The 63,558-nt window shown below is 35.7% G+C and overlaps 2 protein-coding genes across 2 annotated transcripts; one reads left to right on the top strand and one right to left on the bottom strand.

The window, feature by feature from the left end:
- Positions 1 to 3,258: 3,258 nt before the first annotated feature.
- On the top strand, positions 3,259 to 27,592 carry LOC113515863 (uncharacterized; the record flags this gene model as incomplete). Its single annotated transcript, XM_052899219.1, has 8 exons — positions 3,259 to 3,444; positions 19,177 to 19,337; positions 20,311 to 20,413; positions 20,513 to 20,701; positions 22,840 to 23,010; positions 23,275 to 23,402; positions 25,433 to 25,861; positions 26,641 to 27,592. Coding segments are annotated over 8 exons (1,577 nt in total), but the record flags the coding sequence as incomplete, so codon positions are not given.
- On the bottom strand, positions 12,030 to 16,494 carry LOC128201626 (uncharacterized). Its single transcript, XM_052899189.1, has 2 exons — positions 15,526 to 16,494; positions 12,030 to 12,120 (listed from the first exon to the last, which is right to left on the bottom strand). Exons 1-2 carry the CDS (start codon positions 16,446 to 16,448, stop codon positions 12,108 to 12,110), a joined length of 936 nt encoding a protein of 311 aa, XP_052755149.1. The 5' UTR covers positions 16,449 to 16,494; the 3' UTR covers positions 12,030 to 12,107.
- Positions 27,593 to 63,558: the final 35,966 nt, after the last annotated feature.

The following is a 63,558-nucleotide window of genomic DNA, read 5'->3' as shown; positions in this document are numbered from 1 at the left end:
ATTCCTTGTAGAGAGGCGACTAATGAGGGCGTTGCCTGCCCGACAACCACGGGAAAGGAAGGGGTGGCTTATTCTATGTCTGGACCACATGATGGTGTGAGAAAGTAAAAGTGGTTTATAACCGCAGATACTGTGTGCAAATATAAATAATCTATCAAAAGCAGAACCTTTTAATTTTTTTGATTTATTATCTTTAATGGACAATAAAGAGTTATTATTTATGGAAATATACTCAGTACAGTATAAGTGAATAATAAGTTTAGTTGTTAATTATTCAAGTAAGCAATAATTTAAATACTTACAAATTAGTCTTATAGAATTTTTATCAAAATCGGTTCAGTACTTTAGTTTTTAGATCAAATCTTGGTTATGTCATAGTTGAAGTCGGTTTATTTTTGTGATCTTTATTTTATTTATTTACTTATACTTTATTGTATACAAATATCATAATGTTATAATTAACTTTGAATAAGCATGTACAAGAGACGGATTTAATTTTGTAAGAGTTCTCTTCTAGCAAACCTTCAGTGGAAAGGAGCATGAATAATTTTACATCTAATATATAAAATTCTCGTGTCGCGGTGTTTGTTACCAAACTCCTACGAAACGGCTTTACCGATTCTTATGAAATGTTGTGTGCATATTGGATAGATCTGAGAATCGGTCAACATCTATTTTTCAGACCCTTCAATGATAAGGGTGACCCACCCCTAAATTTTTTTTCATTTTTGTTGTCAATTTTTTTTTATTTTTATTTTATTATGATTCAGCATTGAAAGATACATACAAATTAAAAATTTTACGCTTTTACGTATAACCCCTGTTGTTTAAACGCGATTTTTATATTCCGCAATAGGGCTGCAAGATGTCAATCGAATATAATAATTGTAGTACGATAAATTTTCATGTATACTTCTCGAAATAATGTATATGATAAAACAACGTTTGCCGAGTCAGCTAGTATACATATATAGATAAATTAGTGTGGTACGAAGGCTCAAAAAACATTTTATATGTACAGGAATAAACATCAAAGGTATAATGACTTGTATATATACCTATAAATTGTATAGACTCACGTAAACACTCTTAATATATAATATATAGAATCTGAATGCATTTAATATATAAAAGAAGAACTATGAAGAGCCTTTACCTATTTATAACTAAATATCTATTAATAGTTACTGCTTTGATTCTATGTCTAACATTTTGAACATAATAATTTGATTAATCTATTAATGGATACCATACATGTTCTATAGGCACGAAGCCATGAATATCGTTACGCCTTCTCAATAATATTATAAAGCTTTCAATCCATTGCCTTTAATATATTAATTAAACAACCGGCGCTACACTATAATGTAATGGAATATAAGCACCAGAGAGAGACTTTGTACAAAAGTCGATTGCTTGGGTACCTCTGTCCCATTCGTGTTTCAACCGTGAAGCAGTTGTGTTTGCATGGCTGTGTTTCGGTTTGAAGGGTGGGATATGGCGTGAAGTTACAGGGTACAGAGGAATAACATCTGAGTCCTCAGGAATGGTAACGCATGGGCGGTATCATGGGTGAAACAGTATACTCTGTTATGTCCATGGTACTGCTCATGTCTATAGGCGACGGTTACCACTTTCCATCAGGTGGGCCGTCAGCTTGTTTGCCATTATCAACATCAGATCAGTAGTTTAGTTTTTAGATTAAAATAACTGGTTTCATCACAATTGAAGTCGGTTTTTTTCTTTATTTATAAATTGTATAAAAAAGTGGGTATGTTATTCTTCAAATAAAGGAAATGGCGACTTTAGTACTAACAAAATACACCGAAGAATGTTGAAAATATCGCATCATAGTATCTAGTGCTTTTATTATTTTCATTTCAAAACCAATGATATGTTCTCGTCATATGTGGACGTCGAAAGGTTTAATTGTATTTAATACTCGTGGTATTAAAAAAATAATAAACAAGTGGCAAACAGGCATATTGCCTGTCTAACTGTAAACGGCCACTAGACTTATTTTGGAACGCAGAATGATGTATATATATAGATTTTACTAAAGTTATTTCAGTCGCGACAAAATTAATACGGACCCACGAGATTAAACTCGATAGTTTGTAAAAAGAATGATAAAAAACGGTTCAGAATTGGTGAAGATACCGCGTAACACGCACACACACATACAAGAAAAATTCGGGCGAAATAAAACTCGCCTCTTGACCGAAGTCTTTTAAAATTACATCTGATTAATAGAAATTCCCTCCTCACTTATTCAACGTCTCAACTGATTTTCAACTAGTAAGTCGTCCGTTTTTAGGAACCTTAACATTTTCCTCTCCGCCTGTTTAATTGAGTTACACAAATTAGTCGTGACTCTTTTAAAATACGTTTTCTTTTTTCGCCTGTTTTCGTCCAGCTAAGTCTATGGTTACTTTTAAAATGTGATTAGAAATTATAGGGCGAATATAATTCAAAGGTAAACTGGAGTTGACAATATTAAGTAAAGTACAGTCTCTCGGTTATTTACGGCGTGTCTGCTATGTTAATTATGTTAAGACGGCTTCATTATGCAAGAAAAATGGGATGACATATTTTTTTAAATTAATTACGTTTTGTATAAAGTTTTGTTTAGTAACTTCTACAAACATAACTGGAGTTTACAAATAAACGCAACTAGAATTAACAAGTTTATTTGATTAAAGGTTATTCCATTAAACAGATATACAAAAACATTTTTTGTTAAGTTCTGATTCCAAACATCGAAAATAATCTGTCGAAATATCCGTCTTTAACTTTTAAAGTTTGCTGATTCCTTGATATAGGCTAATATCTATGTACTTTTTAATATACTCGTATCTTTACAAGGCTTCATTCGTTTCCTATGATGGGAATAAGACAATTCTGAGGTGGGCATGATTTAAAGGCAGTCATGGGCACTTGTATACTACGCAGTTCAAATCCACCGTATTTGAGCTTGTTTGATGATGAAGCCTATAGAAAGTCGTATATATATATATATATATATATATATATATATATATATATATATATATATATATATATATATATATATAGTGTTTATATATATAAGTATATGTGTGTGCGTGCGTGTCCGTTGCGTGTGCATGTGCGTGTGCGTGTGCGTGTGCGTATGCGTGTGGCTGTGGGTGTGTAACGGGAATTCTATGAACTTACTATGTTTGTTGTTCCCAATTGATTTGTTAATACAAAAAGTTCACAGCAAACATTCCTTTTCAGGTCTGTTCCCGTTCGGCAAGGTGATAAAGCTGTTCACCGCTCCCGGCGACGACGACGGGCGGGAGTGCCAGCCAAGCGGGCACGCGGTGGCCCGCGCGGGCGTCTGCCTCAACGCGTACGAGTGCCACGACCGGCAGGGCAGGGCCTCGGGCGAGTGCGCTAAGGGGCTCGGCGTCTGCTGTGTTTGTAAGTTGCTACTATCTCTATACTATATGGGGATATACACATATATATCTTGTGCCACCGTCCCACTCTATATGTTCTCCTTTAACCAAATGTTGTCCGTAAGAAATTGCCCTAGCGATAAGACCGCTTTTTGTACCTTTATACAGGTATATATTTCAATGTGTATTTATATTACTGTATTTCACTTGATTTATTCACTATACATATTGTCATTGTCTATTTTTATGTTTCTGGTGCATTAAAGAGGGAAATAAATAAATAAATAATAAATAAATATATATGATTCTAGCTGTTTGCCCGCCATTTATAAACGCGTGGATTTCAGAAGAAGGATAACGAATGAAATAAAAGTGAAATGAAATTTATTTGCCAGATATATTGTTGATAGGATGTTGTATTTGTCAAGTTTAACAGGTTTACAACAAAAATAGAAAAATAGCTTTCAGAAATACGCCTATGAAAACTGCGTACAATTTAGTGCAGTAGTTCTTGAAGAAACACATAGATTGCCATATACAATTTCTGAAAATTATTGTTTTAACTTCTGTTGATTTTATTAAAATTCCTCATAACCATTTTTTTTTAAATAACTCCCATGTCATTCAAAATTCGTGTGTCTAGTCCTCTTCGACAATACCGATAGATATGTTATCGTTTCTGCAAGCATGAGATAGAACGAGACAGACATATCTGGTATTTCGATTAATGAATTCATTTGCCACTTGTCTAGGGGATGAGAGGCTAATATTTTCTATGATTATTGATTCTAGAACTTTACTAGCAAGTGACTACTGTCTAACTGTCTAGAGCATGTAAAATTAATAATATTATTTATAACGGCTGACGTACAAGTGATTAATGGACCGGTGAAAGTTCCGCTGAAACCTAATGATCCATTCAAACGCAACGAATACGCACACGTTTCGACTATAAATACTTATCTGCAAATTACCTAAAAGTGATTGCTCGATTTTGATAAACGTGATTCTGTATCTAGGTGTTGGTACAATTAGGCATACTACTAATTTGGTAGAAAAACTTACTACTTACTACCAAGATAGTAATTTACCTGTATATTACTGAAATAGAAATCATTTAGATAGATAGATAGATACTCTTTATTGTTTCCTCCAAAAGATGACAATAGTAAACTTATTATACATATAAATAATTACAAGAAATAATCACAATGAGAAAACAATGGGCGACCTTATCGCTAAGAGCGATCTCTTCCAGGCAACCTTTGGATGGAGAGGAGTAATTATAAACAACATTTAGTATAATTTTTAGACAGAATTCAACATTTTTTACAATGAAACTTGGGGTCAAAAACAACTAGAGCGTACCTAGGAGGAAGGGGGGGAGGGTTGAGGATTCCAGATGCTTCCTTGAAAATTGCATACCTTATAATATATTTTATGATAGCTTTTGAAATAACCGCGTAGAAGCAAGCGCTACAATCGCCACAAATCTGACTTGCACCCTTCCAGGCCAGACGCTGGGTAGGACCACGCTAATCAAAACAACAATACTATTTTGAGGCTTCCATGTGACGCGGCGGGTTAGGATCCCAAGTCATTATGGGATGTTCAGATTTTCCTGCATTTCTCCCTGCATAAATAAACTTTTTTCTATGCAACTTAGAGTGGCAAACAAGCTGACGGCCCACTCGATGGAAAGTGGTAACCGTCGCCTATAGACATGAACAGTACTATGGACATAATAGAGTATACTGTTTCACCCATGATACCCCCATGCGTTGCCATTCCTGAGGACTACTGTAAAGTTATCACAATATCATTATAATTGATTGGGTAGGATATTAATGATTAATAAAATATACTAGTCAAATATTTAGATAGACGTAACAAGACAATAATATAAAATGTTTGAGCAGATTTCAACAGAATTTAGTAATCTCGCAGTACTATGCGGATTATAATTATCATCTGTGTTACCATTATTAAACAACCGAACTTAAATTTCATTGTATTTGTACCTATTCGTTTTGTTTTAATGTAATTATGTTTTATTTATTTTGTGCAAATCGACTCGTGCATGTATAATATAAAAATGTAGTTATATATTTTATGTAATATTTATTAATGTGATCGCTGTGCCCTTCCAGGGTTCATGTTGATTCTTTACCTTTAATAGCTTAAGATCTATATTGTTACAATAGAAAATAGCAATAAAAGATTGAATTGAAAAGCTACTGCATAAACTAGTGCAATTAGAGATGAAATATTTATAATATACCTAACATAAGCACGTGAAAATGTATTGAGCGTGTTTTATACAAGCTGAAGTCGAAATTGTTAATATACTTTTAAGGGAGTGCTCTGCCATTAAACTGTATGATTTTCCAAAAAGAATTATGGATCGATAAACAATATATAAAAAGTTTTCGAGCAATTATATTACCACGGTTTGTTCAGTTAGTATGGGTGATTGAAAATTATAATTTTAAATTTTTAGTTTAAGTAAATTTTACTATAATATTTACTATAATAGTAATATTAGTAATAATTAATAGTACAGTTTTTCGTACCGCTAATGACTTCTATTTTTTTCTCTTACTGTATTTGTATAAATCTATATCCAGTGTTGCCAGATTGGGTATTTTTTCGCAATTTTGGGTAAAAAAATTTCTATTCGCAAAATTGTAGGAATGAAATTTTTTGAAAATTGGGTATATATTATATATATTTATATATATATATATATATATATATATATATATATATATATATATATATATATATATATTACATTAGGACGCCAGCTACTAACTGTCCACTGCTGAACATAGGCTTTTTTCATTATACATCCCGTATTGCCAGTAGTAGTAAGGTAAATATTTACAATAAAATATATGACTTAAGGTACATAACGGAAAGATAAGAAAAAAACAAATTTGAAATACGAGTAGAAGGAATTATTTTGTGTCGTTCATTTTGTGGCACGTGGCAAATCTAGCGAAAGCCGATAAAATCCTGAAAATAATATCGATTTAGTGAAAAAAATATTTCATGTTTAGATAAAAATCTAAATTCGCATATGGCAACCCTATCTGTAACTGTGGAGTATAGTATCCACTTTAATCACCTTTAAGACCCGAAACCTCACAATAATTAGTCAATCATTCTTTCAAATAACTATAGCCTGACAAGTAACTATCTAGACATGCCCCACTTTCATATGAAAGCTGCGGTTTTATATAGCAATCGTATTGAGCATTGTTCGGCAGGTAAATTACGTTATGTACCAACTACGTATAGGAAGTTACGACCACATATTGCAAATCATTGGTTTCTATTTTGCAGTGTAATTTGAAAGTATTGTATTGTTACAGCTCTGCACCTAACTAATGTGGGAATTATTGCGGACTTAAAATGCCTGAAGTTGATTATCATACTAATTGTGTCCAATAGCTTTGCCTGTATGAATCATAAAGTATACTTACAAGTATCTTACTTATTATTTACTAGCGACCCGTCCCAGCCTCGCACGGGTGGTCATTTTTAACATTTCCCTTCACTGCTTTGCTCCTATTGATTGTAGCGTGATGAAAAGTATACTATAACCTGTCTATGAGTATGAAGAATAATTGTATCAAGTTTCGTTAAAATCCGTCGAGTAGTTTTTGTTTCTATAACGAACATACAGACAGACAGACAAAAATTTTACTGAATGCATTTTTGGTATCAGTATCGATCAGATTTCTCTACAGATTTATTATAAGTATAGATTTACACTTTATTGCACTAATTGGAAATAATAAATACAGTAAATTTTAATAAATGATACAAAAGGCGCACTCATTACTAAGCAATCCTTTCCTTTTCCGCGGGTGTCGTAAGAGGCAATTAAGGGAGCCTAATTGTCGAAGGATGGGCAGCAGTGCCTCTCTTAAAATATTACCAAACTCTAACTACGGTTGCCAATCCTTTATTCAAGCGTAACAACTATTGGCAAATCCTTAGGGGAGGTCTATGCTCAGCAATGAACAGTAGACGGCTTATATGATTTTTTTTATTTATTTTATATCAGGGGTTCCCAAACTTATTTTGTCCACTGCCCACTTTGAGAATAAAATATTTTTTAGTGCTTCAATTTTTTCACCTACTTTTTTTAATTTATTATCTTAAAATACAGAGTTACAGAAATAATGTTGCATTAGCATACTTAGCATTACATGTTACATTACTTAAAAACCACTATTACTTCAAGATCAATAAATCACCCCCCAAGCACAATGCTCCCATTTTTTTCTGGGTCTCTCACCGCCCCCTTTAGGCCTGTAGCGCCCACAAGGCGGCATTATCGCCCTCATTGGGAAAGGCTGTTTTATATTTATGATGATGAATAAATGGTGATGATGATAGTAGTAGACTTTATCGAGACAACTGGTGTTATTTCCTACTTGATACTTCTTATTTATCTAGTATTTATATCATAAATTAGCGTCATTTCAAATCATATTATTTCTTTAAACTTTCTTACCACAAACTCCAAATCCTTGTTACCATATCGGCCTTTACTATCCACGTTCACCGGTGAATAAATATCTCCCCTATAAAACACCATAAGGGACGATCCTAAGTCACTTGCATCCATCAAATCCACGCAACACATTTGCGGTCGTCGTTTTATCTAGATTAGGAAACATCTGGCGACTGTATAAAAACGGATTGTAGAAATACCTCACGGTACCGTAAAAAGTACATTATATATTTATATAATAAGGTACACTTTTGAATTGTTGCAAGGATTCTTTTAAATCGACTTCAAAAAGTAGGAGTTATTCAATTCTTGTTATCATTAGAACTTAGATCCTCCAGATATATTAACAAATATTACTAACAAATACTACTACTATCATCATAATTATCATATGAGCCTATAATCGCTTACTGTTGAACATAAGTCTCCCCCTTGGGGGGTTCTACCAGTAGTTGCCACGCTTAGCAGGCGGATTAGCAACCGCAATCAGGCGTAAGAGATGTTTAAGAGGGACGCTGCTGTCCATCCCTCGCCCTCCTTAGTCGGCTCTTACGACACCCACGGGAAAGGAAAGGGTGGCCTATTCTATGCCGGGACCATACGGCCACTATTATTATGCCAATGAGTAATTGTGAAAATTCGTGAGATTGTGTGGATGGATGGCTATTTCTCTTTCTCTTTCAAGCAAAAACTACCTAACACCGTCTGTACATTACCTTACCAAAGTATAATAACAATGCTATTATCAGTATTTCAGAAACAATTGGACCTTTTTCAATGAAAGATCCATCGACATTGTCAAATCAGGCGTTATCTGTCCACAGCTGAGCATAGGCATAAAAAAAGAATCTATGTTCTGTGACATATCGAGCGCATTGTTTTTTTAATTAAAACTTTATTCAGTTAAAACATGGTATAATTTAGAATATATTCCAAAATAACAACAATTCTGTTGTATTTTTTTTATGTTTGTTATCTTATAACTCGGTCAGTTCTAAACCGATTTGGAAAATTCTTTTTTTATCAGAAAGGATATATTTACAGATTAATCCTATAGAAACTTTATCAAAATCGGTTCAGTTGCTTAGTTTTTAGATTAAAAATAAAAGGATTTGTCGCCACAGTAGTCCGTTTTTTTGTAGGACATTATATATAAATGAAACTTAGAATTGCAAAAAAGCTGATTGCCCCTTTGGATAGAAAACGATAATTGTCGCTAGTGGACGTCATAGATACTCCTCATATGTTGCTATTTTTGGAGACTATGATGTTATGCCTCCATTCTTAGTAATTTCACTGCAAAAATCCAAACTTTTCCATTGCAATACAGTTATTTTACAACAGAATTATAGGTAGGACAGAGTTATCTATGCAGACTTTCTGGAAAAAAATCAGGTTTATAAATATCGAGTAGAGGTTTAAAAAAAAATACTTGAATGTATTTTTTTAATGGGTGATAATGAAATGGCAGCCCCACCCGCGCTACCGGTATACACCGGCGGGGCACCAGTGAAGGATGATAGGTGAGGATGAAGTAGGTCAGTTAGCCCATTGTGACGAATTCAACAAGAATTGTTCACAATGGTTTCCAGGGGGAACCACGTGAGGTCGACCTAATAGGGCATATTATTAGCAATGGGGCATTTAAACTCCATTGCTAACAATTCCTTTCCCCCCAACGATAATGTATTTGATATTAATTAAGATGTAACTGAAAGAAACCTTACCATTAGGAAAAGTAATTGACCCGAACAACTTTCTTAAAGTTGGAAGGTTGGAATACAAAAAAAGTAATACTTCATAAAAAGTGCGCGATCATGCTGGAGAAAGTTATTCAGTTTGGCGAATAGAGAGATTATAATAGTGAATTTAACGTATTAGCTTTCCATCATCATCAAGAGACTGCATTGACACCGCTGGGTACGATTTCTTTCTTATAATAGCAGGACACAATCACAGGGTTTGTCAGCAGTTTGTATATGTTTGTACGTTTGTTCACGCAACAACAACTGCACCAAATTGATATATTTCTGGATTTCCTTAAAATATGGTGTATACTTTAATTGAATTCGTTATCAAAAAATGGTCATTTAACCCAAAAACCACGTATACGAAGTTGCGGACAAAGCTAGTCTTCACAAAGTTTCGCGTTAATCAATCCCGATGAGTTTACAGTTTTTTTTTTGCAATTTAGAATGGCAAACAAGTTGACGACCTACCTGATGGAAAGCAGTAACCGTCGCTTATAAACATGAGCAGTACCATCAACATAATAGAGTATAGTGTTTCGTCCATGATACTTCCTATGCGTTGCCATTTCTGAGATCTAAGGTGTTACTCCTTTGTACCCTGTAAATTCACTGCCATATCCCACCCTTCAAACTGAAACACAGCCAAGCAAACACAACTGTTTCGGTAGAAACACGAATAGGACAGAGGTGCCCAAGCAAACGACTTTGGTATAAAGTCTTCCTCTGGTAAAACTAAATTAACTGCATTCCATGAACATGTAGATATTGTTGAATTATTTAGTTATTATAATGTCTAGTTAAGAGTTAGGGACGCCGTCTGTGTATAAATCGGTATAAAGCAACATCTTGTCCATTCAGCAAGATAGCTAATTTGCTTAGTACAATTACCCGTTTTATTGCAGCAGAAGCCACTTTGTGGGTACACAAATGGCTGGCTTAATGTGATATAATTCACTACTGGTTGGTTACGTTGATAGCGTTAATAAAACAATAAAGATTTAAATATGAAATTTTACAGTTAGCATTTAGCCCGCTACTTTGTATGCTTGGATTCTAGAAGAAAAAAACTAATAATAGATATAAAGCCTCTGGATGGCATATAATTTTGTCGTATGGTCCCGGCATTGAATAGACCACCCCTTCCTTTCCTGTAGGGGCCGTAAGAGGTAGCTAAGGGAAATTAATGGTCGAAGGATGGGCAGCAGTATTTCTCTTAGAAAATCACTAAAATCTAACTGTGGTTGCCAATTCGTCTGCCAAGCATGGCATGGAGGTTTGTGTTCAGTAGTGAATAGTAAACGGCTGTTATGATGATAATGATGATGATGGCATATCAAGTTAAAATATGCCAAACTTACTATGTTTGTCGTTTCCGACAGTTGTTTCGACTTCATCCGGAAGCCTTCTTTAGAAGGAGTACGGCGTTTTACGTCACAGCGTCTCGTCCCGTGCATATGTTTTAAAAATAATATAATTTCATAACTGATTGATACCTGCTGCTGATTTTCACCACCGTACAACCCGCCACTAAAGTTTCATCCCAATCATCTAGACGAGTGGTGGTCTTCCACCGTGCGTTTTTCAAGGCACTTTCTTTCACGCACAACCATTCTTTGGAATCAACTTCCTAGCAGCAGTATTTCCGAACCGATACTGCAACATAACCTTTAAGAAAAGAGTATATTCCTTTTTAAAAGGCCGGCAGCACAATTGCAATGCCGCTGGTGTTGTGGGTGATCATGGGCGGCGGAAGTTACTTACCATCAGGTAAGCCGCATGCTCGTTTGTCCCCTGTGTTGTAAAAAAAAACTGACGGTAAATTACAGCTGCAGGCTGAAATTAGGCTGCAATTAGTGCTGTGGTATTCTGTCTGGCTGTGGTAGTATGTCTGTCTTGTAAAATTGGTAACTAATAGGGTAAACGTTATATTGTCTCCTACCACGGTAGTGGGGCAATATTGAGTCCATTTTTTTCTTATAGATATAAAAACAATTTTATTTCTCAGAATATCAGTATTTTGCTCTTTTTAGGGCAAAGCAATAAGCTGAGTTGTGACCATTTTGTGTTACTGTGGACACACGCATGAAGGGGAAAATTGTTACAATTTTTATACATTTTGTTTTTTTTTTTTTTTTTTTTACTTTTGGTACAAGTATCTTTTTTTTTTATCTTTTGTCACTGTGCATTTATGTCTATTTGATATGTATTAAGGATGGTTCGTGAAGTGATAACAACTGGTACTGATATGTATTAAGGATGGTTCGTGAAGTGATAACAACTGGTATGCAAGAATACTGGTTTATTACTGACAGCGCATCAAGTCTCCCATTACTAATATATATGTAGGTAGATATAATTATGCTCATTATTATTAAAAGAGGGTAGCAGATACATCATCTTTCCACCCTAATTTTGAAACCTGTTGGAAAAACAAACAATATTTTATTAGGGTGCCTGTCCATGCCTAATAAGTACATTTTACATCTAAAAATATCTTAATACTAAACAAAATAAACTAGGCCTTCACTTAAAGAAAACTGTATAATCTACTTTCTTTCTAGGCCGTTTGGAACGTCCGGGTGACGATTGTATGGTGACTGGATTCTGAATGGTAGATGTAGTTTGAGGTATCTGAACCTCCGGTTCCTGTCCCACCAAATCCTCGCCCTCACGTTCCACCACTCTACAGACATTACCATCAGAATGAACAATACAATCTGCTACGTTTGTGGCTGGCACTTCGTTATCTTCCGCACCCCCCACCGAAGATGTGTTAACCAGGTTTTGCTCATTCAGTTGTTGTGGTAATACTGATACCGTAGGGGGTGGTGAAAATGACGGAGTCCCCTGGCCGTACACAGGACAAGGGTGGATGTTTTGTAGCTTACTTCTCCCATTATCAATGGTTTTTCCGCACTTGTAGTGTATTATTTGATCTAAGTGTCTAACACATGTAGTATTTAGATCAATGTGTACCTTAAATAATCTATTACCAATAGTGTCTACAATTACACCTAATTTCCAATATTTCTTTCTAGCACTGTACCAGCGCGCCAATACCCTGTCACCATTTTTAAAAAATCTACTGGGTTTTGCTTTATTCCTGTCGCTGTTTTCACTATACGAATATTTATGTTTTGTAGGCAGTACTAAATCAAGTCGAGATCTTAGATTTCTACCAAACATTAATTTTGCGGGTGATTGACCTGTAGAACAGTGTATGGTGTTTCTGTACTCAAATAGATAACCCATTAATTTTTCATTGAGCGAACACTGGTTTGAGGTCTCTTTTAAAACTATTTTTAACATTTTTTTACATGTACGGACAGAGTTTTCCGCTTGCCCATTGCTACATGGGTGGTAAATTGGGGAAGTAATATATTTAATACCATTACTGGAACAAAATTCATTAAATTCTTTACAATTTATTTTGACGTCGTTATCTGAAACTAATGTGTTAGGTATACCGAAAACTGAAAAAATTTGTTTTAATTTAGTTATAAGTGCTTGAGTGGTGAGGCCGGCGCTCATGTGAATACACTCTAGCCATTTTGAGAACGAGTCAATAACTACTAGGTACACCCGTTGCCCTACAGACAGGTAGTCAATGTGAACTCGATGCCAAGGTGCGTGTGGACGCGGCCAGGGCGCGGGCGCTGCGCGCGCCGGTGAGGTACGTACGCTGGCGCACTGCTCGCACGCGCCGCACCAACGCTCGATGTCGCCGTCTATACCTGGCCACCACATCCTACCGCGCGCGTTACACTTCATTTTAACTATACCTAAGTGTGTACTGTGCAGTTCATGTAACATCCGTTCACGCAATGCTGACGGAATTATAACTTTATGACCGCGCATTAAAACCTCATTTTCAAATTGTAAATCAGTCCTACATTGAAAAAATGGAATAATTGATTTACATTTTATTTTACGCGGCCACCCCACTTTCATGTACTTGATTACAGTTTGTAATGTCTTATCTTTCTTAGTCGCCTCTTTTACATTATTAAACAGTACCGCCGATGAAGCCGCGTCTAAAAAATTTATGGCACAGTATGCGTCATACTCTTTGTCGCTTTCACATATTGTTTCCGAAACCGGTGCACGAGAAAAATAATCCGCAACTACATTTTTTTCACTACTAATATAATGAACAACATAATTGTATGCCGACAAAATAATAGCATACCTTTGCAGTCGTAGCGCGGTCGTAGTCGGAATTCCCGTTTTAACATTTAATATCGAGACTAGCGGTCGATGATCTGTCTCAAGAATGAACGGCTCACTTCGACCATACAAATATTGATGAAAATGTTTCACTCCGAATATTATTGCCGTAGCCTCTTTCTGTATTTGGCTGTAATTCCGTTCGTTCTTCGAGAGTGAACGAGAACCGAAAGCCAGTGGACGCTCGCGACCTTCACTGTCAAGCTGTGATAAGACCGCCCCGAGGCCAGTGGGCCCCGCGTCCACGGTGAGCACTAGCTGCGCCGCCGGGTCAAAGTGCGCCAGCACCCGTTCCGAGGCGAGCTCAGCGCGCACGCGGCGCACAGCGAGCCGTTGCCGCTCGCCCCACTCCCACTTAGCGCCGTCCCGTAACAACTCGTGAAGCGGGCTCATAATACTCGACGCATTCCGTATAAAATTTCTATAATAATTAATTACACCTAAGAATCTTTTTACTTCAGTAACATTCGTAGGTTCGGGAGAATTCATTATAGCTTTTACTTTCTCTGGACTTGTACGTAAACCATTTTTATCAATTACGTACCCTAGGTATGTAACGTTTTCTTTCAAAAACTCACACTTATCTTTTTGTAATCGTAAACCGGCGTCGTCTAATCTGCTCAGTACTTGTTCTAGCCTTTCTAAATGTTTATCTTTTGTGGAAGCTGTTATACAGATGTCATCTAACCAGATACTTACACCTTCGATGCCCGACAACACTATTTCGATCGATTTTTGAAATACAGCTGGTGCGTTAGCGAGGCCGTAAACAAGTCGCGTATATTTAAATAGCCCTTTCGGTGTATTTATTGTCGTAAGTTCTTGTGAATCGTCTGATAGTAAAAACTGATTATATGCATTTTTTAAATCAATTTTGGAGAATTGTTCACCTCCACCAAGTTTTGCAAATACCTCCTCGATCCTTGGTAAAGGATATTTATCAATTAATAAATCCTTATTCAATGTAACAGAGTAATCGCCGGCAATTTTTACTGTACCATCTTTTTTAAACACCGGTACAATAGGCGTTGCGTAACGCGAATTACTAACTGGAATCAATATACCTAGATTTACCAGTCTATTTAATTCCAATACTACCTTATCTTTTAGGGCAAAGGGTATAGGGCGAGCCTTGAAAAATTTTGGAACCGCGTTTTCCCTTAATTGTAGATGAACTTTAAACTTGTTAAAGCTGCCGAGCTCATCTCGCCATAGGTTAGGGTAACGTTCCAGTAATGTGTTTACATCAATATCATAACTCAAGGTATTAATATTTGTAGTTAACACAAGATCGAAGGTGGACATAAAATCACGACGCAGTAGAGGAGGGCCGGTCGAATCTACTACGAATATTTTCAACGTTTTTGTTTTCTTATTAAATATGGCCTTAGTTACGAAATACCCTAAAGGTGAAATTTTATGTCCATTATACAAACACATTTTAATATTGCTATACATTAATTTATGCATTGAGAACATGTCGTTATACATATTTTTTGAAATGACTGATGCACCTGATCCAGAGTCTAATTCCATGGTCACGAACTTATTACTTAACATCAAATCTATACGTATCGGCTTATTATTAATTACATACCTTAAATTAAAGTTTTGGCACTCGTCACATCCGGTGTCGCTATCCGAATCATTTTTTCCGATTTGATTTACGTAAACATGTTCGTTTTTATTTTTTTTGTTACACATCTTTTTTAAATGCCCTTTAATACCGCACTTTTGACATTTGTAATTTTTATAACGGCACTTATCTTCACTGTGATTTTTCATACCACATACTAAACACTGTATTTCGTGATTATATTTACATTGATCGCGGCTAGCCTGCGACGTCCACGCCGCACGTGAATTCGCGACGCTGCCATTTTTACTGCCGCCACCGCCATTTTTACTGCCGCCACCGCCATTACCGCCGTAATTTCTCCTTGCAGATCCGTACGATAACTTATATATCGCTTCTTCCTTCACAGCCACTGAGTCTGATACGAATGCCTTTGCATCCCTAGCACATTCTGCCTTTTCCGCGATTTCAATGGCACGTGCTAACTTTAACTCGGAAACGTTTTGTTCAAACAATTTATCGCGTTCAGGACCTGGACCCAGACCTAGGACGAAACGGTCCGTGAGATTTGTATCCAAGGCAACACCAAAGTCACAGTAACTTGCTAAATCTCTTAGTCGTGCCGCCCAGTCTCCTAGTGACTCCCCGCAGTTTCTTGTTGCGGAATAAAATTTTGCTCTGTCGGCGAATGAACACTGTTTCGGCTTAAAATGGCTGTCGAGTAATAACACCAGGTTTTCAAAACTTTGCGTCTCCAGTTCTTCAGGATAGGCTAGGTTACGCACTAGACGGTATGAGTTGTCCGATAAATGCGTAATCAATATTGCACATTTACAGTCATCTTTCACATTATTCACTTTTAAAAATTGAATTAATCGACCTTTAAAAATAGACCATTCACAGTTTTTATAGTCAAAAATAGGTATATTTCCTATAAAAGACATTTTTATTGTAGGTAGGATCGTCCTCGTCGCCACTGATATGTATTAAGGATGGTTCGTGAAGTGATAACAACTGGTACTGATATGTATTAAGGATGGTTCGTGAAGTGATAACAACTGGTATGCAAGAATACTGGTTTATTACTGACAGCGCATCAAGTCTCCCATTACTAATATATATGTAGGTAGATATAATTATGCTCATTATTATTAAAAGAGGGTAGCAGATACATCACTATTGTTGTTTGTGTGCTGTAAGTAATGCAAATAAATTATCTATCTATCTATCTATCTCATGTTGGAGCAAACAATACGCATTTACAAAATTTCATTTAAATAGAAAGAAAGAATGAAATAATTTAATCAAAGAAGCGTGCGACCCACACAGTAGCGCACAAAACAAGAACAAAAGAAACATAAAACAACAACAAAAAAATTGTATACAAATAGAAAATCAGTTAAGTAAATTCGGAAATTACAATAAACAAATATCGTATTACGGGATTTTTATAGATTGTGATTGTAAAATTGATCATCTACATCACACCACCCGTTAACTGTCCACTGCTGGACATAGGCCTCCCCGATTGACTGCCATAAGGAAAGGTCCTGAGCCACCTGCATCCACTTGGAATAGATACCCTGCAATGCATTTGGGATCGTCACTCCATCTAGTTGGAGGGGGGGGGGGGGGACACACTGCACGAGATCGCCATCAAAGAACCTTCGCTTATCAGCTCTTTGAGCTATATGAGCAGCCCATTGCCACTTCAGCTTGCTAGCTAGCTTGCTAGCTTGCAGCTATGGAGGAACGTACGAAAGGCATTGAAAACAAAAAATTAAATATTTTGTTTTTTTTATTTTATTGTATATTATTAAGCGACTTCTAAAAAAAGGAGATTACCACTTTCCATCAGGTGGGCCGTCAGCTTGTGTTTGCCATTCTAAATTGCATAAAAAAACTTATTTTAACTTTTGACTTTGTAGTCGTCTCTTTGGGTACCTTCGTCCCATTCGTGTATTCCGTTGTGTTTGTATGTATGTGTTTCGGTTCGAAGGATGGGATTGGCAATGCATAAAGGGTATCATAGATGACACCATATACTTTGTTATGTCGATGATACTGTACTTATCTATAGGCGACGGTTACCACTTTCCATCAGCTTGTTTGTCATACTAAGTTGCATACAAAATATTCTTCAAGCCACGTAGCCAGATGAGAAACATGTTATATATGTAGATAGTAGGCTAGTATTCTTGTTTAATGGAAAGAGACACGTGTCCACTGGGACGTAAATGCGTTGTTACGTACAGGCGAAGTAAAAAAGTAGTAAAAAGTGGACGACGCAAGAGTAAGGAAAATATGTTGGTATATAACTTAGCGGTCACTTGCTATAAAAACTCGACCCGTGTTGGACATTGATTCTAACTGTACATGTAATCACATCAGTTACAGATAGTATTATATTATCTGTGGTTATATTTTATTTCAATTTCGATCGCCTTGCAGTGCAGTGGTAAGCGTTGCTTTGCCTAAAATTCCGGGTTTGATTTCTATTCGGTACTACAAAACGTATTGAATTGATGTTTGCAAAATATGATCTTCTACTTCTACAGACTTTTTTATGGATTCCATAGATAGGATAGTTTCTTTCTAACTGACTTCAAAAACAAGGAGCAAAGTGTTTGTTAAAGTGCATGATAATTCGAATTCCTACAGGAATAAATTGCTGAAGCACTTTGTACAATAATCTAATAATAAATAACTCAAAATTATCATAATATATATTTTTTTTAAATATTTTTTAATTCAATTCACTTATAATCATATTTTCTGATATTGCTCACAACTTGGGTTGCATGTTTGTTTTTATAATTTACTTAATTTTCTCGCACTGTACAACTATGTTAAAGTAAATGCTGTGAATACCTATAATAGGCATGTGCATTAATATTGTATTGTATTTAATGTTGTTATACCTATATGTTATAATGCAATATGCTGTTGGTGTTCCTTAAATAAATAAATAAATAAACAAATAAATAAACTCGTTTAGTTGTAAATCGATTTGGATTTTTTTTTTCTGAAAGTATATACTTACAGATTGGTCCCAAAGTATTTTTTTTAATTTAATTTTAGTAGTTAAAAAAATAAAAATAAATAGTTTTGCCACAGTTGAAGTCGGTGTTTTTTGCGGTATACAATTTTTATTTATATATTATTGTAATGTAAAACAAGTAAGAAACGCTAACGAATGCTAAACGAATGCTAATTGTTATTTCATAGATTCTTCTCTTCACAATTCACGGGTGGATTTAAAACGTACTTCCCTTATAATTCAGTATTAATAATTATTATAATTAGTAACAAAATATATATAATGTATTTATTTATTTATTAGCGCTAATATAGGATGGTAGCGATAATATTGGATGGAATAAATTATCCACCGACAAATTTTTTTTTTTTGGATGAAAATGTAATAGTAAATCCATCTGTGACATGTATACCAATGCCACAGGTAGTGGGGTTGGTGGTATACACTGGCGGGGTACCAGTGAAGGATGATAGATGAGGATGAAGTCAGGTCGTTTGACTTTTCCTGAAGAATTCACCAAAAAATAATCACGGTTGATACTAGGGGTATAGCGTAAAGGTTGACCTTTATACTGCCGGCCATGGGGCCTCTAGTCCCTATTAGTAAAACTCCTTCATATGTTTGTGTTGCAGTCGAGGTGTCCTGCGGTGATACGGTGCAGAACAACCTGACATACTTCATGTCTCCCGGGTTTCCAGACCTCTGGAACGGGGAGGAAGACTGTGATATCACCATACACAAGGTTACTGAGGGCATCATGCAGCTGAGAGTAGACTTTGTACATTTCACTATCGTAAGTTATTGATTATTACTTATTTACTAATATTTGTCATATAGTGAGATTAAAGATATGGCCTGGAACTGGACTGAAGCTGGCTGGAAGAAAATGCATGAATTAGTTTCACCGACAATAGGAAACTCTTAAACGAAAACAGATATAATATTTTAAATGTGAAAGTAAGTTTTTTTTTTTTTTGTATGATAATGGAATGGCAACTCCGCCTGCGCTTTCGGTATACACTGACAGGGCAGTGAAAGATCACAAGTGAGGATGAAAGCAGGTCAGTTAGCCCATCCTTACAAATTCAATTAGAATTAACCGCGACGGTTTCCAGGTGGAACCACGTGGAGGTCTACCTGACACGTAAAGGGACTTTTTCACCCCATTAATAACAATCCCTTTCCCCCTGTTTCGTGTTACCACATAGCGGTTTCACAGCTTAACCAACCACTATTAAATTTGGTGTAACCACTATTAACTATACAGGATGGAGTAGCTGCTTTCTATTTGGGACGGTAATCCAGTAATTATATTCCGGTCACGCGAACAAAGTCGCGGGTAAAAGCTAGTAATAAATAATCCTATGTAAAAAATAAATATGTATGAGACATGGGATGAAATTGAAGCTGTTGGGTGTATGTAAAGAAAAGTAAGTCTACCCTTGATGTAGAAAATATTAGGAAATTCATAAATCAAAAAATCAAAAACGACAAAAAAAAATCTTGAACCGTTTCTACAGGGTCAATAACGCGCGCGTAACGTCCCTGGTATTACAGGCGTTTATAGGCTACGGTAACCGCTTACCATCAGGTGGGCCGTATACTTATTTACCACTCGAGTGGTGTAAAAAAATCTAGACAAAATTCAACCATTTATTATTTATATTATATTCGATTTGAGAAGAAGAATTTGTATTTTTTTTTATAATTTTTTTTGTTTTTCAATCACCAATTTATACATATATATATATATGTATATTTTGTAGGGCCAGCCAAATAGAACAACAGGTGAATGCGACGAAGACGCCATGATCCTGGGGGAAGGCGCAAACAACTTCACAGTGTGTGGACAGAATCACGGGCAGCACTGTAAGAATTCACAATATTATATTCTTAATATTGCTTGAAGCTAGAACATTATTATAAAATTAAATCTCTTATTTTTTTACATTGTTTTTTTTTTTTTAGTATATTATACATTAACGAATGAAAGAGAGAAACGCGACACGGAGGAGTTAGCCGGCGCGAGAGGCACACGGCTGCGCATACGCATCCGAGGCAGCGAGATGCCCCGGATATGGCTCCTACGTCTCGCGCAGATGCCCCTCGCACACTCCGCACCACATGACTGTCTGCAGTGGTACAGAGAAAATAATGGTACGTTGTTTTACACACATTAAAATATGTCTTTTTTTTATACAACTTAGAATGGCAAACAAGCTGACGGCTCACCTGATGGAAAGTGGTAACCGTCGCCTATAGACATGAGCAGTACCGTGGACATAACAGAGTACACTGTTTCGCCCATGATACCCCCATGCGTTGTCATTTCTGAGGATTCAGGTGTTATTCTTCGGTACCATATAAATGCACTGCTATATCCCACCTTTCAAACCAAAACAAAGCCATGCAAATACAACTGCTTCACGGTAGAAATACGGAATTACTTTTGTACAAACTCTGCCTCTGGTAAAAGTTTTATTATTTCTGTCTACCCATTGTTGTCTACTCGTGGCCGTGTGGTCCCGGCATAGAATAGACCACCCCTCCCTATCCGTAGGTGTTGTAAGAGGCGACTAAAGGAGCTTAATGGTGGAGGGATGGGCAGCAGCATCCCTTTTAGAATATCACCAAAGTCTGTAGTTGCACATCCGTTTGCCAAGCATGGCAACTACTGGCATAACCCCTACTTATATATTATATATATATATATATATATATATATATATGTAATATATGTAAATGGACAAAACTAGTTATTCTTAATTTTGGATCTGGAATAACTATATCTACTCTTATCAAACAATGGTGTATACAATTGACTTCAGAGAAATGCCAGTAATATAAACTCATATTACGAGATGAGATTCATTCAGAGCATCTTCAAAGGGCCTTTACGCCAATGACAGGGCTTTATAACTTAGAAATACAAGTGTCTGTCAGTTTGTAAATACAGGTTGAATTATTACAGTGTTGTTATTGTAGCGGTTTTATCTCACTGGATGGATTTTTTTTTTAATTGATGACAATGGAATTGTAAAGCCGAATGCGCTAACGGTATACACTGGCGGAGTATCAATGAGAGATGATAGGTGAGAATGAAAAGGCAGATCAGTTAGCCCATTGTGAAAAATACACCAGGAATTTAGCACGATGGTTTCCAGGGGGAACACGTGGTGGTCGACCTGACAGGGTATAATGCTAGCAGTTGCACTGGCAGTCCGCATTACTAATAATCCCTTCCTCCCAGATGGTATGATTGTGGTTCAGAGTTAACGCTGAGTATCTGTTTCGCCCATGATACTCCCCATGCGTTGCCATTCCTGAGGACTCAGGTGTTATTCTTTTGTACCCAGTAAGTTCACGCTAAATTGGTCTAAATAAGACCACAATATTTTTTTAGAAATTCTAATCTGTCTGTCTGTTTGCGGTTTTTTTTCAGTTAGGTTTTTGAAGGTCTAACTTAAAATTTGGAAGTTTCGTAAAAAAAATGGTTCGCCGTTTAGAAGTGGTAAATTCAATTAATTTTTCTACTTGCGTATTCCACACGAAGTAGCAGGCAAAAAGCCAGTAATATAATAAAATTGTGTCATAAAAAATAAAATGAAAGGAAAAACAAAAAAAAAAAAATACAAGTTAAATTGAATTTTCTTTCATTGTAGTTACTCTTTTCCTTTCTTCTGTAATATTATACTAGATTTGTCATATTTTCTTGTGTTTTCTTTCTTTTCTTTCTATATATATATATATATATATATATATATATATATATATATATATATATATATATATATATATATATATATATATATATATATATATATATATATATATATATATATGTGTGTGTGTATGTATGTATGTGTATGTATATGTTAATTTTATTATTTCAGCCGTTAACTACTACTGTCCACTATTGGACATAGACCTTCCCAATAAGGGGAGTAATTACCACGCTTGGCAGGCGGGTTGGCAACCCGCTTTTAGGGTAGGCTTTTAGAGATATTTTAAGAGGGACGCTGCTGTCTATCCCTCGCGCTCCCTTAGTCGCCTCTTACGACCACCAGCGGAGTGTGTTGGTTGCTTTGAAGGAAGCTGGCGTGATGATATGGTGATATTTTAAATAAAATACAAAAATTGTTCACAGCACTGTATCGTCTCCGATGTAGCGCGGAGAAGAAAGGCGGTTGTTGCCATATTACATAAAATATAAAATTTATTCTAGTGTTGGAATATAAAAGGTTGCAACAGATCTGAAAAAAAATTCAGTTAAAATTTAAAATGCATTCTTCTAGGTACAATAAAAACTTTCAACTACGCAGTCAACGGGCGCCACCTGTCGGGACACGATTACAGAGCGTGCATAAGGCACAACGTGGGCTACTGCTCAGTGAGGTACACGCCGTGTGACAGCCGCTCCTTTAGGATCGGATCTGGTGGCGATCAAGTCCAGAATACCGATCCAGGTTAGTCCACAATTAATCTATATATATATATATATATATATATATATATATATATATATATATATATATATATATATATATATATATATATAGTAATTTTGCCCGCTTTAGATCAGGACTAAAACACCAACCCTGTTAAATAACCCAATAGATTGGATAATTATATAGTGATCATGTCCGCTTTAAATCAGGACTAAAACACCAACCCTGTCAAATAACCTAATAGATTGTATATTTATATAGTGAATTTTTCTGCTTTCACAGTGAGTACAGTAATGTCTACAGAGGCTACAGGAGGTATGCAGGAAGATGAGATGGAAGGGTCGGGCGCGGACCCGAATATAGCGTCTCCCATGGAGTCCGCACCTCAATCACAAAGCTTTATTTCGATGGTAAATATCCTTCTTCATCATCATATCAGCTTTTAACTGTCCATTGTTGAACATAGGCCTCCCCCTAAGGTGGAGGGGGTTGGCAGTACTTGCCACACTTGACAGGCGGATTGGCATACGCAGTTAGGCTTTGGAGATGTTTTAAGAGGGACGCTGCTGCCCATCCCTCGCTCTCCTTTAGTTGCCTCTTACGACACACACGGGAAAGGAAGGGGTGATCTATTCTATGCCGAGACTATACGGCAATATATAAAAAAATGTAATAGTCGGTAAAATTACAAAAATAAGGGTCAATAATGTAAAATATTACTTAAACAAAAAAAAAATCCAAAGGTTGTCTGGAAGAGATTGCTTAGCGATAAGGCCGCCTTTTGTATCACTTCTCATTAATATTTACTGTATTTGTTATTTTTATTTTTACTTGGTATAATAATGTGTAAAATAAATAAATAAATGAATGAATTAATTAAATTAACGATCAGTCGAAATAATGTCCACGTTCTGAACCCGATCCAAAGATCCCCATAACGCTTGCAGCATTCCAGCTTTGTTTTATTATAGTTACAACTGTATTTATTAATTCAACATATACCTATCCGATTAATAGTCAGTTTTCATACTTACCCAAATATATTCCGATAACGGATATATGGACTAAAATATGTTGGACGAACTAAAAACAACCCTTAATGACTCGCAGTTAACATATTACATGAATACCTAAAGATAATATTCATGAGGATCCCGGGTGCCCTGTAATAAATATTAATCTACTTTTTATATTTATTTATATCGATAATTTATATGTACATAATAAATAATAGATTATCCAATAAAACTATTTATCTAGAAACCGGTCTCAAAGTACGTGATCGGAATCCGAAGCGGTTAGATGCGTACTGTTACAACCCTAGCATGTAGACATATTATTGCTGATTAGCAATATCATTTATTTCCATTTAAATCAGCAGTAATATGCCTATATAAACTGATACAAACTCTAAATTAGTCAGTTGTAATTTAGCTAGCCAAATTATGGCCCAGTTACGGACCTAGATTTTGTCCGCCGGTCTGGCCAGTAAAAATAACTAGTTACATTCATCCAGGCTCAATAAAACCCTGAACCGAGGGTCTCTCGCGTCGCGAGTCCTTTCAAATGAGTGAAAATGTACTATTAGCTGTGTAAAAAAAATTTCAGTGTGTGGGAATTTTTTTTTTTTATATTAAACAAGGGTCCCACACTAACAGTACGTATAAATATGCGCGAGTGTAAAAAAAATATAAAAAAAAATATAATAACTGAGATGAGTAAATTTATTTGTAAAACGAAATAAAATAAAACAGTATTTTAAAATATTTTTATATTAGGCGCTTGACACACGTACTACATCGCCGTATACAGACCAATGGCTTTCATACACCACGCAGTCTAAGTTAGTCAACCGCGCGGTTCTTTATTGTACAATGAATATAAAAACTGCAGAGATTTCCTTTTTTATATCTGAGAATGGAACGGTTACCCCGCTTGTACGTTGGGAGAAGGGACTGTTAGTAATCGGGTTTAGCTATAATTTATTGGTAACAATATACTTTGTCGGGTCGATATCCACGCGGTTGAATGTCACGATGGCTGAATTCGTCACGATGACTGAATTCCTCACGATGGGCTAACTGACCTAGTTTTTCATCTACACCTATCGGTATAAGCTGGTGAAGTACCAGTGAGAGATAATAGGCGAGAATAAAAGCAGACTAGTTAGTCCATCCTGACAAATTCTACAAGAATTAACCATTATGGTTTCCAAGAGGAACCATGTGGAGATCGACTTGATAGAGTTTATTGTTGGCAATTGGGCTGATAGACCCAATTACGAAGAATCCCTTTCCCCCACTACGGCGTGGCGCGCGTGGCAAGTGTCTTATATGCATTGTAAAATTTGTTTGGTCTTTTACGTATTTTGGGATGGGTTGATCACCCTTCTATATTACCCACCTATCCTCGTAGTTAGACTAACATAACTAATATCTAGATCTGGAGCTTTATCTGGCCGTCTTGGCTCTGGGGGCAGAGCGGCAGGAGTTTTAGCGGCCGGGCCGAGAGATGGAACACCAGACCTTGGGACGACAAATGGAGTCACAATTATCCAGACCTAGAAATTCGAGACAACGAAGATCGGAGCAGACAAGACATCATGCTTTGGAACGGCGAAGAAGAGGAAATAAGCAGAGAAGCTAGATCAGTTCAAAACGCAAAGAACAGAGTATGGGATAGCTCGAAATGGGACTTGGCAACTTTTGGATGGATGCGTTTGTCCCCATATGCTCAGCATTTCAAAAAAGTAGACGATAAGCTTAGGTACTATGGGTATGGGAACTATGGTGCTGGCCTTAAAGGTTATGGTAGACAGAGATGCCAAGACAGAATTACTATACAATGTGAAGACGAATATTTTGTATCGGTAAGTGTCGTTTACAAATATCGTATTAATATGAGCCACAAAATGGGTGGATGGTGTGAAAGAGGATATGAAAGTTCGTGATGTGAGTAAGATGACTGAGTCATGATCACAATGGAAGGCAAAAACTATGCGCTGATCCCAAATAATGGGAATAGACTAGAAGACTCGAAGGCCTGAATGACAACTATGATGATGTTATAAACGTGAAAGTTTCTTAAGTTTTTAGTCTGTGCCAGTTTTTGCGTGCTTGTATGACAACAATTATCAACACTCTAATGTCCAACTGTTTATGTCTGGCTCGAAGGCGGTATAACATTAGCCTAGGCCTAGGGGAAGGGTATTTTTTTAGTAATGCGATCTATTGCTAACAACATACTCTATTAGGTTTACCTCCATGCGGTTCCCCCTGGAAACCATCATTGTTAATTCTTATACAATTCGTTACTATCGGCTTATTGGCCTGCTTTTATCTTAACCTGTTATCTCTCACTATCAACCGTCACGGGTCTTCTTATAGGCCTTCCTCTATTGGGGGGTTTTATCAGTAGTTGTTACACATGGCAAGCGGATTGACAACTGCAGTTAGGCCTTGGTGATGTTTTAAGAGAAACGCTGCAGCCCAACCCTCAACCATTTAGTTCCTTTTATCGCCTCTTACGATACCCACGAGAAAGGAAGGATTGGCTTATTCTATGCCGGGATCGCGAGACAGTTGCGTAACATATTCGCAAATAAATTAGATTAATTGAAAACCTTAAAACTATAACCGTCCTTTGCAGAGTTCCTTGTACAGCATGCCGGGAGTATGCGACCCTCACCACTGCGGCGACTCCTTCTGTCCAGGCATACAGTTCGAGCACTGCCGCGTGGAGACATCTGTGAAGCCGTTCAAAGTGTCCGTCCACTTCGGACCCCCCAGTCGGAAGAGTAACCCTGAAGATAACATTGGTGCTTGTTTGAAGTACACCCAGTTGCCTTGTAATGTATGATGTATTATAATGTTATGTAACAATAATTTTGTCTCATTAATATAATCGGCAATGCCACGTGACTTCCTTAGTGTTACTGGCGTCCAAAGGTTACAGTGACCGTTTACCATCAGACGGGCTGTATGCTTGTATACCACGTTTGTGGTTTTAAAAAAAAAATATTAAATTGTAATTAGACAATGTCTGTATATAGGAGATATGTAAGAAAATATGAGGGAGTCTTCATAGTAGTAATAGATGCCAAAACAGTTTTTAGATTTTTTTTCTGTCTGTATGTATGCTTGTGTTGGCATCATGCAAAAACAAATGCACCAAATTGCATTGAATGAATGCGGTTTTCATAGTTATTTTGAGTAATAGAATCCAAAAGAATTTTTAAAAATTTTGCTTTATTGTCTGTATATTTGTTTTGGCATCACGCAAAAACAATTGCACCAAATTGTATGCAGTTTTCATAGTTATATTCTTGAAGGTCTTATTTAATATCTAGTGTATATTTTACCTTGACACATCACCTAGAACTAGTTACCTACTCCTAAAATTTACGCATACGAAATTGCGAGTAAGAGTCTATATAAGATATCATGGTCTCTGTTCAATAACGTCATCTTAATCTATACTAGGTACTAGGTAAAAACTAGTAAGGATAGGTACAAAAACAATTCCTAAGAAATAACAAATATCAATCCAAGATAAAAATAGTACAGGATCAACAATGAAGTAAACGTTTTTAATTAAATATAATTATATAATTATAATTATATATAATTATATATATATATATATATATATATATATATATATATATATATATATATGCATAGAAAATAAACATTACATAAGTATTAAAACTTGTTCCTCCACTCCATACCCTTTCTGAGTGCTGTGTACGTTTTTCTTTGCCAGAAAGGGAATTAATTCTGAGATGACTAGACTAGACTAGACTAGATCAAATAGAAAACACTTTATTAAATATTTTATGTTATTTGAATTAAATTCAAATATAACAAGATTTCTAAGATATAGAGTTAAGTCAGACTAAAACAGTATAATTTATAAATTATAAATAAATATATTTATTTAATTTATTTCTTCGTTTTGTCATGAAATGACATTAAACATATTAAATTAAGTAATAGGTACGAGTATGTCACATTTTGTATGATTACCTGAAACGTGAATAAAAAATTGTAATTTAAGGCCAGTTTAATTTTTGTAATTGTAAAAGTGAAATTTATAATTTCATTATTGTTCTACTAAAAGTATACCAAATATAAGGTAATAAAATAACACTTTTTTTTTTTATTAAATGACCCGTTATTAAATAAAAAATTACGTGATTTATTGCGAATTTTTATGCATTTTTAATTTACATAATTTATTTGTAAATGTAACATTTGATTTACAATAGTTATTATACAACAAAAATATGTTTAAATGACCTTTATTTAAATATTTCAGTGTACATTGTTTATTATTATTTTTTTTTTTATACACAACTTTAGTAGCTGCTTATGCAATATAATCCATAATTTTTAACACGATACGCTTGCAAAACTTTTATTATTATTTTTATTTTCTTCCTTTTAAAATAAAATAAATATACTTTATTCACGAGCGATTCATAGATGCGTCCGCGCGACTCGCGTGTTCTCGCGCGAATGCATCTATTTTATGAAAATGTTTAATAAGTAGTCCCTTTTTGTAAATTTTAATTAGTGCCATTGTGTACTAGTGTGTATTATAAAAATGTACATTTATAGCTGAGATTTGTAAATAGTCATATAAGTAATTGTTTATACGGTGTATTATTTATTTTATTTATTCCTCAAATGTTTGTTAAAAATTGTTAATAAATTTTAAATACAATTTATTTATTTATTTATTTTATTAGGTTATTAATCTATACATATAACAAAACTGTAGAGCTCAAATGTCTGTACTTCCTTCCGAGTCAGGGAACGTTAGAAGAAAAACAGAACACATCCAGATTATTTCAAAAAAAATTCTGTCTATACGGGATAATCTCCGAAATGCATTGACCGACCTCAAATGCATTGCAGGGAGTCAGTGGTTGCAGGTGGCTCAGGACCATTCTTTATGGCGGTCTATGGGGGAGGCTTATGTCCAGCAGTGGACGGATAATGGCTGAAATGACGACGATGAATGATACATCGATATACATATATTAAACAGGAACAACAAATACCATGCGGACAAAGTCGCGGGCATCGGTACCAATAAAAATGTACCTAACAGCAGGTATATGAGGCGAAAGGGATTGTTTGTAATGGAGACTGAGAATCCCATTGCTAGCAATATACCCAACCAGGTCCACCTCCTCGCGGTTCTCCCTGGAAACTATCATGGTTAATTCCTGATGAATTCATCATGATGGGCTAACTGGCCTGTTTTCATTCTCATCTATTACCCTTCACTGGTGCTCCGTCAGCGTATACCGTTAGCGCAGGCGGGTTTACCACACCACTTTCACCCATCAAAAAAAAAACAGCAGGTATATGGTCGATGAACTTTTTTTTTGCAATTTATAAGTGGTATAACGTACTGTTCCTGTCTATAGGCGTTGCTTGCCACTTACCATCTAGCGGGCTGTCAATCTGTCATTTTAAGTATTACAAAAAAGTTTTCAAAGCGAAACACAACCACACAAGTGCAGCTGTCCAACATGTCTAGATTCAACGTGGCGAGCTTACACCTACCAAAGGATGGATAATATGGATATATATATATATATATATATATATATATATATATATATATATATATATATATATATATATATATATATATATATATATATGGGGTTCTTCTGAACATTTATGGTCGAAAAAGGTCATTTACTTATTTCGATATCGCCCATATCGGTCGGATATTTATTTTCGAATATGTTAAAAGTCTGTAATGCAATAATTTTTTTTTTAATAACAGACTTTTAACACAGTATATAGATAGATATAATGTTAATAGATATTGTTATTAAAATATATACATATTACTATATATTACTTACTCCTATAGATAACTTCCTACTAAATTTGATCTGTTAATATATACAAAAATCTAAGATATATCTATCTAGATTTCAAAAGAGTTCCTTCGCGCGAACTTTCAGATTATAAAATTAACTTCCTGTCAGGGTTTTTTCTAGAGACTACAGCATGAGGTTTTAAGGGAGTAATAAAGTTTCTCAGGATCGGCAACTTGCGCGTGGCATCCCTAGTGTTATAGGTGTCCATAGATTCAGGTAACCTCTTTAGCATCGGAACAGAATATACTGTGTCGCCCATGATATTCTTCATACGTTGTCATTACCGGGGGGTATTACGTCTCTGATCCGTAAAATTTTATTGCTATATTTCACTTTTCAAAACAAAATTCATCCATGCAAATATAACTGCTTCACGGCAGAAACACAGATAAAAAATTGCATATACTCCTCACGAATTACAATAATGGGCGTCACAGTGTATCCTGTGACATCCACATAACTGTTTGTGTCTATAAATGACAATTACTACTTTCCATTTATATGTAATTTATTTTATTTTAATTATACACTTGATTGCATCATTTATAAAACAATAAATATAGTTAACGAGAAGTGAACTAAGCAATCTCTTCCAAATAGATTTACTGACACATCCCACGCTTAAAGATATCATGTAACTAAACTACATACAAAACGTAACATTTTTACACTGTGACACTTCCAACAAAATAGATTTATAAAGTACATAACAGATCAAAGAATGAACGATGCCTCGCCGTAATCAGAGTATCGCCCACCGCCGTTACAGCTGTAGGCACGCGGCCGTAAAACGGCCCATTTCTCCCCACATTCAGATCCTTTATTATAACCATTTGTAACTAAGATATGTATTTGTTATGACCATTGTGCGGTATTGCTTGTTCACAATACGTCGGCGGAGGCGGGAGATATTGCTTTCAATAACTTGCGACATTCAAACTATTTGGGCAGACATTTTATACACGCATTATATTAAAAGATAAAAGGCATTAGACTACAATGGATATTTTTTTTTCTTATTGGAAGAAAATAGAATGGTAACCCCGCCTGCGCTAACGGGATACGCTGGCGGGGCACCAGTGAAGGGTGATCGATGAGAATGAAAACAGGCCAGTTAGCCCACCATGATGAGTTCATCTGGAATTAATCATGATAGTTTCCAGGGGGAACCACGAGAAGGTCGACCTGGTTGGGTATATTGCTAGCAATGGGATTGGGAAAATTGATGTCAATTTGATCGCTGTGAGCATTCAGAATCCTACATAATCTGGGTACAGGCGAGTTGGCTCCTAACACTGTTTTTCTTAACGGAGGACATAAAGGTGTTATCTGTTTCCGAGGTATTGTAGAGGGAAAACGAAAGTTATATATTTGTATATTGTGATTTGTAAGTCAATATCGATACGTACGTGTACGATACGTATCTGTAACAATTTTCAATTTTTTCACCGCATAATTACATTTCTGTTTTACTTAAGGTTGACTGCGAGGGAATGCTTTTTGTATCAGACATTTTTTTTGTAATGTGGTCAATAACGAATTAATAAATAAATAAAGTTATTTTGACTTGTGAAAAATATTAAATGTTTTTTTTTTTATTCAATTTAGAATGACAAACAAGCTGAAGGCCCACCTGATGGAAAGTGGTAACCGTCGCCTATAGACACGAGCAGTACTATGGACATAACAGAGTATATTGTTTCGCCCGTGATACCCCCCATGCATTGCCATTCCTGAGGACTCAGGTGTTATTCCTCTGTACCCAGTAAATTCACGCCATATCCCACCCTTCAAACCGAAACACAGCCATGCAAACACAACTGCTTCACGGTTGAAACACGAATGGGACAGAGGTACCCAAGCGATCGACTTTTGTACAAAATCTCCCTCTGGTTCATGTTTATGTTATATGTTTTAGTTATTAAAGTATTTAGTATTACTTATGTAAGTAGGTGCCACAAAAATGCTTATAGTCGCTTGCATGCAAGGAAATCCGGCAGTGGGGCTGCAACGGGCGCGAACTGCCGGCTTCTAGACGTTTCCACAGATAGTGCTTTACTTAGTAGCTGTCTGGGGTGCCTGTATTCATGAAATATGTATTTATGTACTTGCATATCAAACCTTAAAGATTTTACACAGTATTTTACGTATGTTTTCGAATTAAATAATGTAAATTACAAAGATAAAGCACATGCAAATCTTGTGAGCAAATGTGGGTTTATTTCAGATGGAAAATTCTTTCTTCCAGTTTTTACAAGAAGTTGCCATGCTTGGTACGCGGGTTGGCAACCTCAGTTAGGCTTTAGTGACGTTTTAGGAGCGGACACTGCTGCCAATCCATCGACCAATAAGTTCCTTTAGTTGCCGCTTACGACAGCCACAGGAAAGGAAGTGGTGGCCTATTCTATGCCCGAATCACACGGATTACTATTTTTAATCACGATGACTTCCAGGGGGAACCGCATGTTGGTCAATCTGATAGGGTATATTGCTAGCAATAAGGAAGTTAGACTTTATAATCATCTCCTCTCAGTGCATGTATAGTAAGTAGTATTGGAAGAGATCTACGCCCAATTATGGGATCGCAATGGATTGTTAAAGTAAGGATTAAGGAATAAGAAAAGAAGGGAATAGAGTATATATATATGTCGGTGCAAAATAGAATAAAAGACATTCTATTGACTCGAGACACAAGCGCAAGAAATGGAGGGGAGCGCTGACAAAACGTTGGAGCGATAATGAAAGGAAGTGGGGCCACATTCGTCTGTCGGACATCGCGCGACTTTAACGGATCGTTGTGTCTCGAGTCTTAGCTAATATTATTTTAATTTAGTTCTATTCTATTTGATATTATTTTATTAGTTTTTATGTCTTACATTAATGAAAATGATTGTAGTTTAAAAATAAAGTGTGATTTTGTAATTGCTCTAATTATTGATTATTATTAGTACACGCCCACGGTAGATTAGTTTTTGTTAACCATGTCTGAGTCGGAGGAAACAGAGCTTAGCTATGGCCATCTTCCGACATCAGAAGTGGGATGTGAAGGACCGGATAACGAGGAAACCGGGAGAATAAACGAGACACAACGATGTAGATCTACCGACACGAGCGACATTGAAGTATTTATGCGGGTATTAAGAAGTGTTTCCAGTGGATTGCAACCGCATTCAACTACAAATCTCGTCAGGTTTGACCCTGATGACCCTGATTCAGACATTGAAGGATGGTGCAGTATTAACGAGGTTATAATTAAACACAAGGATTTAAAAGGTACCGATTTGCTATTAGCTTTAACTCACGCGCTTCGTGGTCGTGCAGCAGCATGTTTAACAAAACTGAAAACAGATTCTATTACTTGGGAAAATATTAAAAGTTCGACTTGTTGCTTGCAAAATTTTCTAACAATGCTTCATGTTAATGCAAGATTATTTTGAAACCCCGTCGTATTATAAGATTCCTTCCACTTCACATTCCGACGAAAACGTGGAAAGAATTCGAACTTGTGTTAATGGGGACCGTCGTTTAACGGTCAGACAGGTGGCTGAAGAGCTTAATTTGGGCAAAACCGTGGTCCACGAAATTCTAAGAAACGAACTTCAAATGAAAAAAATTTGCGCCAAGATCGTTCCGTGAGTTTTTGAAAAAATTCCATTACGGTGACCGAACACATTCGCCGGATTTGGCCCCGTGTGACTTCTTCTTGTTCCCAAAACCAAATTGGTACTTCGGGGGCGGCAAATAAATGAGATAAAAAAAGCTACGACGGTGGCAGATGCTTCTCACAGCCAAGTGCATTATGTCACAGGGGGAGTACTTTGAAGGGGATTTTACCTGAATAATTGTAAAATAAAATTTTTAAAAAACTTTTATACGTCCTATGTTGCAATTAATCGAATCCATTTGATCGTATTATAAAGTTTCAAATGACCAATAAGGAAACGGTGGCAGATGCTGCCTTACGTCTATGGCAATTAATTGAATCCATACCAAAGGCTTATTTATCGGATGAGATAATAACGGGGTTTGTCATATCTGTACTTTCTCATATAGACCATAATATAAGACGTGAATTATGCTCGCACAATATAACAAATAAGCCACAATTATTTCGTATCTTGCGAAGTGTTTCCTTAAAAAGGCGTGGAGAAGAAGTTAATTTTAATTATGATAATAAACGTCCTCGTTTTAATGTCACTCACACAGCAACTTCTTTTTATGGCAACTGTCATCGTTGCGGTGAAATAGGTCACAAAATTTTCAATTGTCCGCGCAATGGCGGTAATAATTCGCAGATGCAGAAACTACCTACACCTCGCGATGAGAGGCGCCCTGTCACCTGCTACGCATGTGGCAAGCCTGGGCATATCGCCACTGCCTGCTCAGCCACAAAGAACAATGAAGTTTCCAAGAAGGAGGTCAAACTTTGTAATAAGCGTACGGTAACTGGTGAGCTTGAAATTAGAGGTATGTGTTATCATTTTCTATTTGACTCGGGTTCAGAATGTTCTCTAATCAAGGAAAATTTCGCCCGGCATATTGAGGGAACACGAATTCACGAAACTGTGATACTTATTGGCATCGGTAATGCGGATATAAAATGTACCGAACAATTACTTTGTACTGCTATCATTCAAGGCTTGTCAGTTGAGATAATATTTTACGTTGTAAATGACACATTTCTAGTAGAACCAATACTGCTAGGACGAGATATTATTGAAAAGGGCTTTCGAATAGAAATTAACGATAATGGTGTTTCTTTATTTAGAGTAAAACATAATAAATTTTGTGAGAAATTTAGTTCTGTTGGCCGACAACTAAATACAGATTTAGTAGATGATGACAAAGAATCATTACTCATTCTTCTTAATAAATATTCTGATTCATTTATTGAAGGAACGCCAACTAGGCGTGTAAATACTGGTGTTATGCATATTGATCTAATTGATCCTAATAAAATTGTCCAAAGGCGTCCGTATCGGTTATCAGCCTCTGAGAGACAAATTGTAAGCGATAAAGTATCTGAGCTTTTGAATGCAGGTGTAATCCGTGAAAGTTCTTCACCTTTTGCGAGCCCTATATTGCTAGTTAAAAAAAAGGATGGTAGCGATCGAATGGTAGTTGATTATAGGGAGCTTAACTCTAACACACGGTCCGATAATTACCCCCTTCCGCGCATAAGTGACCAAATTGACCGACTTCATGGAGCTAAATATTTCACGTCACTTGACATGACTTCAGGATTTCACTGTATCCCTTTAGAGCCATCGTCTATAGAGCGAACTGCTTTTGTTACACCCGACGGCCAGTTTGAATATACTGCCATGCCGTTTGGTCTCAAAAATGCACCATCAGTTTTTCAAAGATCTATTAATAAAGCTCTTAAAGACTGTGATTATGCTCAAGTCTATATCGATGATGTCTTAATACCATCTACATCCATTGAACAGGGCCTTGAGCGCTTAAATTTTGTCTTAAATGCACTTAGCAAAGCTGGATTTTCCCTCAATATGAAAAAATGTAGTTTTCTGAAGACAGAAATTACATACCTAGGTTATGTCATTAAATCTGGGGAAATAAGACCCAATCCCAATAAAGTTCACGCACTTGTTAATATACCCGCTCCACGTACTGCATCTCAGGTTCGGCAATTTATTGGTTTAGCATCTTATTTTAGGCAATTTATACCAAATTTCTCAGTCACTATGGCTCCCCTCTATCCTCTTGTCCAACATAAAGGCGAAATTAATTGGACCTCAGAACACGACGCAGTTCACCAACGTGTGGTAAAAGTTTTGACATCGGCACCAGTACTCGCAATATTTGACCCCGATAGGGAAACTGAACTCCATACAGATGCTAGTTCTCAAGGCTATGGAGCGATTCTAATACAGCGTATTGATAAAGCCCCCCACGTCGTCGAATACTTTAGCCGCCGTACAACGGACATCGAATCTCGTTATCACTCGTATGAACTTGAGACGTTAGCTGTAGTCCGTGCAGTAGAGCATTTTCGTCACTATTTATACGGGCGACGTTTCACAGTTCGTACAGACTGTAACGCATTGAAATCGTCTAGTAACAAACGTGATCTCACGCCGCGTGTGCATAGGTGGTGGGCTATTTTACAAAGTTATGATTTTGTTATTGAATATCGTGAAGGTCGCCGGATGTCTCATGCTGATTTTTTATCAAGAAATCCGTTGTCAGATAAAGATAATAGTTCAACAAAATTACCGTTAAAATCGAAACAGATTTACGTATTAGATATGCAAAAAGGTTGGTTAGCAGTAGAACAACAACGCGATAGTAATATTACAGACACTATAGCAAAATGGAGAGCTGGCGATCTTCCCAATGACATTTCTCAGTCTTATGATGTTAGAAAAGGTCTCCTCTATAGAAAAATTCAACGTAACAAGCGCGATTGTTGGTTACCCGTTGTACCCTTGTCATTAGCCTGGTCGTTAATTAGTCACGTTCATTTAGAACTAAAACATTTAGGTTATGATAAAACCCTTGATAAACTTTATCAATTATATTGGTTTCCTGGCATGGCTAAAGCTGTAAAAAAATTTATCGACGCTTGCCTCGTATGCAAAACTTGTAAAAGTTCTTCTGGTGCGCAACAAATCCAATTGCATGCAATACCAAAGGGTTGTGTGCCCTGGCACACATTGCATATTGATATCAGTGGAAAACTAAGTGGAAAAAGCCAAAGAAAAGAATATGTTTTTGTCATTATTGACTCTTTCACAAAATATATTCTTCTAAAACATACTTTGTGTCTGGATGCTAATAGCGCCAGAGATACCTTATATTATGCGGTACAATTATTTGGTTCCCCTAAACGTATTATAGCTGATCAGGGCCGTTGCTTTATAAGTAACGAGTTTAAAACATTTTGTCATGATAATAATATAGAGTTACACCTTATCGCTACTGGAGCATGTAGGGCTAATGGTCAAGTTGAGAGATAGCACAGATAGTGTCTGGAGAGATGAGTTAGGAGAAATTCAACTAGTACTAAATACAACTCGCTGTAGAGTAACTGGTTATACTCCAATGGAGTTAATGTTTGGCATTAACCAACAGACTTTGGGAATTTCTAGAATAAGTAATGAAAATGTTAGTGAGGTTAACAGATCGAATTTAGTAGATATGAGGCAAAATGCAGTAGATAATATAAAAAGATTAGCAGTGTCGGACACAGAACGTTTTAATAAAACAAAGGCGCAAGTAGTACCTTTTGCTGAAGGTGATTTTGTGTTCCTTAAATGTTGCGAGCGAAACCAAACTAAATTAGATAGTAAATTCAAAGGTCCTTATAAGGTTGTTAAGGTGTTAGAAAATGACCGTTACGAATTACAAAATATTGATGGCTCAAACCGTACATACAAATATCCTCATGAGAGTTTACGTGAAGTACCCAAAGGCAGAGCAGGATTGACAGAAGTAGTTAAGATAATGTGCGACGAAATATATAACAAAACAGGAACCGTGTCGGCGGATGATATTGCAGAGCAATCTGATAGTAGATACATAGATGAGGACAGGGGTTGCGTACAGCAAAATAATATTGTGGAGTTGGAATTAGATAGAGACCACAGTGATGACTGTGGTGGTGTTGAAAGTAGAGTTATAACAAGAACAGATGTACACAATTTAGAGAATGATGATGTTACGGTAGTTCCTTGGGCTAGCCGGACACGTCAAGGGACTTTAAAGAGAAACGTTATTGGGAAAGGTATGCAGTAATAGTACAGCGTTAGCTGTTCCTGTTTACTGGCTGCAAACCTCTGGCCTGCCACACTCTATATGGGTGCTGGTCCCCGGATGGTCGTGCGGAGCTGTAACGGTACAGTAATATGACGTCACCTATTGTTGGAGCTATGTCGTGGTGGTAGTGTTATCTGTTCGCGTTAACTGGCTGCAAACCTCTGGCCTGCCACACTCTATATGGGTGTTGGTCCCCAGACGGTGGAGCGGAGCGGTAACGGAGCAGTAACATGATTCCAGTTGTGGTTGATGTTATTTGGTTACAAAGATTTTGTTGAGTATATAGCTAATAGTCAATTATTGATACTAAGATTTTGCTTCACGCAGTCTCTTAGTAATGCCATTTTAGTAGGGCATAATAATCACATACTTCTGTTTACAGATTAATAACGCCCGAGGACGTGCGTGTGTCAGGAAGGCCGTGTCGGTGCAAAATAGAATAAAAGACATTCTATTGACTCGAGACACAAGCGCAAGAAATGGAGGGGAGCGCTGACAAAACGTTGGAGCGATAATGAAAGGAAGTGGGGCCACATTCGTCTGTCGGACATCGCGCGACTTTAACGGATCGTTGTGTCTCGAGTCTTAGCTAATATTATTTTAATTTAGTTCTATTCTATTTGATATTATTTTATTAGTTTTTATGTCTTACATTAATGAAAATGATTGTAGTTTAAAAATAAAGTGTGATTTTGTAATTGCTCTAATTATTGATTATTATTAGTACACGCCCACGGTAGATTAGTTTTTGTTAACCATGTCTGAGTCGGAGGAAACAGAGCTTAGCTATGGCCATCTTCCGACATATATATACCCGAGAGAGACTTTGTACAATAGTCGATTGCTTGGGTACCTCTGTCTCATTCGTGTTTCAACCGTGAAGCAGTTGTTTGCATGGCTGTGTTTCGGTTTGAAAAGTGGGATATGGCGTGAATTTACTGGGTACAGAGGAATAACACCTGAGTCCACAGGAGTGGCAACGCATGGGGGGTATCATGGGCGAAACAGTATAATACTCTGTTATGTCCATGGTACTGCTCATGTCTATAGGCGACGGTTACCACTTTCCATCAGGTGGACCGTCAGCTTGTTTGCCATTCTAAGTTGTATAAAAAAAAATTGTTGAAACTATAGCCCGAATCAGGAATGCAGGTTTTAAAAATTTTTAAATACGGTTTTATTTTCTACTATCTTTTATCCGCGATTTGGTGTGCGTTATCAGGATATGTATGTACTGACCGGGGTAAGAATTGGCCTATATCCTTCTCCATCCCATATATTACGTGCACGTAATTTGCATGCACCAAATTTCATAGTGATTGTTTCAGTCATAAAGGCGCTATACAGTAATAAACAAACTCACTTTTACATTTACATATTAGTACCTTAGGATAACGATTTAAAATGAGAATCTCCCTCTTTTTAAAGTCGGTTGAAAAAGAAGGAATGAAAAATATTCATTTGATAAAAGTGGCTCAAATAATAAATTATTTACTAACTCTCGTTGGATCTTTTTTATCCCTTTAGGTCCAAGAAATTGAGCTAAAATGCGTCGGCGAGTAACGCCTGTCTCGACACGTGAGCAACACCTCTGAACGGCGATAAGGTAGCGATGCGCGACTTTACTAATCCGATTATTAATTATTCGACTGAGCAAATCATTCGGATTCGAATGTCAAATCATTCGACTACTAATTTTATTTATTTAACAATTAATGTCAGTGTACGGCTAATATTGTCCGAATACTAATATTATTCGATTACTAATTTCATTCAAAAGTAGTCGTTGGTGTACGAGTCGACACGAACATAGCCGAGTCGACCCGATCGTTGGAATGCCTTTTTTGTAATGGACAAAAGTGTTGCCATTTAAATTTATAAAATTAACCAATTTTCGATAAAAATATATAAGTAAGTAAAGTTTTAATAATAATGTATTTATAGAAAATTGCGTAAGTATTAGAACGTATATTATGACACTGGCGTATGTGCTGGCATTGTTTTTTCGTCGTTCTAAAATGGACTTAGTAATAGTAGATACAGGGAAAAGACTTAGCTGTAGTTAGTTATTAATTAGTAAAATTATTCGAATATAGAAATTAGTATGTTACTAATTTAGTAATCGAATTGTAAAATTATTAATTACTAATTATTCGAATAACAAAATCATTCGAATTCGCGCATCGCTACGACAGGCATCAATTATTCACACCTTCGGTCAGTGTTTCCAAACTTGTATATGTACGAGTATGTTTGGAATTATCATGAATACTAATACGTATTAATAGAATGCATAGCCAAGGTATGTCAACGAATCCCTTAGGGTGCGGACACATGGAGCGTTTTTTAACCAACCTTCCGCGGTTGGATATCCACATCCGGAATATTTATAAATAGTTTACCATAAGTACAGTGGGGGGGGGGGGGATCAGGTCGACCTACACGTGGTCGTGGTTAAAATAACTGATATTGTCACAATTAAAGTCGGTCTTTTTTTGTGGGACACAATCTTTAATTGAAAAATGGTAGTTTCGCTTTGCAATAAAAAAATCAATATGGGAGTACAATATTAATTATGGGAATGCAATAAAATCTATCGACTCCAAAAAGAGTAATGAAAATGTTGCCATCTGCATCCACTGACTCACTACGATGTATTTGAGATTGTCACTCCATCTAGTGGGGTTTCGTCCTACACTGCGTTTGCCTGTACGGGGCCTCAGCTTAAGGGCTTTTCTTTCCCATCTGTTGTCGGTTTTTCGAGATATCAAACCAGCTATTGCCACTTCAGCTTGCTTATCCTTACATACATTTAAATACATTTATTAAGTACTATATTGAGTATTTGCTGACAACTTCGAAGGCGAGGATTTTGGAAGTACATTTCTAGACGGCATCTCAATATAAAATATGCACCAATTTTTAAATTAGCCCTCCAGGTACACAAGCTAGTAAGACAGACTGAAAAGAATTCTAAAAAATATTGTTTTAATATTTTATTGATCTTACTAAGGCCCTTCATTTTATTTTTTCTTAAATATCTCCAATGTACCGACATAGTCTAGTTTTTTTTTTTGATGGGTGAAAATGGTATGGTAACCCCGCCTGCGCTAACGGAATACGCTGGCGGAGCACCAGTGAAGGCTGATAGATGAGAATGAAAACAGGCCAGTTAGCCCATCATGATAAATTCATCAGGAATTAACCATGATAGTTTCCAGGGAGAACGGCGAGGAGGTGGACTTGGTTAGGTATATTGCTAGCAATGGGATTCTCAGTCTCCATTACTAACAATCCCTTTCCCCCCGACATAGTCTAGTTAGAATTATATTATATATAAGAAGTAAGACTGGTAGGTGTGGTCCCGGCATAGAATAGGCCACCCCTTCCTTTCCCATGGGTGTCGTAAGAGGCGACTAAGGAAGGGCGGATAAGCAGCAGTGTCTCTCTTAAAACATCTCCAAGCCTAAATGTGGTCGCCAAACCACCAAGCGTGGCAACTACAGGCAAAACCCCCCTAGAAGGAAGCTTATGTTTAGCAGTGGAGAGTTAAAAGCCGATATGATGATGAAGATTGGTAGGCCCCTTACTTTTTTATAGTAACAGTGGGTTCTCTATGTTTTTTTTTACAACACGGGGCAAACGAGCATGCGGCTCACCTGATGGTAAGTGACTACTGCCGCCCATGATCACCCACAACACCAGCGGCATTGCAGGTGTGCTGCCGGCCTTTTAAAAAGGAATATACTCTTTTCTTGAAGGTTATGTAATCTTAGACATAGAATTTTATAAGCTAAATCTGATTTTATGCTAGATTTACGTATGCGATATTGGTATACAAGTAAAACAACATCGTACCACTTGAAACGACCGCGTGGGTTCCAACATCGGCTTGAGTTTGTATAGCTTATTATTTCGTCGTTTGCTTACCTTATCGAGAGTCGAGAGCTCTCACACTTATTGGCTTCACATTGTTCGTACTCTGAACTAATTAATAGTTTGTAATATATGTTATTGATTTAATTCATTTATGCTATGCCATGGTATACCCTTATATTATATAGATGGAGTGTTTCCATACAAATGCTTCGCTAAAAACAAGTCATTTTCTTCATCTATTTGTGCGGCTTACTAGTATGTTGTATAGTTAATTCTATGTTGGCGAAATTTACATATATTCTTTATTGCACTTGAATAATAGATACAGCGATTAGTTTAACAAGTTGTTAGCAAGGGAGGGCTTATCTCTAAAAGAGATCTCTTCCAGTCAACCCAGTGTAGTTAGAGAGAAAAAAAATTAATTGGCGGGTAATCTATTGCGGAAAAGGTATCGGTAAAAATAATGTAAATACAACAAACATACACATATATCATGTATATTTATATATAGTTATTTCAATTTTCATATATATTTATATATAGTTATTTATTTATATTTATACTCACAGTTGACCAAGAAAAAACAGTCTTAGCTTAGTTTTTTATCGCTGATAATGGAATAGTAGCCCCGTTAGTGCCATATTATAGGTTGTTAGGTATACGGTGGCGGGGCACCAGTGGCAGGTAACTAATCCTGCTCAATTAAAAAAGGATTATTAGGTTGGTGTCCAGGGAACTGCGTGGAGGTCAACCTGATAAGGTATATTGTTAGTAACGCGGCTATTTGACCATATTACTAACAACCCCTCCCCCAGTCTTAGCATTAAGTACGCATACATCTATATTTTATAATAAAGAATAAATAAAAAAAAAAACCCTCTGTCAATAACAGTCTATAAAATGCACGCAACTTAAAATATTTTGAATAATTGGATGCTCATTATGGTCTTAAATATTCGAAATCTGTCGTAACGCGTTCAAACGAAACAGTTACTTACTTGGAAACTCCGTTATTTTCACAAATCCCCCTCGAAATTCCTAAGTACGAATTTATAAATGACTTCCCAATTTAGAAGTTGGTACCGCCGGCTGTTGCGGAGCTGGGATTGAAAGATGATAATTCTATAAATATGCGCTATGCACAAAATAAGAACATAAACTTACAAAATAAGAACATAAACTCACAAAATTAATGTTTAAAATAACGATAGCTGAATTAGTTTGTTCCTTTGCACATACAATTTAAATAAAAAAAGAAAAAAATATTGTTATAGGCGGGAAAATATAAAATGTGACGTTTACCACAGAGTAAATAATCATTATGTCCTTTAAGAGTCGACACTGTCCTTATATTTATAAAACTGGCAAATGAATCTATGCAACCACCTAGGAGGTGGTTTATGTTCTGTGTATGTGTATGCAGTTTTAAGATCCTTAATTATTTAATATATTATTAAATTATATTAACTTTTAGCCTCTCAATTATCTAATCTAGTATTTGGTAATGAGGACATACTTGTCTACTATTTACTTTCTGTATGCTATGTTTAGACATAGAAGCCTGCACAGCCAGCACTTATAAAAATTAAAATTTGACAAATTGAAAAATTCTCTCTCACAGTCCAAGCCAAAGAATCTAGGCACATGATATTTTGCGCAGAAGTTCCTTTGACAAGGAAGGATTACTCAAGCGAATGGAAGATGAACGTTCAGTTCAATCTAAGGATATTCTATACTTCTACAAAATAAATCTATAACAACTGAGATATAGTTCGAATAGTTAATAATATTACGAACATAAGTCGGTGCAGATTTCGAGCGTTACGTCCATTCCCGAGTCTCAAACTGTGATTGCAATTTAATAATTTACGTACCTCAGGAGCGTGCCCGCTCCATATTTTATGTGATACGTCACATCTACCTGTAACTACTCATACGATTTTTGCGTCGAAAAAAGCGCGGGAAACGTTTAAAAAAGCGGGAGTGTTTTTTGATCTTCTTTAAATTAATTTTATTTTTATTTATATAAGGATTAGTCTTTTTTATATATTGTGTATTAGATTGTATATTTAATTGTATATTTTGTAGTAATAGTGTTTGTTGCTGTAAATATTGGTAAGTAAATTACCTATATTAACATTATGGATCCACCTATAGACCCTGGGGGGACAACCCCCCAGGTGTCTGCAAATATAACTATTCCATTCAATAATAGTTTTGATATATTGGGTGAATCTAGTATGGACACAGATGGTTCTAGCGTTGCAAGTTCTAAACGTAAGCGAATACGTGGTGAACGTCGCATTTGCAAACATTGCAATAAAAAACGAAGGAGGCACACCAAGGGTCTTGAATCTAAAATTAAAGATAGTGATTGTCAATGTATTGAAGATGAGAATCAAACTCAAGTATCAATACCAGTTGTAAACAATACCGAGTCTGTTAAACCTGCTTCTCCACCCAGTACTTTAAGCAGAACTTTGTACAATGCCGAGGATATAGCACCTTATGTCGTTCATGTACAAAAAAATGAAACACATCCTAATGATAACACTACATTACATCCTATTGCATTTGGTCGCTTTTTACACACTAATAAGATAAATAATATAGTGAATGGTAGCCTCAAAAGAATAGGAAGAAACCGTTTATCGCTTTCTTTCTCAAATTTTGAAAATGCAAATGCATTTTTAAATAATAGTAACTTAGTGACACATAATTTTAAGGCATTTATACCTTCTTTCCATGTAACCCGTATGGGAATTGTGAGGGGTATTCCTAAAGATTGGACAGAAGAGGAAGTAATCCAAAATATATCAGTACCGATAGGTTGTGGGAAAATTCTAAAAACCAGAAGAATAAAGAAAAAGACAATTAATGAAGGACAACCAAGTTTTATTAATACTGAAACCATTGTTATTACTTTTGATGGACAAATTTTGCCAAAAAGAGTATTTATGTTTTACACATCATTAACTGTAGATTTGTACATTTACCCTACTATCCAATGCTTTAACTGCTGTAGGTTCGGACATGTCAAGATGCAGTGTCGTTCAAATCCTCGGTGTTATAAATGCAGGCAAAATCATACAGGTGATAAATGTGAAGTAGATGAGGAAAATGTTTCTTGTATCTTGTGTAATGGTTCTCATTTAGCAATTAGTAAAAAATGTCCTGAATATGCACGTCAGAAAGCCATTAAAGAAACAATGGCCCATAGTTGTGTTTCTTATGCTGAAGCATCAAAATTTCATCCTCCAACTTCTAAACTATATTCAGATGTATTAACATCATCATCTCCTTCCAATAAATCTCATTTTCAATCTTCTTTCCTTAAAGAGAAATCATCATTACCACATATACAATCATCATATAAAAAAACAGTTACACTTAAACCACGCTCTCCTCAAAAAATACAACAAGGATATGATCGTTCTGCCCATGAAGCCATAGTTAAGGAATATAATATTCCTGCTCCCTCTAATGGTTGTGCATTATCATCAAATAATATTGACAATAATCAATCCATCATTGATATTATTCTCATGCTTATTAAAGTGTTATCGCAATCAAAAATGATACAAACAACTTTACCACCGTCCAACGATGCCATGTACAATGTATTTTCTCAATTATTAACTTCTCACAATGGATTACAAAGTCCAAATAATTCAGTGGAACTGTCGTAGCATAACAAATAAGAAATCAGACTTATTTTATTTGATTAATAAATATAATCCTTTTTTAATAGCTCTACAAGAGACTTGGTTAAAGCCAGGATATCCTTTTAGGATTTCAGGCTTTACAAGTCTCCGTGATGATAGAGCTGACGGATATGGCGGTGTTGCCATATTGGTCAAAAACTCCCTTCTTTTTTCTTCTTTTTCGCTTCCTGTATATAGCGGCATTAATGCAGCTGCTATAATTATAAATGGTATCTGTTTTGTTACTTTATATATTCCTGATCCTACATGCCAAATATATTCACAACTAGAACAATTATTTTCAATTTTACCTAAACCTTTTCTCGTAATGGGCGATTTTAATGCTCAGCACCAATCGTGGGGCAGTTCTACTTCTAATTTTTATGGTGGAAAACTCCTGACGATAATTGACACTTACAACTTATGTATTATTAACTCAGATGTACCGACACGTAGAACTGCACCGAATGAAGGGTTTAGTGCTCCTGATATTTCAATATGTTCTTCTGATTTAGCTTCTTCACTGTCGTGGTATCCTCATTCCTCTACCTTCGGAAGCGATCACTTTCCCCTCATTCTTTCTTTTCCAATTTCCATTCCCTCAAGTCGAAAGAGTGGTCCTCGACTTAAATATAATTTATCAAATGTAGACTGGAATATTTACAAACAATATTTAGATAATAAAATATCGGAGTTACCTATTGTTTATCATGGAAATGAACATCAATGTTGTAATGACTTGATAATTAATATGAAGGAGGTTGCTGATTTATTATTTCCTGTTAAAAATAGTGCTTCAGGGAAAATTCCCTCCCCACCTTGGTGGGACAAAGATTGTACGGAAGCAATTAAAAATCGTAAAGAGGCTGAAAAAAATTATAATAATTACATGACATCAGAAAATTTTGAAATTTACACCGCAGTTTCACGTTCTACTCGAAAACTACTGAAAAAAAAGAAATTGGAAGGTTGGAGAAGATTTTGTTCTTCTATCTGTCCAGAAGTTAATTCATCAGTCGTTTGGAATAATATTAAAAGATTCAGATCTGCCTTTAGTGATCATACATCACGTTCTGCACTCGATTTAACTTTAGCGAATAAATTTTTAGATCGCCTTGCTCCTAGTTATGTGCCGGAATGCCTTTACAATATTTCTCTATCCGTCTCTGACGAATTATCCGACCTTGAGTCTCCTTTTACTCTTGTAGAACTTAAAGGTGTTCTAGCTTGTATTAAAGACTCTGCACCGGGAGAAGACGGTATACCGTATTCCTTTTTAAAAAATGCTAGCGATGCGACATTAATTTACTTTTTAAATATAATTAATTCCATAATTATTTCGGGAAATATACCTACTTCATGGAAGTCTCAGATTATTATACCATTTCTAAAGCCTCATAAACCACCTTCTGAACCATCTTCATACCGTCCTGTTGCACTTTCCTCTGTCTTACTAAAGCTAGCTGAACATTTAGTGAAGAACCGTCTAGAATGGTTTTTAGAAAGTAATAACTTACTATCCCCGAACCAGTTTGGTTTTAGGAAAGGTAAGAGCACCTTAGATAATGTGAGCATTCTTATTTCAGATATTCATATAGCTTTCTCACAAAATTTGTCAATCCTCTCAGCCTTTTTAGATATAAATTCTGCCTATGATAATGTAATCATTTCTATTTTAAAAACTAAATTACAAGCTTTAAATGTACCGGTAATGCTTTCTAATTTCATTATTAATATTTTATCAGAAAGAATAATACATATGGATCTAGATGAAGATACCAAATTATCTAGAACAGTATGGAAAGGCCTTCCACAAGGATCTGTTCTAAGTCCAATTTTATTCAACATATACACATACGATCTAGAATCATTCCTTGATAAATCCGTCAAAATTTTACAATATGCTGATGATCTCTTATTATATTTTATTGCCAAGTCCATAGAATCTGCTTCTGCCAAATTATCTGATTCATTAGATTTGTTAAAAACGTGGTTAGATGCAAATGGTCTTAATCTTTCTGTAACCAAGAGTAGTGTAGTTTTGTTTTCAAGAATGAGATCACCGCAACAAATTAAGGTGCTTTATGATAACTCATACATTCCTATAAAGACTGAAATTAAATTTTTAGGTATCGTGCTAGATAATAAATTAACAGGTCTGTCCCACTGTAATTATATTTCCACGAAATGTGAGCGTAACCTCAACATTCTTAGGTGCCTTGCTGGAGTTTGGTGGGGAGCACATCCCGTTTCACTAAAACTTGCTTATAATGGTCTTATAAGGAGTGTCATTGATTATGGAACTTTTTTGTTAGCTCCAGGAAGTTCATTTGCTTTTAAGAAATTGGATTTAATTCAATCAAAGGCCTTGAGGATTATCTCTGGAGCAATGAAATCAAGTCCAATCAATGCTTTACAGCTCGAAGTCGGTGATCCACCTTTGGTTTTAAGAAGGCAATATTTATCTGATCGCTTCTTTTTTCGTTGTTTACAATTATCTGATCATCCGCTTATTCAAAAGTTATCTCAACTATATATCTTTATTTCGTCTTCATCTTATTGGAAACATAAAAAACCTCCATGTTTAATACAAAGTTATGAAAAATATAAATCCATAGAATCTCCCACTTTTACATCGTCCTGTTTTCCCATTTATAAATGCCCATATCAATCTTTAGTTTTATCTCCTAATATTAAATATGATTTTGGGTTATCAAAAAATGATTCAGAATTGAATGCCAAATTTATGTTTATAACTGACATTGAATGGAATGAATGGCACTACATCTTTACTGATGCATCAAAACCAGACAATAGCGGTTGTGTAGGTGTGGGTGTGTTTCATTCACAATTTAATATCGTTCAAAAAATTAAACTTCCACCGGAATCTTCAGTTTTTACCGGGGAATGCTATGGTATTTTAAAAGCTGTAGAATATATACTTTTAATGAAATTACATAAGGCAATAGTTTTCACTGACTCTATGAGCTCTTTGCAAGCTCTAGCCAAATATCCGTTTAAATCAAAACCAGTCTATCCCATTATTTGTGACATAAGACAAAGTCTTTATCTTTGCATGTTGAGAGGGTATTCCGTTTCTTTTGCCTGGTTACCAGGACACAGTGGTATTAGCGGCAATGACAAAGCTGACCTTATTGCAAGAGAGGCTGTAACTTGTGGTGATATGTATCCGTATCATAATTACTGTAGTGACCTAGCTTGTCTCCCAAAAATATATTTAAGGTATGCCTGGAAGGAATATTGGGAAAAAACAAGTACAATAAAAGGAAGATTTTATCGCCTTATACAACCCGATATTCCTTTCAAACCATGGTTTTGTAAATTAAAGCTTGGAAAGACCGCAACAACTATTATAACTCGTATGCGTCTAGGTCACGTATGCACACCTTCTCATTTATACAAGCTTGGTATTGTACAAAGTTCGTCGTGTAATTGCGGTGCTGAAGTGGCGGACTTGAATCATATATTCTTCTCATGTTCTAAATTTGACCACACCTCCCTTTTTAATCATCTCCGATCCATCCGTGTTCCATTCCCAACTTCTATTCTTACTCTACTTTCTTTCAATGATCCTATTATCTATAAAATACTATCTTCATATATATATGATAACAATATTAAGATTTAGTTATATTACATGAATACATTTATAGTTGCATCAATTGCTTTTCCTATATATTTATAAGTATATTCTCATATGTACAAGTATATCCTTCATATCCTATAAATATCCTAGACCTAATCCTTATCCTTTCTAAATTCGTGTGTGTTAGGTATTTTTATTACTATTATCGTTTCCCCGTTTTGTTCTTGGCAAAATACCCTAATATCGGGGTAAACGCCACAAAAGAAGAAAAAAAAAAAAAAAAAAAAAAAAAAAAAAAAAAAAAAAAAAACTACTCATACAAACAGAATTTCACTTGGACTTGTTGCCGTCTCGAAATTAAAAAAAGAGAATATATTTTTGAATAACTTCCAAATAAAGAAGGTTTGTAATTCGTCTGTATTTTTATATAATTTCCCTAAAAATGAGTGTAATATTTTCTTATATCATTCCGAGCGACAATGAGTATACATTTTTTTTTAAAAGAATGCGTTACAAGTATTTCAATATGGTGGCAATTCGTCGCTATTTTCAAACGTGAAAAAATATTTGGAAAGCAGTTGTTTTTTTTTTATTATTACTATATTATATAATATTATAGCTATCTCAGTTTGCTAATTCTGAATCGGTTTTTCCGATTCTTTTTGCAATTGATAGTTTAGATTTTTTTCGCAGCAAAATTTTCTTGTTAATGATATTTTTATTGTTTTTAGATATTGGTTGACATTTCCATTAGACAGGTTGACATTATCTTTACCAATACAAATTGTAAAAAAAAAATAATATTATCGATCACTTAATTAAGCATATTATTATTATTCACTAGCGACCCGCCCCGGCTTCGCATGTTTGGCAATGGAGAAACAATGTGGTGTCAGTGTGGAGTGATTAATAATATTACTAGTGTATCCGTTCAAATAGTTCTTCCAAAACTTCCAAACTTTACAAATTTGCATAATTTATTTAAACGTTAAAATTATGCCATTAAGATTTTTTGTAGTCCTAATAAAAAGGAACAATTCCAACATACATTAATTTCTTGTATTTCAGTATTTTCAATGAAAGCCCTCGGTCGACTTAAATTGTTTCGACATTTTGAACACTTATGTTTTAGATTTTGTTTTATATTATGTAGAGCATGGTTTCTCAATCTCTGTCGACACTTCGACAATCTGGACAAGCTAATGGTTGTAGGCAAGATAAAGGGATAAAGACCACACGGACGATCACCTAGTCGATGGTCATACCAAGTAACCGCCATTACTGCACTGTCAATGCCAGTACCTTTCAAGGACACGACCTTCAGTAATGAAGTGGACGAAGAGAGAGAGAGAGAGAGAGAAAGGACTACTAATTAGTAAATTACTAATTTAGTAGTCGAATAATAAATTATTAGTAATTACTAATTATTCAGAAAACAAAATCGTTTGAATTGACGCATCGCTAGCTGAATGTAATAAATTGAAATAATAAAAAATTGTTATTAAACGTTTTTTTTTATACAACTTACAATGGCAAACAAGCTGACGACCCACCTGATGGAAAATGGTAACGTATAAATAAATTATTAATTAAAATATTATTATAATTTTATAGTGAGGGGGTCGTAAGACTTTTTACTAAACTTTTTTTCGGCTCTTTTGTGGACCGCGACGTAAAAATTGTTTAGCAACAATGATGAAGGGATACACGCAACCTTTAATAACATATCAAGAAGTCACGACACAAACAGCATTGCTCTCATGACTCTAAATCATGTCACAAATGTATAAAATAATGCCATACATCTGTTATTCATCACTAAGTTGACTAGATCCTTAAAAATGCAAATATATGCGAGCCGTCACGGAGCGGATGGGGTTTGATCTTGTGAATTTATGAGAGGACTAGCCGGGGACGCAGGGTCTCACTATTACGCGCCTACCTACCTATCTCACTTATTATCTATACAGGATTGAAGGGACAGGTTGGCTAAAACAAAAACAGCTGATTCAGATCAATGGTCTGAAACCGATGGCAGATTATAATCCTACCAGAAATGCACCACAACTAATTAATGATTCTTTTTTTGACTCCGCGCATTGTATTTGAAATTTTACGTATGTTTTAGTGGCAAAATCGTCCTTATGTTTTGCAGTGGAGAGTTAACGGTTGATACAACAACACAAAGAACGCGGGGGGGGGGGGGGGGGAAGATTGTTAGTAATGAGGTATAATAACCCCATTGTTAGCAATATACCCTCTCAGGTCGACCTCCACGCGGTTCTAACTGGAAACCATCATGGTTAATTCTTGTCGAATTCCTAACAATGGACCGACTAACCTGTCTTCATCCTTACCTATCATCACTCAATGGTGCCCCGCCAGCGTACATCGATAGCGCAGGCGGGGTTACCATTTCATTTTCATACATTAAAAAATTGGATGAAGATCACAGTCACGTTCCTGAAGGTCTAATTTAAAATCTGGTATTTGTGTTAACTTGATACGTCATTTATAAATTGTGAACTATTTGATTGTATATTTATTTTGGTTTATAAACTTAATTACTGGACCGATTTTGATGAAATTTCTGTGGGACTAATCTGTAAGTATGTCTTTTCAGATAAAAGAATAATTTTCTAAATTGGTCTATACTTGACAGAGTTATGAGGTAAATACAGTTACATCCAGCTTTTTTTTTAATTTTTTATACAACTTAGAATGGTAAACTAACTGACGGCCCACCTGATCGAAAATGGTAACCATCGCCTATAGACATGAGCAGTACAATGGAGATAACAGAGTATACTGTTTCACCCATGATACCCTCATGCGTTGCCATTCCAGAGGACTCAGTGTTATCCCTCTGTACCCAGTAAATTCACGCCATATCCCACCCTTCAAACCGAAACACAGCCATGCAAACACAACTGCTTCACGGTTGAGACACGAATGGGACCGAGGTACCCAAGCAATCGACTTTTGTACAAAGTCTCCCTCTGGTAAGCTACACCCATTACGCCAATATATAAATATGAGTTCTAACTGCATTAGCTTATTTTGATTATTATTATTAGTTATTATATTGAATATTATTAGTTGATTTAAATCCGCTTTATTCGCTGACTGGTTCTAAGCACGGCCACACGGGACTTATGGCACGTGTTCGTATTATCATGATTATGAGAAATGAACACTATCACAAAGTCAAAGCGACTACACAATAAGGATCTCACTCTTTGTATTCAAGTACGGTGGGTATTCGTTAGGGAATACAGGAATACAGGAAACAAAGCTTTACATAGCTTTATATAGGTAGATATATAATTTATTTGCATTACCTACAGTACACGAAGTCATAACCGACATATGTATATAGACATGCACAAAAAGCGAGATAAAAAAGACATATACAAAAAAAAATATTCCCATTTCCTCTTCTCGTCCAATTTAATGATGAGTAGTTTTAGCGTGATGCCGGGACAAACATACAGACAAATATCAAAATGAAAACGAATTGGTTAGCCTTATTAAGACCCCATATATGAATTTTTCTTAAATATCTCTCATATCTAGTTACAATAAGTGTCAGACCGAAACAGGTTTTACAGCCGAAACCGAAACCGAACTTTCGGCCTTGGTCCCAGTTTCGGCAGAAACCGAAACTTACTGAAACATATTTAAAATTTCTCTACTAAATCTAGTGTATTTTTTACACAATTATTTACACAAACACACAGACAGTTAAAGGGTAATAATAAACACTAATTAAAGTGTGTAATAAATATGTCATATATGTAAAATATGTTAAAACTCTTGGAAATAAAGTTAAAAAAAATAATAACTCACTTATACACACACACAACACAAACACACACACACACAAAGTTTCGGCGCGGCCGAAAGTTTCGGCTAATTTTTAGTCGAAACCGAAACTAAGGCTGAAAGTAGAATTTCTGGCCGAAACTAGCCGAAACCGAAACCGAAAGTTCGGTCGGACACTGATTACAATTTTATTACATTACTAAGATAAGTGGCACTGCTTTTGGAAATTCTAAACGATAGCTTGAAAAATGTACCTTCTGACAGCTGGATTCGAACCCACATCCCACTGCTGTCCAGACGAGAGCACCCGTCAAGCCTAATGACATTTATAAAAGTGGTTGAAAGATTTGCCAACTGATATTAGGTATTCGTTCGGCGTAACACACCCGGTTAAGCAAAACTGGCTGTCACACGAGTTATTTGACAGAATATAACAAAAATGTGTTATATTTAAATTTTTTAACTAATTTAAGATTGTAATTCACAAGAAAATATAGATTTCAATTGGGGCAAAACTAGTTATTTTGAAAAACTAAACAACAAACAAATCGATTTTGATATTTTTTTTTATGTGACCAATCTGTAAGTATTATGTCCTTTCAGATAAAAAAAAGAATTATGCAAATCAGTTTTGTAACTGACGGAGTTATGAGGTAATAAACATATAAAAAAAAATATTTTTTTGCCTTATATGTCTATGATTCAAAATATCACACATTAAGTACAGTATAGTAACACATTTCTTTTGAAAATATTAAAGCTAATGTTTAAATCATATATCAACAGCATGTAGTCCTGTATGACTCTCTACAAATGCTTCTACAAAAACAATTTTAAATGGGCCAATAATAAATAACAGTTTTCCAAAATATCTTTCATACATTTAAACAACAATATCACATACCTAAGCAACAATTATGGTATATCGTGACACGAAATTAGACAGTTAAACACGAATTTAAACATGTAGAAAGAACACTTCTTCTACCAGAGGGAGACTTTGTACAAAAGTCGATTGCTTGGGTACCTCTGTCCCATTCGTATTTCAACCGTGAAGCAGCTGTGTTTGCACAGCTGTGTTTCGGTTTGAAGGGTGGGATATGGCGTGAGTTTACTGGGTACAGAGGAATAACACCTGAGTCCTCAGGAATGGCAACGCATGGGGGGTATCTTGGGCGAAACAGTATACTCTGTTATGTCCATAGTACTGCTCATGTCTATAGGCGACTGTTACCATTTTCTATCAGGTGGGCCGTCAGCTTGTTTGCCATTCTAAGTTGTATAAAAAAAAAACACTTCTATTAGAAAATATTAACTCTGCCTTTAATTTAGACGCTTACTTCGCAGACTTTAAATACTCCTTCTATGTGAAAATTCTCGTATTATCGTATGTTTCTTTTTAGGAATAACAGTGAAAGCTCCATTTTGAACAGCGCGAAGTTGCAAAGTGCTATGATTAATGCCGAGATAGTCAGCAGACTGGCGTGTGTTCTCACAGTCTGTACATTTAAGTTGCTTCTTAAAAGAATCAAAACGACGCTTTGGCGTGTACTTTGAATGTATAATCCCCTGGTATATAGTAATAGGTAGAGATAACCGAGTGTCAAAGACCTCTATTCTTGCATAGATATAATCATAGAATTTACAGGGTACAGAGAGATAACACCTGAGTCCTCAGGAATGGCAACACTTCAGGGTATTATGGACGAAACAGTACACTCTGTTATGTCTACGAGCTAGAAGTTGAACTATACCAAACCGAACAAATCGGACAAAAGCACTGGATTCAGTCATCGGAAATGTAAATCTATCGCGATTAGTTTAAGCTCTAGTTAGAATCTTGTCGAATAGTAATGGATCAGTCCAACATTATACCAAATTATACGAACGCTGACCTGCTAGCCATTAGCGCGTGTCAATCTACCGTCTCGTGTAAAGCCAACCAACAAAATGCAAATCAGTTCGCAGCAATCAAGATAGAACGGTTCCGAGGCGTTGAGGCTTGCGGAAATCCGTTACGATGAAATTTAAATGCAATTTGTAAAGTTACAAACACATTTAATCTTACTAAATAACAAATAGACGAGACAAAGTTCTCTAAAGTGTATTTTAACCAATTTTTTCTGTTTGAGTATTCTAATTCTAGTAGTAAGTTGTTCACAATCGTATTAAAACTCAACTGCAGCTAGGAGCGTTTGTGACTATGCAATTCGGAGTGAACACAGAGACAATATGATCCAGGAATACGATCAACCGAAACGAGAATGAATTTCTCTCACCGGTTGACGGCACCAAGTGAGCTGATTAAGTATTTTTTCACACTACGTTTAAAGGATTCGAGGTTATAGGATCAAGGAACACGTCTTGGGAAAAGCCATTACACATGGTCTTGGAATTTCTAATTTCTAATCTCAGTGGTTGGCTGCGCTTTACTGACTCACCAAGTTCTTTTCACGTGACGTTAGAAGGATAGAAGATTGTAGGATAAAGTGTACTATTTAGATAGGAGTTTGCAAGCTTATTGGTACGCCAAAGCTGGCAGTCTATTGCGTAGTGATGCAGTCGCCGGCCAATCTTGGTGTTGCGATATTTAAAAGGAGAAGATATAATAAGGGACCATATTTTATTGGAGCACTACTCCATGGAGTAGAAGGTGGAAGATACTGAGGGGGGCTACATCAAGATTTAAGAGTTTTACTCATGATATGGACAAGCTGTCCAATGGATTTGCAGAATATTGAGAGCGCGTAGGTGATTTTTGTCATAATACCTTAATTATATAAATAAAAGTTATTTCTTTACATATTGACCTGTTTCACTCTAACCAAAAAAAAATTGGGCTGTATAATATTATTTTTTTATACTACTTAGATTTACAAACAAGCTGACGGCCCACCTGATGGAAAGTGGTAATCGTCGCCTATAAACATGAGCAGTACCATGAATATAACAGAGTATACTGTTTCGCCCATGATACCTCCCCATGCGTTGCCATTCCTGAGGACTCAGGTGTTATTCCTCTGTACCCAGTAAATTCACGCCATATCCCACCCTTCAAACCGAAACACAGCCACGCAAACATAACTGCTTCACGGTAGAAACGAATGGGACAGAGGTACCCAAGCAATTGACTTTTGTATAAAGTCTCTCTCTGGTAATATACTCAATACTGATAATCTATAAACTATTATATTTCTTTATTAGACATTAAGTACATTTTTCATAGTTGGGTAATAATGTACATTGAACGTGCAAAACAAATGCATCATAAGTGATACATTTTATAAAGCCCATAAACTTTTATGGTGAAATGGCGAGTTGCAATACCGTATCAGAGTGTATTTATCAGATTTTTAATGTAATAATTAAAATATTATTAGGTATATTGTATTATAAAAATATTACTAAAATAATATTGTTAAAGAGAAAGTCAGTTTGTTTCCTATCTCTTGACGTTTTAATCGCTTAACCAATCATTACGAAATTTGGTACATTAGAAGGATATGGGGTATATTTTATCCCGGTCAGTGAACATATCCGGCTTACACGGTTGAAGTCACGGACAAAAAGTGCTCAATAAATAAATGTTTCATTCCTCTACTAACATTATAAGAAGTCTGTTTAAAAATGCTTTTAAAAACAAGCTTTTATGATGTAGTCAATCCCTTTGGAGTGGCGCGGCGGCCGCGGCAGACATATTGGATTTAGTGTTATGTCACTAACTGCATTATTTTCTACTCTTCAAGTCCATTCTGTTGATATCCATATAGGAAAGGAGGAGGTTGAAACAAAATAGATGATCCGCCATCTTGTGGTGGCGGCCATTTTGAAAATATCACAATCTAAGATTACAATCTTTAGTATTGCATATTGTATTGTCATCCAAAAAAGAAAAAGCTAAAAGGTATATACAACTTTAAATAACTCTAAAAAATAGCTCAGTTTGCAAAATTTAATCCAAACAAACTAAGTAGCATTTATGAATTTTTATAAACATCAAACATTTTTATATAATTTTATATTATATATCTTTGTATTTTATTACTCAATCACGCCGAATAGTTACGAATGTTATTAGGTATACAAACAGATACTCGTAATATTATGAATATGTAGTGTGGTTTTTACCCAAAAGAATGCGAGTAGAATCGCGGAATTTCATCTAGTTTTACGAAGTTTGTGTAAGGGTTTAACACACTGCCCCACTCTGGGGTTTGATCCCTGTATAATACACACATTTCTATTTATGAGTATGTCTGTTTGTGTTGCTCTGGTTGGTTCCTATTAATATGTATGCTGAAAACGAAATTATCCTTTTAAGAGTGTGTTTTACATATTATTACTTATATGTGGTCCACTAATAAATTATTAAATATTGTATAGTGTCTTACAAAAAAAAAAGAAACAATTTCAATTGTGTTAAATACCAGTTATTGTGGCCTAAAAAATTAAACTTTTGGACCTATTTTGTTAAAATTGTTAAGGACCAATCTGTAAATATCCTTCGAGATAAAAATAAGCATTTTTTCAAATCGGTTTAGAATTTTTGAGTTATGGGGTAATAAACATAAAAAAAAATCGAATTGAGTAGCTCCTATTTTTTGGAATTATTTAAAAGGGAAATTTCGACCTGTATAACGGTATGGTACACTCACAAATTAATAACTATATTAAATTATTTTAAACTTTATATATAAAAAAAAGAAATACTGTAAAAGTCGAATAAAAGTATACTCTTTCATTCTTTGAACATTGAATAGAAGTATTCTCTTTTGTTTTTGAACATTGAATAGAAGTATTTTCTTTTGTTTTTGAACATTGAATAGAAGTATTTTCTTTTGTTTTTGAACATTGAATAGAAGTATTTTCTTTTGTTTTTGAACATTGAATAGAAGTGTTTTCTTTTGTTTTTGAACATTGAATAGAAGTGTTTTATTTTATTTTTGAACATTGAATAGAAGTGTTTTCTTTTGTTTTTGAACATTGAATAGAAGTATTTTCTTTCATTCTTTGAACATTGAATAAAAGTATTCTTTTCCATTCTTTGGAAATCGAATAGAAGTATTTTCTTTCACTCTGCGAAAATGGAATAGAAGTATTTCCTTTTATATTAAAACATCAAACAGAAGTATTCTCTTTCATTCTTTGAACATCGAATAGAAGCATTCTCATTTCAAATGAACGTTGACAATGTTACAGTTTATTACTGAATTCACAGTGATGGTATTTTAACACCCAAGTTATGGAGGTATCATCATTTAACCAACTTCCAAGTTAAGTCGCCTCCCGAGCTGCCCGTAAAAGCTTTGTCACTACTTATTAGTGCTGTAACATTGTCAGTTTATGCAAGTAACTTAGTAATCGATAAAGTGTATCAGTATCCATATTTGATATTAATTCATTTCATTTGAACTCGTTGAAAACGTAAACAAACGAATGAATGATCTGATCACAAGACTGTTTGTTTGCTGATGTTCAATAGAAATATTCTCGATTCATACTCGATTAATTTATCGAATATTTTGATTTGTTACAAATTTTATTTAGTAAGTATTAATAACAACAAGAATAATAGACAATAGAAGATGCAAAATACTGGGTCAGCTTATACAACGTGACGATTTTTTAAAGAGCATAGTAGAAGAAAAAATACAGGGCAAAAGAGGAAGAGGAAGATTGAGAAATAATTGCATGGAACAGATAAAGGAAACACTGGGTGTCATGTCGTATAGGGAGGTCAAAGATACGAGTATGGCCTGATTTAGAGCTGGCTGGAAGAGAATGCATGAATTAGTTGCAACGACAAGAGGAAACTCTTAAATGAAGAGAAGAACTATTTCTATTATAATTTAACAAAACTTTGTTGAATGTTACTTGATTGCGCAATGGCGATTATACTAGGTCGCCATTCGAGAAGATTCATCTTCCTCATCGTTTCTTTGCTGCTCTTACGACAAGTGTAGTGTGGGACGACCCTGAGTTGGAGTGACGATCTCAGAAGATTGAGGGTGTCACTGGATGTAAGGATAAAATATAAAATTTAATACAACCTCGCATGTCGCTATAAAATATAATCCTGTGCCGCTTGCATGCAGCGACTCCCTCCATCTCGTTAATTCAAATGTTTTAAAATTTTTTACATTTACAATATTAGCCAAAATATTTCGAGTGACTATGTATTTAGAAATGTATTTTTGAATTATTTTGTACATTCACTCAATAACAATATTTCAAAGCGTCACCATAAATTTAATTTACGAATAAAGTTATTCGATTAAATTAAATGAACACTCAGTTAAATTGAAAATCACTTGTCAATTGCGATAAAGTTAATCCGATGGCAACATTAAGAAAAAGTCATAAATTTATTAAATTTAATAAATCTGCAAGCAGTTCGTTTAAATGAGGGAGGGTTGGCTAACAATCCTCCCCCCTAATGGGGGGGGGATTGTTAGTAATGTGATGGGATTTGGAGTTGCTATCCCATTGCTAGCAATAAACCCTATCAGGTCGATTTCCTCGCGATTTCTTCTAGAAACCATTGTGATTGATTTATTGTTAAAATTGTCACAATGGGCTAATTGACTTGCTTCATCCTCACCTATCATCCCTCACTGGTGCCTCGTTAGTGTCTCCCGATAGCGTACCACCAGAGGGCGACTTTGTACAAAAGTCGAGTGCTTGGGTACCTCATTCGTATTTCAATCGTGAAACAGTTGAGTTTGCTTGGCTGTGTTTCGGTTTGAAGGGTGGGATATGGCGTGAATTTACTGGGTACAGAGGAATAACACCTGAGTCCTCAGGAATGGCAACATATTGGGGTATCATGGGCGAAAAAGTATATTATATCTCTGTTATGTTCATGGTACTGCTCATGTCTATAGGCAACGGTTACCACTTTCTATCAGGTGGGCCGTCAGCTTATTTGCCATTCTAAGTTGTATAAAAAAAAAGAGTAGGTGAGAATGAAAAGGTCAGTTAGCCCACCGTGATGAATACACCTATAATTCAGCACGATGGTTTCCAGGGGGGAACCACGTGGTGGTCGACCTGACAGGGTATTGCTAGCAATGGGATTGGTAGTCCGCATCACACGCAATCCCTAATCCCTTGCTCGCCCCAGCATGAGGGGTTACATAGAATAGTGTATTCTGTAACGTCTGTGGTGCTATTCATGTCAATAGGCGACGGTTACCATTTACCATTAGGTAGTAGCTTGCCATTCTAAATTACGTAAGAAAAAAACAACACAATCTTTTACACGCGAACAAAATGACAAGAAGAAAGTGATTAAAATTGACAAGGGACGAAGTCGCGGGAAGAGTTAGTATTATCAAATCACATTGAGCATCGAACGGATTGAGAAATGCGTAGGTTGTCATCGACTAAGAGGTGCTTTGTGTTCCCAGCGAGTGCTGTCAGCTCGTGTTAGCGACGGTGTATCCTTCTCCCAGATGTCGAATTATCGGTTATTGATTTTGACAGCCGCCGTGATAGAAAGATCTTTTAGAATTGTCAGTGGAGTCAGGGCCGCGTCACTTCAAACAGAAACAAAGTTCATATTAAATCTATGCAACCATTCTTGTAAATTTTAAGAAGTGAAATTGGAGTGGTGAGCTGTAAGTAAGCAAAGAATCTAGATATGCAGTAGAATACTGGTATATTAGGATAGACATTTCGCAGACAAAGCAGCCGCGTATAACGCGGTTTCAGAGACGTTTTCTCCCACGAACACTGAGGTTATGGAGTGAGCTCCCTGCTGAGGTTTTTCCAAGAGACTACAGCATGGGGTTTATTAAAAGAGAGGTAAAGAAGTTTCTTCAGGGTCGGCAAAGCCCGCGTAATACCCCTGGTACTGCTGGAGTTTATAGGCTATGGTAACCGCTTACCATCAGGTGAGCCGTATGCTTGTTTGCCACCTCAGTGGTATAATAAAAATAAAAAAATTTAAAACGACTAATATTTTAGTTCCTCTTACTAATTTAATAACTCATCGTTGTACAGTGTTTGTTAAAAAGAGGCTGAATCTTATTTGTCATTCTATTTCTATATGTTCATTCTTTTATGACACCTATCGATATCAATATTTTGGATAGAGGAATATTACAAATAGTTGTAGAACATATTGTTTTATTTTGTTGACATTTCATAGTGATTGCATAGACATCTAGTTTCGTCAATATAAGAACAGTGCCGACTCTTAAATAACATAGTGAATACTTTATCTCCAGAGCTTGAATGTTGCCGTATATATAGATAAATTAGCCACGATAGTTTCCAAAGGGAACCGCGTGGAGGTCGACCTGATAGGGTATATTGATAGCAATGGGAACTAACTTACCCATTACTAACAATTCCTTCTCCCCCTTTTAGATGTATTAGGTATAATTTAGATGTGTTATGTTTATCATTTATTTTTCAATTTTTTATTTTTTTTTAAAAAGTTATTATTTTTTTTGTCTCCTCCACTCACGTCTATTCAATCACGACTATCATACATTCAAAGGTTTACTGGAAGAATTCCCTTGTATGGGGTTTTTTTTGATGGGTGAAAATGATATGGTAGCCCCGCCTGCACTAATGGGATACGCTGGCGGAGCACCAGTGAAGAGTGATAGATGAGAATGAAAACAGGCCAGTCAGCCCATCATGACGAATTCATCAGGAATTAATTCCAGGGGGAACCGCGAGGAGGTCGACCTGGTTGGGTATATTGCAATGGGATTCTCAGTCTCCATTACTAACAATCCCTTTCCCCCTCCCTTGTATGGGGTAAGTTCGCCATTGTACTCATTCATTTCCTTAGAAACTCTATATCCTAAGTTTTAAGATTTTATTGTAAAATAAAGTGTTAGAAACAAAGAAACAAATAAAAACAGAATTAGTAATCTGTAATATGAAATCGAACAACGGTTGTAAACTTTGGTTTGAGATTGTAGTAGGCTGATACCAGATATCAATGTTTGTCTAAAGGACCACACGTAGCTCTGCTTTACTAAGAGGATTACCACAGTATCCACTGCCTCGTATCGCCAGTGAGAGCCGTGGATTTATTTTGATCTTTCAATATCACCTCTTTTCAGTATTTCTTGGACGTTATACGGAAAATGTTACACGTCCATATAACCCTACCAAATTCAGACACAACCTGCTTGTATACTTTCTACATAAACTGTGTCGAATATATAATCTAGTAATGTAAAATTTGTCATTGACAAATAATTGACATATCAAACATTTTCTATACACTAGCTCGCTATGAATTGAGAAAAATGACAATTGATAAGATACACAAAAAGATACACCATCTTTCGTCCTCTTTTTACTAATTATATTTGCATAAAATTCAAAATTCAAAATTAAAAATTCAAAAATCATTTATTCATGTAGGACATTTTAGCCGCTTATGAACGTCAAATTTTTACATTATAATTTTATATTTTCCCTACCGTCCAGTTCGGTATATAGATCCAATTGAGAAGAACTGGCAAGAAACTCAATTGAATTACTTTTTTTTTAAAGCCAGTTTATTTACAATGTATATTTATATAGGTGTCTATGTCTAACATTAGAATGTCTATGTCTAAGATTAGAATATATAAAGAATATAAAGAATATAAGAAGAAAGAAGGCAACCATATGTTTTACAGTTTTTATTTTATAATTTCTTCTATGTAATTCCTTGTTTTTAGGTTTTGTTTTAGTTTAAAAAGTATATCTGTCAAAATTGTTTTTTTTTTTTGTTTTGTTTAACTCAAAGGGAAAGGCAAAGGGCGCCAAGCTCATGTCTATTGTTAAGTGTCATTTAGCTGAGTTAATTTGTGCTTGACATTGGATGCTCTATCTATATAATCTAAATTTAAGATCTATTACTCTCATTATTATTATTACTGTTTATAATTACTTCTCTCCATCCAAAGGTTGCCGGGAAGAGATCGCTCCTAGCGATAAGGTCCATTTGTTTTCTCACTGTGATTATTTCTTGTAATTATTTATATTTATAATAAGTTTACTGTTTTAATCTTTTGGAGGAAACAATAAACAGTATCTATCTATCTATCAATTACAGTTACTGAGACGTTATTTAACTATACCGCATTTACGTTCATGAGGCTTCATCTAGTTGATATTGTTGATCGAGGAGTCTATAGGAAGTAATTGGATTAGGTGGTTGCAATCGGCTTACGTAATACCACGTGACGCGTGTAAGCACAGCTCAGCCGGATGCCCGCTGAATAGCCGGATCGGTGGCTCAAATTGAAAAATCGCTCTTTATATCTTGAGTTTAATGACGGTATTAGATTGCAGTTTATCCTTTATACGTTTTGTGTGAGATTAATTAAATTTAGAATCGCAAAAAGTGCTGTTTATTTGGATTTATTGAAATTAAAGGGTGCGGAGGGGTAATGACTTTATCCCGAAGAATATTGTACGAAGATTATCACGGGTATTTATTTATTTGTTTAAATAACTTTATATTTATATAACATACATACGTAATTATAAAGGAATATATATAACTAGATAAATACACACACACACACACATGCACGCACGCACGCACGCACTCACGCACGCACGCACGCACGCAAGCTCGCACGCTCGCACTAAAAAGATAACGAACCCATAATCATTTCCCCTTACTGGCTCTGGGAAAATTACGCATCACTTACATTTTTAAATCGTCAACATCATCACACTTAATGTAATGTAATGTAATGTAAAATGAACACTTTTTCCGCACTAAGCCTCTCATCACCCTCACATGTATTTATAATGAGAATTCTCATAAATTACTGTGATGGCTCATGCGTGCATGTAAAACATAAAAATGTTCAGGTGAGTGACTGAAAAATGGCCGCATT

The sequence above is a fragment of the Galleria mellonella genome, unplaced genomic scaffold (genome assembly GCF_026898425.1).
Source record: "Galleria mellonella isolate WM207_F2 unplaced genomic scaffold, CSIRO_AGI_GalMel_v1 utg56, whole genome shotgun sequence".
Lineage (NCBI taxonomy): Eukaryota > Metazoa > Arthropoda > Insecta > Lepidoptera > Pyralidae > Galleria > Galleria mellonella.
The sequence above is the reverse complement of the archived record's forward strand: the minus strand, read 5'-3'. Positions and strand labels throughout refer to the sequence as shown.

What these genes read in the sequence shown, in the direction of transcription:
- LOC128201626 (XM_052899189.1), bottom strand. Translation starts at nt 16,448, where the DNA reads ATGTCTTTTATAGGAAATATACCTATTTTTGACTATAAAAACTGTGAA.